Source organism: Phyllobates terribilis, unplaced genomic scaffold (genome assembly GCF_046119375.1).
Source record: "Phyllobates terribilis strain yellow unplaced genomic scaffold, ASM4611937v1 Scaffold_7__3_contigs__length_470593459, whole genome shotgun sequence".
NCBI lineage: Eukaryota > Metazoa > Chordata > Amphibia > Anura > Dendrobatidae > Phyllobates > Phyllobates terribilis.
The window spans coordinates 399,968,782-400,040,870 of NW_027362767.1; the positions used below are offsets into that span (position 1 = coordinate 399,968,782).

At 46.1% G+C, this 72,089-nt stretch overlaps 1 protein-coding gene across 5 annotated transcripts; it reads right to left on the reverse strand.

Annotated features, from left to right (window-relative positions):
• Positions 1-31,711: 31,711 nt before the first annotated feature.
• On the reverse strand, positions 31,712-35,568 carry B9D2 (B9 domain containing 2). 5 transcript variants are annotated; one of them, XM_073637971.1, is made up of 4 exons: positions 35,474-35,568; positions 33,394-33,483; positions 33,113-33,238; positions 31,712-32,818 (listed from the first exon to the last, which is right to left on the reverse strand). In XM_073637971.1, the coding sequence occupies exons 2-4, from the start codon at positions 33,479-33,481 to the stop codon at positions 32,505-32,507; spliced, it is 528 nt and encodes a 175-aa protein (XP_073494072.1). In that variant the 5' UTR covers positions 33,482-33,483; positions 35,474-35,568; the 3' UTR covers positions 31,712-32,504. The 5 variants fall into 5 exon arrangements, with proteins under 5 accessions (XP_073494072.1, XP_073494073.1, XP_073494071.1 ...); XM_073637972.1 differs by having other exon boundaries at positions 35,444-35,499; XM_073637970.1 differs by lacking the exon at positions 35,474-35,568 and adding an exon at positions 35,381-35,447.
• Positions 35,569-72,089: the final 36,521 nt, after the last annotated feature.

A 72,089-nucleotide genomic window follows, 5' to 3' on the forward strand; every position in this document is an offset into this window, starting at 1 on the left:
AGGAGAGCCCACTTAAAGGAGCACTTGATATCCGTTGAAGCACCTGCTGTTTTTGTGCCTCATCTGGAATTTGTAGCGATTGGCGTGGCCGTAAGAAAGGGATCTTATCACATTGTCCGCTAAAAGAAGTAGACATTTTAGTTTGGCTGGAAGATGGTCTTTCTTCTGCAGATGTTACTGTTGCTTTAACACCTACCCCACGGACACAACCTTTTTTCCCCTTCCCAACACGCCTATTCCCCTTTCCACCAGCAGCAGGCCTTTTTCCACTCATTTTGGTGGTTAACTAATTCACAACTCTGGAGTTGTTTGCACAAAAAAACAATGGATGGGAACCGAGCAGAGCTGAGTGGCCAAACTGTGGTATTAGGCCAAAACTATTGGCTGGGTTAGATGCAGAAAAAAATTATATTCAATTTGCAACCTGATGGAGGTCAGTATAGATGGACTAATAGAACAAGTCCCACACACAGCTAGAAGCCCAAATATTTTTTCAGAGGTAGATGCAGAAAATTTTTTTATTCAGTTTGCAACCTGATGGAGGTCTGTATAGATGGATTAATAGAACAAGTCCCACACACAGCTACAAGCCCAATATTTTTTCAGAGGTAGATGCAGAAAAAAAATATATTCAGTTTGCAACCTGATGGAGGTCAGTATAGATGGACTAATAGAGAAAGTCCCACACACTGCTAGAAGGCCAAATATTTTTTCAGAGCTAGATGCAGACAAAAAATTATTTTGAATTTGCAACCTGATGGAGGTCAGTATAGGTGGACTAATAGAACAAGTCCCACACACTGCTAGAAGGCCAAATATTTTTTCAGAGCTAGATGCAGAAAAAAATTATATTCAGTTTGCAACCTGATGGAGGTCAGTATAGATGGATTAATAGAACAAGTCCCACACACAGCTAGAAGCCCAAATATTTTTTCAGAGGTAGATGCAGATAAAAATTATTTTTAATTTGCAACCTGATGGAGGTCAGTATAGATGGACTAATAGAGAAAGTCCCACACACTGCTAGAAGGCCAAATATTTTTTCAGAGCTAGATGCAGATAAAAATTATTTTTAATTTGCAACCTGATGGAGGTCAGTATAGATGGACTAATAGAGAAAGTCCCACACACTGCTAGAAGGCCAAATATTTTTTCAGAGCTAGATGCAGATAAAAATTATATTCAATTTGCAACCTGATGGAGGTCAGTATAGATGGACTAATAGAACAAGTCCCACACACAGCTAGAAGCCCAAATATTTTTTCAGAGGTACTGTAGATGCAGATAAAAATTATTTTTAATTTGCAACCTGATGGAGGTCAGTATAGATGGACTAATACAACAAGTCCCACACACAGCTAGAAGCCCAATATTTTTTCAGAGGTAGATGCAGAAAAAAATATATTCAGTTTGCAACCTGATGGAGGTCAGTATAGATGGAGTAATAGAACAAGTCCCACACACAGCTAGAAGGCCAAATATTTTTTCAGAGCTAGATGCAGATAAAAATTATATTCAATTTGCAACCTGATGGAGGTCAGTACAGATGGACTAATAGAGAAAGTCCCACACACTGCTAGAAGGCCAAATATTTTTTCAGAGCTAGATGCAAATAAAAATTATATTCAATTTGCAACCTGATGGAGGTCAGTATAGATGGACTAATAGAACAAGTCCCACACACAGCTAGAAGCCCAAATATTTTTTCAGAGGTACTGTAGATGCAGATAAAAATTATTTTTAATTTGCAACCTGATGGAGGTCAGTATAGATGGACTAATAGAGAAAGTCCCACACACTGCTAGAAGGCCAAATATTTTTTTAGAGCTAGATGCAGATAAAAATTATATTCAATTTGCAACCTGATGGAGGTCAGTATAGATGGACTAATAGAACAAGTCCCACACACAGCTAGAAGCCCAAATATTTTTTCAGAGGTACTGTAGATGCAGATAAAAATTATTTTTAATTTGCAACCTGATGGAGGTCAGTATAGATGGACTAATAGAGAAAGTCCCACACACTGCTAGAAGGCCAAATATTTTTTCAGAGCTAGATGCAGAAAAAAATTATATTCAGTTTGCAACCTGATGGAGGTCAGTATAGATGGACTAATAGAGAAAGTCCCACACACTGCTAGAAGGCCACATATTTTTTCAGAGGTACGGTAGATGCAGAAAAAAATATATTCAGTTTGCAACCTGATGGAGGTCTGTATAGATGGATTAATAGAACAAGTCCCACACACAGCTAGAAGCCCAATATTTTTTCAGAGGTAGATGCAGAAAAAAATATATTCAGTTTGCAACCTGATGGAGGTCTGTATAGATGGATTAATAGAACAAGTCCCACACACAGCTAGAAGCCCAATATTTTTTCAGAGGTAGATGCAGAAAAAAATATATTCAGTTTGCAACCTGATGGAGGTCTGTATAGATGGATTAATAGAACAAGTCCCACACACAGCTAGAAGCCCAATATTTTGGAGATCTTCATTGTTCCTGCAGAGATCCATCCCCTGCCCCTCCCCCCACCCCGCTGTACACTCAAACTGCGTATTAACATTAATTTTCATCATTACTGAGAAAAAATCCAGTTATGATTTTGGTGCACGAACAGTTATCGAACATAACCTCGAACAGCCGAATTTTTCTCAAATTGTTCGTGTTCACCCGAACGGCTCGAACACCGCCCAAAACAGCTCGAATTTGAGATTGGCGAACAGTTCGAGTAGAACAACGCTCATCTCTATTACAGAGCCCAATCGGCATAACGCAATATTCATCATGGCCATCCCGGGTGTTAAAGGCAGTCTTCCGTTCATCCGCCTGGCGTGTTTGGATGAGGTTATATGACACCAGCAGGTAAAGTTTAGTAAAGACTCTGGAACCTTTGAGACGATCAAACAGCTCTGATATTAGATACAGATGATATTTATTTTTGACCATTATCAGACTGAGACCCCTATAGTCTATACAGGCATGAAGTGAACTATCCTTTTTTTTTAAGAAGAAGAAACCTGCTCCAGCCGGGGAGGTAGACTTCCGGATAAATCCCCTGGCAGAGTGCATTGGTTCATGAACCCTCGGCATAGGACAGGATCACCGTCACAATGTGGTGGAGCCAACAGACGAGGTCCGGAACCAGGAACGACTGGGAAGCTGGTGGGTCATGGTTGATGATGCTGGAGCAGATGTATCAGGAGCAGATATAGCCGCAGATGTTAGCGTGTCCAAATGAGTGGTCACTGTCCTTAGATAGGAGAGGATTCGTGTCCTGCTGATCCTTCTGGCGGGAGACCTCCTAGAACAAGTCGGAGATAGATTGAGATTGAGAGCCAGCCCATTCCATGGCCTGAGTAAACTGTAATGGGAGTGGTGGAACCACTATACCACGATCCGACGAGAGCCTGGAGGGGCATGACTAGTTGCTACACCAAGACTGACCTCGGATGCACGGCAGCTGGCCCCCAAGGGACAGAAGGCTTGAAAGGCCAAGTAGGAAAGTGCAACTGGTACACTTGGCATGGCAGGAACCCAGGAGAGGCAGGTGCTGGTTGACATGGCTGGTAGAAAGATAGGTACTAGTAGGTGCGGCTGGTATACAGGTGGGCACAGGCAGGTACGACTGGTATACAGATGGACACAGGCAGGTGCAGGCGGGTACGGCTGGTATACAGGTGGGCACAAGCAGGTGCAGTCGGGTACGGCTTGTAACCAGGTGGAGGCGGGTATGGCTGGTATACAGGTGGGCACAGGCAGGCACTGCTGATACACAGGTAAACACAGGCAGGTGAAGGCGGGTGCGGCTGATATACAGGTGGGCACAGGCAGGTGCAGACAGGCACATCTGGTACACAAGTGCAGGTGGGCACGGCTGGAAGGCACAAGCGAGGACAGGTGGGAACGAGGCAAGGACAAGCAGGCACAGGCAGACACCAGCGGGTACTGGCAGGTAATAACAAACTGCGGACCTGACAACTAGCAAGCATGCAGGGAGCAGACTAACAACACTGCTCAGGCACCTCCCAACAGGTGGAGGTGCCTTAAATAAGTGTCTCCCAGCCATTGGCTGGGGACACTTTAGGACGGCGGGAGCTCTCCCTTTAAGGGAGGAGTGTGCACGCCCTAAGCACAGTGCCCGGGGATCTGCGAGCCAGGCTTCGAACTCGGGCAGCAGCTGCAGAGTGACGAGGAGCTGGATGGAGGCCATGGAGGTAAGTCTGTGCCTCTGCCAGGGGAGGGAACGAGTAGAGATGCCGACGCTACAAATTGATTTCTATATCACATCTATGGCACCATTTACAATGGGTTGGTCTTCCGGTCTTCAATCTGAGTAGAACCTCCTCTTACCATAGAATATGTAAGGCAAGTGGTATTACTTATAGCAAGCTCAACATGTACACATGAAGACAACAGCCTAAAAACAGAGAATATTATAGCCCAAAGTTTATAATTACAAGATACCAAAAAAACAGATAAATAAAATATATAAAAGTAAGATGCTGCTAAAAAGTAAGGATACAACAATACAGCTACACTTCACCAACTACCTGGACAGCCAGTTTTAGTTATAGGAGAGGATTATATCCCCCATTGCTATTTGGTTATGTGTGACCACTAAGTTTATATTGTGTGTTCATTTATCTACACAGAGTGGTCAGAGTACCAGTTTTACTTTTGGGGAAGGACTCTATGACCTCTTATTCTTAGACAATGTGTGTCCGAGTTTATATAGTGTGGCCTCTGTGAGACCTGTTAGTTGTTTTTTTCATTTACTTTTGTTGTCCACATACTTTTTAGCAGCATCTTGCTTTTATGTATTTGTCATTTATCTATTTGGTATTTTATAATAGTAATCTTTGGACTAGAATATACTGTTTTGGGGCTGTTGTCTTCATGCCTAGGTGTTGAGCTTACTATATGTGTTTGTTTGAATTTTATCGTTTGATGTGCATCTGTTGTGGGAATTCCTATGTATACTTGATTAAGTGGTATTACTTCATATCATTTTTTTCATCCAGGTACTGAAAAACCTGAAGTCAGATAAAGGAACGTAAAAAACAAAGCAAAACTAGGTGGAATCGAAAATTTTTGAGAATTTTTAGGATATACTGTACATTACAGAAGCCAATACATCAATGCATCGGATGCCTTTAGCATGAATGATGAGTCCACCAGCAATTTTATGGTTTCCTTTTCCAAACTTATTACTTTTATGTCCTGGTACCAGAATTGTTAAAAACAGAAGACTGAAAGCAATATTAGGTGTAAACAATCTTTAAATTCTATCGGTTGGAGATAAAGCATTTCGGGAAGTTTTCCTGAAGACCATACTGTAGTGCCATGCTATACTGGCCTGAACTGATAGCTTTATGGTTTCAATCTCCATACCCCCAAAAGATTTTCATAAAAGTTACAGACTTTCTAGTGACCCTGAGAAATAACTAAAAACTTTGATGTTGATGAGATTTTGAGAGAAGAAAGTTCTCCCTAGTGTACAAATTAACATGACCCAATTAAGGTCTACTCACCAAACTTCCAGTAAACCTCAGACTGAAATTCCTGGATACTGTGTTAGAAGTCCTAAGAAACTGATTTACTTAGCTGGGTTAATTCATCTGAAAAATAACTGGGATAAAACCAGTCTTCCCCCTACTGAGATCAGTCACGTTGGCACGTATGGCCACCATGTGTCTTACAATAACCAGTGTCACGTGAAAGTAGTTTTCTCAGCCTTCAGGCTATCCTTATTGGAAACACCTGGTCGCCTGGTGGTGCTGGACCTGTACAGACAGAGATACTTAAGCAATAGGCAACTTTATTAGCTCAGCACAACCTGTAAATTGCAAACTAAGCTGTCGGTTATCCTGCAACACTCCATGCAACCCAGAATGTCAAGAAAGTCAAAATTTATGTCAATCTGACCTGGGGAGAAGTAGCAGCCTAGGTCCAAGGGTAAATCTCCTAGGGTCAACTTAATTTCAAGGTGGTGATGCCTTGTGCCAGTCACAAGGAACACAGTGAGTTAAGTTAGTGAGTTGGATTTCAAGTTGAAGAAATGTGTGTTTTTTTCCATTTAATTCCAGAGGAACAGGTGTTTTTTTTAGAGCAATCTTTTATGACGGGTGTGTCAAGGTTGTGGTTGTACGAGGCGTAGTCAGCATAGTTTGGCTGAGGCATCCTCAACCGGAGCGGGATGACAGTTGCCTGTTATGTTGGGAGACAACTTGGTTAGAGCAGGAGAGGTTAGAGATTAGGGAAGAAAGTGAAGAAGACAGAATTGATCGTGATGATTCATGGTTTGGAGATTCCTGTGTAGGCGAGAAAGCTTTGAAGGTACTGTAGAAAAAACATGGATGTTGAAGATACAAAGTGTAAAGATGCCAATGTGCCTTTGATAGCTTTCAGCCAAATGCTCATTCATCTGTCAGATGTTCCACCTGACATGCCTGTACACATGCATGCTTAGTTCAGCAGAATATGCATTTGTTTTCAATGTGGAAATAAGCATAAGCCCGCTGCCAAATACCACCGGTGACAGCTTTTCTCCCACAGAAACAAAAGGATTGGATATTTAAATGCGACATGCCCAATCCTACTTTCCCTCCAACATCATCTCTCGAAGGAGTTGGGAGGTCCCCCATACACAGTAGATAGAGGGCCATAAGAAATCTTGTTTCAAAGTGACAACTAAACTGAAGCAAAAAATCCCCCCTTTAGGACCTCTCTTTCTCATGGTTTTGGTTAAAGTCTTGGTAGTCTGCCAGCCCCATGATTGGTGGTATTCCGATCTCAGACATTTATGTCATATCCACAGGACCGCTTTTACCTATTCCGATCCATGAGGTTGCCTGAGTCCACTTGATTTAGGCTGGGACAGAGTAGAAGAGAAGCTACACATATGCAGTTGGTTATCCAAGAAGGCCATGGACGAAGCAGACAAGAGGGATACAGAGAGCATTATGTGCTAATTTAAAGATTTACAATTATCGGCGTCAAGAAATAAGGAGAATACAAGACTCAACTCAAAACTTTCAGCATATCATTGACTACATATGTACAGTAGTATTATTAAAAAATTCTAATAGGTTAATCATGAGAAAAAAAAAGTGTTTCCCAGCAGCAAGTGATTTGGGTCCAAATCAGCTTCGAGAAAGTGAAATAGTTAATAGGGGCCCATTAGTGTCCAAGGCAAGTCCATCCTGGATGAGCAATAGAAGAGAATTTTTCATGGCAGAGTACTAAAAACAGAGGTAGCTGACCTGTTTGTGGATCACAGAGTAGGGATATCAGTCATGCACTGTGTTCTGGGTCTACACTCAGAGCAATGCTGATATTCTGATATACAGTAAGATATATTTCCCCATTCTTGTGTATTATCAAATAGTTATAACCATGACAGCTCCAGAGATCAGGTGTATTCAGCAGTGAAAGTAATTACAGGTTAGTCGTGGTGAGTAATTAAGTGTGATGCACTTGTAAGACATTAGGGAGAGTAACAATTATAAGCGGTAAATATTTACAGTAAGTTATTACAATGTGAAGGGGCTTGTTCGGGTGGCATGTTCCAGCAAGTAGAACCAAACAAAATTCTTTACGAGAGCCACTCGAGGTATGCGAGACACATCTGTTTTACCAATAGCTATGGGAAGATTACGTTGTATACAACACTCCATGCCCTTGAACTCCACCATAAGTGAGGAGCATTAGGCCATAAGTGGACGCTGTATGACTATTTCTACAGTAATCCTACTTGACAACTCTCCCAGAAAGATAGAGACTTTCTCAAAAAGTTGGCAAGTCTCTTGGGTGCCACACAAACCTTCTACAAACCAACACTACCACAAGTTTGCAGATCTGTAAACCTGATTTTCAGGGACAGCAATTTATGAAGGTTGGTAACTGTGATGTTATTATGTGGCTACTGGACTATGATGGTTCGAGTCCTGATAAGATGAGACTAATGATGGTTAAAGTCACCAAAGTATTCTTGTAGTGCACTGTTTCACATGTCCTCTCTTTGGCCACAAAATTCTGCCCAATACTTGTTTACTACAATATCTGCGGACACATTTGATTCATGGTGGTAATGTTATGGACAACAAGAACTTGGCAACATTTTCTGATTCTGACAATCCAAGTAATCAAAAACACATTCAATGATGGGGAGTGTGGACAGTCCAATGGGCTGAGAAATTGCACATCTTCTGTATGATAAGTCCATCTTTGATCTTCACAATAGTGTGCCTGGGATCATTACCTTGCTGTAGAATGTTTTTTAGGCCAAAAGTTTTCCAATCAAGATGTCTTCACCCAAAAACAGATCTCCAATTATACTTTCCACCACCATACTTCCTTCAAAGAAACATTACTTTCATCAGTAGCATACATACTACACCCGTCCCATTGAAAGATCTCATATATGGACTTATCAGTTGATAAAACCTCCAATTCTCTGATGTCCAGTTTCCGATAGGAAAGATTTCTTATAAACTGTGACTATGGCGTCCGATTCCTCATCCTCTGGCGCTAAAATTAAAAGGGTTTGTCCACTACCTGAACTACCTTTTATAACAATGCCATGCAAACCACGGCAGACCGGGCATTAATATCGCTAGAACAGAGATGGTGCAGGAGGCCAGTATATATATATTTTTTTATTTTACAAACGGGAAAAACTTAATTTAAAAAGGGGGGTGGACAACCCCTTGAGAGACTTTTACTCAATGAGAGCATGCAAGAAAAAAGAAAAGATCATAGCGACATCAAGCCCATAAACAGTATTATTTAAAAATAGAAAAGCTTTATTAAATATATAATGATTAGAACAATGTTATCACATAGGAAATGAATGACACAAGAGGCCATGTGCAAGAGTGAACAGACATGCACAACATCCAGCACCTTGGCATATCAATAAAAGATGACCAGTTACATGCTCAAATCCATGCCACCACATAAGTATTCATATAAATAGGCTACGTATAACAAGTGCCCACGATATATGTGGTATATATAGCTACTTGAATAAGGGGAACAAGAGCAGGGCCAACAGCTGGGTGAGTACAAGTCCTCACCAACGCGCGTTTCGGCGAACCTTCGTCAGGGGGCGGTGCACTGGTGTCACAGTGATCCTTTTAAATACCCATCCACCAATCACGATTTGTAAGGACCTGGTATCCATATACCACTCAAACCACTTGAGGACCTTCATGACACATGCCGCATCATAAACTCAAGTGATTTGATTAGTATATGAATACCAGGTCCTTACACATGGTGATTGGTGGATGGGTATTTAAAAGGATCACTGTGACACTAGTGCACCGTCCCCCGACAAAGGTTTGCTGAAACGCACGTTGGGGAGAACGTGTACTCGCCCAGCTGTTGGCCCTGCTCTTGTTCCCCTTATTCAAGGTAGCTCTATATACCACATATATCGTGGGCACTTGTTTACTTGTTATACGTAGCCTATTTATATGAATACTTATGTGGTGGCATGGATTTGAGCATGTAACTGGTCATCTTTTATTGATATGCCAAGGTGCTGGATGTTGTGCATGTCTGTTCACTCTTGCACATGGCCTCTTGTGTCATTCATTTCCTATGTGATAACATTGTTCTAATCATTATATATTTAATAAAGCTTTTCTATCTTTAAATAATACTGTTTATGGGCTTTATGTCGCTATGGTCTTTTCTTTTTTCTTGCTTGCTTCAGTTGCGATGCCCTTTATTATTGGTCCGTAAGCATTCCTACTGAGGTGTGTTCTAATCAATGAGAGCATGCAGAAGATTATAAAAAAAAAAAAAAAAGAACCTTTTATTTTAAAAATCATTTATGTTCGCTGAAACTGAAATACTCCTTTAAAAGGTTATTTCCAGAATAACAACTTATCCCTTGTCTATAGGGAATAATTTACTGAGCGATGCAGATACGACCATTGGGAGCCTCGGTGATGCTGAGATCGGGACTGTGAAGCACCTGCGTTTGGAGAACACTTAAATAAAAGCAAGAATGAAAATAGAAAGACATTGGGGGCATGTGTATGCTCCTTACTAAACTTTTTTTTTTGGGAGCTGGTGTAATTAAATGTTATATATTTACAGGCTCCCAGTGTTGGACTGGGGTTGCATGATTCTGAAGGCCCAACTAAGGATCTTCTGGTTGCAGAGTCTGCCTCTTACTTCGGGTCATACTTCCCACCCAGTAGAGTTGCCCCACAGTGGGCGGTACACTATCGATTATCCACAATTTGCTTCTGCGTGTGTCATACTTTCAATGCCTCTTATTTGTTTTCCTCAGGGAAAAACTTACTTGTATACAGGCGTAACCAGTCTACAATAGACAGCTATGTCCATATTTGTAGGGACTACGGGCCAAAAAGAAATCAGAACCATCAGCGGTAGCAGGAAAGTGACACATATCATGGGAAGTGGCCACTCTGACCACATAAATGACTGCCCTCTCGTATCAGGAATCCCCCGCGCTGAGTAACTTGGCCATGGAAGGGCCGACCCAGTGTCTGACAAGTGGTCAGTATGAACATGATTAACTGCACCAGCTACATAATAACAGGTTGTAGCTCAGACAAGACGGAAATGTTTGTCCTGCTCTAGAGGAGAGATCCAGACACTTCCTTTCCCAGCAGACGGGACTCACTGGTTCCTGATCAACACTGGCCTATTACCCACATGCTGTTCTGAGGAGGGATACTGAGTATCGGCCCCCTGATTCTGATCACAGCTCTCTGTACTAATACATGGTGCCTACAGTGATTACACTGCTTTGTACTATTAATGATTACTACATTGCAATCCAAAGTGGTTAATAACTACAGCTCCCAGCATGCCCTGACAGCCAATGATTACAGTCCACTGCATGACGCATGATAAGAAAACTAGAAGTTGCTGAGTAGTCCTATGACAAGTACAAGGCCACAACTGACCTCTAATCTTCTTAATATTTAAACTCAGCTGCTGCAGAACCTCTCCTTGAAGATGCTTTATGTCCATTTATGATAGTATAACATGGATCAATTATTCACAATGAGGGTCTGCGGTCACCATAGTGTGTATTACAGTCCCAGCCAGTGAGCTGACGGAAACAGTGCCAGCCAAACTGTGCCACCCTTACACACCGACGGCCGTAGTGCCAGCCAATGTTCCTTTCTCCATACAGCAGCACCCAACATATCCTCTGTTTAGTGCCAGCAGTGTCCTTCTCCAGTGACAGGCATCGTACTCCATGCAGTATCAGCCTCTATATCCTTCTCCCATAGTGTCAGCCTCTATATCCTTCTCCCATATAGTGCCAGCCTCTATATCCGTCTCCCATAGGGTCAGCCTCTATATCCTTCTCCCATATAGTGCCAGCCTCTATATCCGTCTCCCATAGTGTCAGCCTCTATATCCATCTCCCATAGGGTCAGCCTCTATATCCGTCTCCCATAGGGTCAGCCTCTATATCCTTCTCCCATACAGTGCCAGCCTCTATATCCTTCTCCCATACAGTGCCAGCCTCTATATCCATCTCCCATACAGTGCCAGCCTCTATATCCATCTCCCATACAGTGCCAGCCTCTATATCCATCTCCCATACAGTGCCAGCCTCTATATCCATCTCCCATACAGTGCCAGCCTCTATATCCATCTCCCATACAGTGCCAGCCTCTATATCCTTCTCCCATACAGTGCCAGCCTCTATATCCGTCTCCCATAGGGTCAGCCCCTATATCCGTCTCCCATAGTGTCAGCCTCTATATCCATCTCCCATACAGTGCCAGCCTCTATATCCATCTCCCAAAGTGTCAGCCTCTATATCAGTCTCCCATAGGGTCAGCCCCTATATCCGTCTCCCATAGTGTCAGCCTCTATATCCATCTCCCATACATTGCCAGCCTCTATATCCATCTCCCATACAGTGCCAGCCTCTATATCCTTCTCCCATACAGTGCCAGCCTCTATATCCATCTCCCATACAGTGCCAGCCTCTATATCCATCTCCCATACAGTGCCAGCCTCTATATCCTTCTCCCATACAGTGCCAGCCTCTATATCCATCTCCCATAGTGCCAGCCTCTATATCCTTCTCCCATACAGTGCCAGCCTCTATATCCTTCTCCCATACAGTGCCAGCCTCTATATCCATCTCCCATAGTGCCAGCCTCTATATCCATCTCCCATAGTGTCAGCCTCTATATCCTTCTCCCATACAGTGCCAGCCTCTATATCCATCTCCCATAGTGCCAGCCTCTATATCCGTCTCCCATAGGGTCAGCCACTATATCCTTCTCCCATACAGTGCCAGCCTCTGTATCCGTCTCCCATAGGGTCAGTCTCTATATCCTTCTCCCATACAGTGCCAGCCTCTATATCCATCTCCCATAGTGTCAGCCTCTATATCCTTCTCCCATACAGTGCCAGCCTCTATATCCATCTCCCATAGGGTCAGCCACTATATCCTTCTCCCATACAGTGTCAGCCTCTATATCCATCTCCCATAGGGTCAGCCTCTATATCCGTCTCCCATAGGGTCAGCCTCTATATCCTTCTCCCATACAGTGCCAGCCTCTATATCCATCTCCCATAGTGTCAGCCTCTATATCCTTCTCCCATACAGTGCCAGCCTCTATATCCATCTCCCATAGGGTCAGCCTCTATATCCGTCTCCCATAGGGTCAGCCCCTATATCCATCTCCCATAGTGTCAGCCTCTATATCCTTCTACCATATAGTGTCAGCCTCTATATCCATCTCCCATAGGGTCAGCCACTATATCCTTCTCCCATACAGTGTCAGCCTCTATATCCATCTCCCATAGGGTCAGCCTCTATATCCGTCTCCCATAGGGTCAGCCTCTATATCTTTCTCCCATACAGTGCCAGCCTCTATATCCTTCTCCCATACAGTGCCAGCCTCTATATCCTTCTCCCATACAGTGCCAGCCTCTATATCCTTCTCCCATACAGTGCCAGCCTCTATATCCTTCTCCCATACAGTGCCAGCCTCTATATAAGTCTCCCATACAGTGTCAGCCTCTATATAAGTCTCCCATAGGGTCAGCCACTATATCCTTCTCCCATACAGTGCCAGCCTCTATATCCTTCTCCCATACAGTGCCAGCCTCTATATCCTTCTCCCATACAGTGCCTGCCTCTATATCCGTCTCCCATAGGGTCAGCCTCTATATCCGTCTCCCATAGGGTCAGCCCCTATATCCATCTCCCATAGGGTCAGCCTCTATATCCTTCTCCCATATAGTGTCAGCCTCTATATCCATCTCCCATACAGTGCCAGCCTCTATATCCTTCTCCCATACAGTGCCAGCCTCTATATCCATCTCCCATACAGTGCCAGCCTCTATATCCATCTCCCATAGGGTCAGCCACTATATCCATCTCCCATACAGTGCCAGCCTCTATATCCATCTCCCATAGGGTCAGCCTCTATATCCATCTCCCATACAGTGCCAGCTTCTGTATCCTTCTTCCATACAGTGCCAGCCTCTATATCCGTCTCCCATACAGTGCCAGCCTCTATATCCTTCTCCCATACAGTGCCAGCCTCTATATCCTTCTACCATATAGTGTCAGCCTCTATATCCATCTCCCATAGGGTCAGCCACTATATCCTTCTACCATATAGTGTCAGCCTCTATATCCATCTCCCATAGGGTCAGCCACTATATCCTTCTACCATATAGTGTCAGCCTCTATATCCATCTCCCATAGGGTCAGCCACTATATCCGTCTCCCATACAGTGCCAGCCTCTATATCCTTCTCCCATACAGTGTCAGCCTCTATATCCATCTCCCATAGGGTCAGCCACTATATCCGCCTCCCATATAGTGTCAGCCACTATATCCGCCTCCCATATAGTGTCAGCCACTATATCCGCCTCCCATATAGTGTCAGCCTCTATATCCGCCTCCCATACAGTGTCAGCCTCTATATCCGCCTCCCATACAGTGTCTGCCTCTATATCCGCCTCCCATACAGTGTCAGCCTCTATATCCGCCTCCCATACAGTGTCAGCCTCTACAGTCCTGCTCATCGTTATTTGCACCATTGAAGTGCAAAAAAATGAATCAAGTGAAAGTTTTTTTGTAGAGAGCACTTGTGTTAAATACAAAAGAGTAAAATGATAAACAAAGATTTAAAACCAAAAACAATGGGAGGGAAAAATAGAAAAACCTAAAGCTTGCTGTGTCACTGGTATTGGCACCCTTTATATTAATTTAATATGGAAACACATTTTGACTCGTCTGTGGTAAATCACAAGAGATTCTCATGTGATTAATTGTTGGTGCCCATGTGACATGAATTAGCCAATGAATGATGGTGTTTTAAAAGGCCACATGGTAGGCCCTGTTCCTTTGTCACAATGGTGAAGACAAAGGAGCTGTCTGAGTACATCAGAACTGCAATTATAAGCAAACACAAGACTTCCAAAGGGTATAAGGGCATCTCCAAAGACCTTGGTATCCCAGTTTCAATAGTGCGCAATGTTATTAAGAAGTTGGAACTGTCAAGAACCTCCCTGGACGTGGGGGAAAGAGGAAAATTAACAAGAGATTTCTTTGAAGGTTGGTGCGAATGGTAAAAAAAAAAAAAACACATCAAGCATCCAAAGACCTGAAGGCCAACCTGAAACAGTCTGGCGTCATGGTTTCAACAAGTACCACACTTCGCACACTAAACCAAGCAGAGCTTTATCGGCGCAGGCCAAGGAAGAAGTCATTGCTAAAAAGACATAAAAAGGAATGACTGATCTTTGCCAAGAGTACCTTGACAATCCACAATCCTTCTGGGAAAATGTTCTGTGGACAGATGAAACAAAAATAGAGCTTTTTGGCAATGCAAAGCAACAGTTTGTTTACAGATGGCGCAATGAAGCTTATAAGGAAAAGAACACATTACCAACAGTTAAGAATGGTGGAGGATCCATAATGCTGTGGGGTTGCTTTGCTGCGTCTGGAACTGAGGCCTTGACCAAATCACAGGAATCATGAAATCAGAGAATTATGAAGAGATTTTAGAGCGAAATGTCCTACCCAGTGTAAGAAAACTTGATTTGAGTCAAAGATCATGGGTCCTCCAGCAAGACAATGACCCAAAGCACACATCCAAAAGTATACAGGAATGGTTGAAAAAGAAAAAATGGACTGTTTTAAAATGGCCAGCAATGAGCCCTGACCTCAATACCATTGAAAATCTTTGGGGTGAGCTGAAATCTGCCATTGGGAAAAAGCACCCTACAAACATTCAAGAGCTTGAACAAACCGCAAAGGAAGCGAGGGAGAAAATTCCAGCTGAGAAGTGCAAGAAGCTTATAGATGGCTACAAGAAACATTTGGAGGCTGTCAGCAATGTAAAAGGGTGTGCAACCAAGTATTAATGAGGGGCGCCTATAATTCTGCACATGCTGTTTATTATGTTTTTTCTTTGAAACTGCAACATGGAAGTTGAAAAACAATGTTTTATTGTTATATTACTTTGAACCACTAACTAAAAAATCCTGAGGATATAACTTTGGTACATTTCCATGTATTTCTGAAGATATTGTACAGTCTATGGAAAAAATGAAGGTGGTGCCAATAATACAATAGTGAGCAGCGGAGTATATCCGTCTATCATTCAGTGTCAGCCCCTATATCCTTCTCCCAATACAGTGTCAGCCCCTATATCCTTCTCCCATTACAGTGCCAGCCCCTATGACCTTCTCCCAATACAGTGCAAGCCCCTATATCCTTCTCCCAATACAGTGCCAGCCCCTATATCCTTCTCCCAATACAGTGCAAGCCCCTATATCCTTCTCCCAATACAGTGCCAGCCCCTATATCCTTCTCCCAATACAATGGCAGCCCCTATATCCTTCTCCCAATACTGTGCCAGCCTCTATATCCTTCTCCCAATACAGTGCCAGCCTCTATATCCTCCTCTCAATGCAGTGCCAGCCTCTATATCCTTCTCCCAATACAGTGCCAGCCCCTATATCCTTCTCCCAATACAGTGCGAGCCCCTATATCCTTCTCCCAATACAGTGCCAGCCCCTATATCCTTCTCCCAATACAGTGCCAGCCCCTATATCCTTCTCCCAATACTGTTCCAGCCCCTATATCCTTCTCCCAATACAGTGCCAGCCTCTATATCCTTCTCCCAATAGTGTGCCAGCCCCTATATCCTTCTCCCAATACTGTGCCAGCCCCTATATCCTTCTCCCAATACAGTGCCAGCCTCTATATCCTCCTCCCAATACAGTGCCAGCCCCTATCTCCTTCTCCCAATATAGTGCCAGCCCCTATATCCTTCTCCCAATACAGTGCCAGCCCCTATATCCTTCTCCTAATACAGTGCAAGCCCCTATATCCTTCTCCCAATACTGTTCCAGCCTCTATATCCTCCTCCCAATACAGTTCCAGCCCCTATATCCTTCTCTCAATACAGTGCCAGCCTCTATATCCTCCTCCCAATACAGTGCGAGCCTCTATATCCTTCTCCCAATAGTGTGCCAGCCCCTATATCCTTCTCCCAATACAGTGCCAGCCTCTATATCCTTCTCCCAATACAGTGCCAGCCTCTATATCCTCCTCCCAATACAGTGCCAGCCCCTATATCCTTCTCCCAATATAGTGCCAGACCCTATATCCTTCTCCCAATACAGTGCCAGCCCCTATATCCTTCTCCTAATACAGTGCAAGCCCCTATATCCTTCTCCCAATACTGTTCCAGCCTCTATATCCTCCTCCCAATACAGTGCCAGCCCCTATATCCTTCTCCCAATAGAGTGCCAGCCCCTATATCCTCCTCCCAATAGTGCCAGCCTCTATATCCTTCTCCCAATACAGTGCCAGCCTCTATATCCATCTCCCAATACAGTGCCAGCCTCTATATCCTTCTCCCATACAGTGTCAGCCTCTGTATCCGTCTCCCATAGGGTCAGCCTCTATATCCTTCTCCCAATACAGTGCCAGCTTCTATATCCGTCTCCCAATACAGTGCCAGCCTCTATATCCGTCTCCCATACAGTGTCAGCCTCTGTATCGTTCTCCCATACAGTGTCAGCCTCTATACCCGTCTCCCATACAGTGTCAGCCTCTGTATCCGTCTCCCATAGGGTCAGCCACTATATCCTTCTACCATATAGTGCCAGCCTCTATATCCGTCTCCCAATACAGTGTCAGCCTCTGTATCCGTCTCCCATACAGTGTCAGCCTCTGTATCCTTCCCCCATACAGTGTCAGCCTCTATACCCGTCTCCCATACAGTGCCAGTTTCTATATCTGTCTCTCATACAGTTTCAGAGATATACTAATTTACTCACTTTGTATATACAGTGCCTACAAGTAGTATTCAACCCCCTGCAGATTTAGCTGGTTGACACATGCGGAATTAACTTGGCATTGTGACATTTGTACTGTAGATCAGCCTGGAAGTGGGAAATGCACTGCAGCAAATATTGTTTTTTTTTTGTTGTTTTTTTTTTTTTTTAAAACGTTAAAAGTTAATTCAGAGTGTCATTTATTATTCAACCCCTCAAACCACAAGAATTCTGTTTGGTCCCCCTAAAGTATTAAGAAGTAGTTCAGGCACCAAGAATAATGACCTTCACATGTGTGGATTAAAGATCTCTTTTGCCAGCCTTTTCTGACTATTTAAGACCCTCCCCAAACTTGTGAACAGCACTCAGATATGGTCAACATGGGAAAGACAAAGGAGCATTCCTAGGCCATCAGAGACAAGATCGTGGAGGGTCACAAGGCTGGCAAGGGGTACAAAACCCTTTCCAAGGAGTTGGACCTACCTGTCTCCACTGTTGGGAGCATCATCCGTAAGTGGAAGGCTTATGGAACTACTGTTAGCCTTCCACGGCCTGGACAGCCTTTGAAAGTGTCCTCCCGTGCCGAGGCCAGGCTTGTCCGAAGAGTCAAGGCTAACCCAAGGACAACAAGGAAGGAGCTCCGGGAAGATCTCATGGCAGTGGGGACATTGGTTTCAGTCAATACCATAAGTAACGTACTCCACCGCAATGGTCTCCGTTCCAGACGAGCCCGTAAGGTACCTTTACTTTCAAAGCGTCATGTCAAGGCTCGTCTACAGTTTGCTCATGATCACTTGGAGGACTCTGAGACAGACTGGTTCAAGGTTCTATGGTCTGATGAGACCAAGATTGAGATCTTTGGTGCCAACCACACACGTGACGTTTGGAGACTGGATGGCACTGCATACGACCCCAAGAATACCATCCCTACAGTCAAGCATGGTGGTGGCAGCATCATGCTGTGGGGCTGTTTCTCAGCCAAGGGGCCTGGCCATCTGGTCCGCATCCATGGAAAGATGGATAGCACGGCCTACCTGGAGATTTTGGCCAAGAACCTCCGCTCCTCCATCAAGGATCTTAAGATGGGTCGTAATTTCATCTTCCAACAAGACAACGACCCAAAGCACACAGCCAAGAAAACCAAGGCCTGGTTCAAGAGGGAAAAAGTCAAGGTGTTGGAGTGGCCTAGTCAGTCTCCTGACCTTAACCCAATTGAAAACTTGTGGAAGGAGCTCAAGAATAAAGTCCACATGAGACACCCAAAGAACCTAGATAACTTGGAGAAGATCTGCATGGAGGAGTGGGCCAAGATAACTCCACAGACCTGTGCCGGCCTGATCAGGTCTTATAAAAGACGATTATTAGCTGTAATTGCAAACAAGGGTTATTCCACAAAATATTAAACATAGGGGTTGAATAATAATTGACCCACACTTTTATGTTGAAAAATTTAATAAAATTCAACTGAGCAACATAACTTTTTGGTTTGTAAGATTTATGCTTCTGTTCATAAAACCTACTCTCGTTTGCAGTTTGAAGGCTCTAACTTATTTGCATCTTATCAAACCAGCTAAATCTGCAGGGGGTTGAATACTACTTGTAGGCACTGTATTAGGGAAGGCACAGGTGCTAATGCCACGGCACATGGCGCCACTGATCCCACACTTGGCAACCAAACCTACAATACGGCAGCTGTTCTAGACAAAGCTCTCAATTATGCCCTTAGCTGACATGGTTATTATGGCACTTAAGGGTACTCCATAAGGTAAAAGGGCATGAACAGGAGTACCACCCGATCAAAGGAACATGAATGTAACATTGAGATTGATGTCTATTATAAACAGCACTCCCATTATTAATTAGGAGGCATGACTGCTCTAGGATGAAATCCCCGGCCACGGAGAGTGGGCTGGCCGATCAGCTGATGCTGACGTGCTGACCTGAGGCCATACTCAATGACTACTGACATTAATTAGTGGTGGCAGGTTTGCGTGAGGAATCTGGGACTCTACAGGGAGTTTCCGTTAATTGCATCAGCAACATTAATTAGAACCCAGAATTTACACCCCATCAGGCCGGTAATGGCCTCCCCATTGTTTGCTGGTGCACACATTTATCCAGTTGACTGGAGATTCCCCCAAAAAAAAAAAAATTCCGCCGGTGGAGTAACCAGTCAAGCAAGTACATACCAGTCATTAATGGAGTCATACAGTGAGACTGACAATATTTCCTGCTGGGTTTTTTGTCTATATATAGATGCAAATATGCCATGTGGCTGGCATAACACCAGAGGCATAAAAGGGACAGGAGATGTGTTTAGGGGTTGAAAAACTTTGCCTTTGTCACCCATTTGGCTGATGGCATCTACAAAGCTCTGCTATAATACCTTATCTTCCATATCAGTTTATTCGCTGAGATTTTCTTACTATACTCATGATGTACAGGACACTCATTGGATGATGGCTTCTTGACATAGCGATTGAAGAGTTAATTTAATATTTTCTGGTATCATCTAGCAGTGAAGGTGCCATTGGTAAATTTTAATTACTCCTGAAAATCCTTTCAACTGGAACCCCCCCCTTGGTGTAAATAATGAAAGTCTGTAATTAATGTAAGAAATTAATCAACATAGAATTTTAGAGTTATGCATATACATCATGGTGTTAAAAGACAGACTCAAGCCCCCCCCCCCCCCCAAAAAAAAATAATTCTTCCACTATGGAGCCAGGTTCAAAGTGACCAAAAATAAACCAAAAAAAAAAAGTTTCCTACTGAATGAAAACCCACAAGGAATCAATACAGAAAGTACAGTGAAAGATTGTATCACTTTTCACTTAGCAATGAGTAACCTTTATTTGTTGAAACTGGAATATCCCCATCTTTTAAGCATCATATAGTTTACTGCTTTTTCCCCCAAAACAGTTGTGTTTTTATAGACAGAACACGTACTCATAGTCTATGGGGCTGTTCACATGTCAGTGGTTTTTTGTGGAATGGGTGGTCAGCAAAAAAGAAAAAGAGTGACATCTATCTTTGATCCGATTCATGGATCACACTCGCCAGTACAAGTATATGATTCTGTTAAAATCACAGAGGGCACAAGGATGCAATCGTTGTGCAATCAGTGTACTGTCAGTTTGTAACACTGTAATGTGTAGGAGAAGCTTTGCAATTTTTTTTTAAGCATTTGAGAAAACCACTGATAAAATCTGAGCCACTGACAAAACACTTTTTTTGTGTGTGAGAAAAATCACTGACATCTGAATGAGGACTTAGATTAAGTATCAAACAACAAAAAAATCTTACCTGCTAGGGTCCCGCAATGGGGTCTTACGCCAGCCTAAACAACATACCCAAAAATGTTTGTTATTTTTATTATTATATTTTAATTGCATAAAAATATTGTTGTCATCTAATCAGTTTCAACCGCTCACCAGATAAGATTTTCCCTGCTCGGGGTTCCAGACCTGTCTGCACTGATTCATCTTCTTTCACTAATGGTTCCCGAAATCATTTAAAAAAAGGGGATAAAATTTTGAGTTCACATTGCGAAATTTGCACACTATGTGTCCTGGTTATGATTAATAGTGCTTTATGCTGCATTCAACTAACCCAAATGATACATCAGAACACGTCTGATCAACTCCAGGATAGTCACGATTCTTCAAAAATGAGGGTGTGGTTTACTAGATATGAGTGGAGCCTATTTCATGCTCCAAAGAATACAAAAGCATATCTGCCTCATACTTCCATATAGTAAATCTGAATCACATTCCTTATCAAGGGCCAAGTGCTTAATACCAGCTGTGAGTGTGCCAATATGCCCAAAGATATGATTCATAATTTACTTTAATCTTTAATTGTAAAAGTCTGACTAATCCAAAAGGTTTATACCTGTATGTAATGCTAAGCAAGTGTTTTCACAACTTGGGCTCAGCATCTCACCATACATCTTATATCCGTTGGGTCCTGCAATGGGATCTTACGCAGCCTCAGCAAAAATGCCCAAACATGTTTTATTGTACTGCACATTTATTTTTAGCTCCTGCTAAAAATGTTTGACTAATCCAAAAACTATCAAACTGCAATCATTCTATTACCATATAAAATCCAACCTGCCAGAGGTCCCGCAATGGGGTCTCAAACCTGCCTAGGTAACTGTACAAACTTATGACATTGTCATCTTTTCAAATGATAGTCGGAAGATCAATTTTAACAAGAATTAAAATTTTAAATAAGGACAGAACAATCCGTACTTGCAGAGTCCATGCATTTTATTGTCAAGTACACTACCGTTCAAAAGTTTGGGGTCATTTAGAAATGTCATTATTTTTTAAAGAAAGGCACATTTTTTTTCAATGATGCTAACATTAAATGAATCAGAAATACAGTCTATACATTGTTAATGTGGTAAATGACTATTCTAGCTGCAAACGTCTTGTTTTTATTGCAATATCTACATAGGTGTATAGAGGCCTATTTCCAACAGCCACCACTCCAGTGTTTTAATGGTATATTGTGTTTGCTGACTGTGTAAGAAGACTAAGGCTGTGTGCCCACTATGCGTTTTTTAAGCGTTTCCGCAGCGGCAATTCCGCTGCAGAAACGCTTAAAAAACGCTTGGTAGAAGGTCTGCCATGTTCCCCAATGATAATCCGCATGTGCTGTGCACATGCTGCGGAAATTTCCGCTGCAGATTATCATTGCAGAAAAATCCGCAGCACTACCAATTATTTTGCGTAATCGTGGCGTTTTCGCCGCCATTGACTTGCATTGAATCGCTTAATATCTGCATGACTACATGCAGATATTAAACGATTCAATGTGCGGACGGTACCCGGGTCTGGAGAAGAGGAGACTCTCATCCAGACCCAGGTACCATAGAACCTGTAAAAAAAAAAAAAATGAAAATAAAAAATATACATTATACTCACCTTCTGATGGCTCCCGGTCTCCACAGCGATGCGCCCTGGCTCCCCGGCAGCTCGCGATGGTCTAAAAGGACCCGCCCTGACGTAATTTAGTCATGTGACGGGTCACGCGACTAAATGACGTTATGGAAGGTCCTTTTACACCACAGCGAGATACCGGGGAGACCGGACGCACCAGATAAGGAGACCGGGAGCCATCAGAAGATGAGTATATGTTTTTTTTGTTCTTTTTTTACCATTTTTATTGTTTTTTTTAACTAACTTGGTCACACTATATAAAATCCATGCCGGTTGCATGGATTTATATAGTGTGACCAAGTTGTCAAGCACTTTCCAAGTGATGCTAAAATTGCTTAGAAAGTGCTTGACAACCTGCATGCGAAATCGCATGATCAAAAAGCTTCACTTCCGCTTGTCCCTGGCAGGAAAAACGCATGTAAAATCCGCATGTGTTTTTTCTGCCAGGGAGATGCAGAAACGCTCAGGAAAAATCCGGAGCATTTCTGCATCGTGGGCACTTAGCCTAATGGATGTTTAGAAAACCCTTGCACAAGTATGTTAGCCCAGCTGAAAATGGTTTGGCTGATTTGAGAAGCTATAAAATTGACCTTCCTTTGAGCTAGTTGAGAATCTGGAGCATTACATTTGTTTGTTCTATGAAACTCTCAAAATGGCCAGAAAAAGAGAACTTTCATGTGAAACTCGACAGTCTATTCTTGCTCTTAGAAATGAAGGCTATTCCATGCGAGAAATTGCCAAGAAACTGAAGATTTCCTACAACGTTGTGTACTACTTCCTTCAGAGGAGAGCACAAACAGGCTCTAACCAGAGTAGAAAGAGAAGTGGGAGGCCCCGCTGCACAACTGAGCAACAAGACAAGGACATTAGAGTCTCTAGTTTGAGAAATCGACGCCACACAGCTCCTCGACTGGCAGCTTCATTAAATAGTACATGCAAAAAGCCAGTGTCAACGTCTACAGTGAAGAGGCGACTCCGGGATGCTGGCCTTCAGGGCAAAGTGGCAAAGAAAAGGCCATATCTGAGCCTGGCTAATAAAAGGAAAAGATTAATATGGGCAAAAGAACACAGACATTGGACAGAGGAAGATTGGAAAAAAGTTTTATGGACAGACGAATCAAAGTTTGAGGTGTTTGGATCACACAAAAGAACATTTGTGAGACGCAAAACAACTGAAAAGATGCTGGAAGAGTGCCTGACGCCATCTGTCAAGCATGGTGGAGGTAATGTGATGGTCTGGGGTTGCTTTAGTGCTGGTAAAGTGGTAGATTTGTACAAGGTAAATGGGATTTTGAATAAGGAAGGCTATAACTCCATTTTGCAATGTCATGCCATACCCTGTGGACAGCGCTTGATTGGAGCCAATTTCATCCTACAACAGGACAATGACCCAAAGCACACCTCCAAATTATGCATGAACTATTTAGGGAAGAAGCAGGCGGCTGGTATTCTATCTGTAATGGAGTGGCCAGCGCAGTCACCAGATCTCAACCCCATTGAGCAGTTGTGGGAGCAGCTTGCCGGATGGTACACAAAAAGTGCCCATCAAGCTAATCCAACTTGTGGAGGGGCTTCAGGAAGCATGGGGGGAAATTTCTCAAGATTACCTCAACAAATTAACAGCTAGAATGCCAAAAAGAGGTTGCTCAAAGCATCCGTCACCACTCCTGACAAGTATGTTATTTTAAATACTCGCATTCCCTGTAAAATAACAATTCTGGGACATCTTTTCTTAGAATTCTGCACGGTGGCGTTCTTAGGCCACGGCCCCACTATCAGTATTTGGTCAGTATTCGGTCAGTATTTTTTCTCAGGAGTGGGAGCCAAAACCAAGTGAGGAACAATCAGAGAAAAGGAATAATAGAAACAAGTCACCATTTCTGTATTTATCACCCACTCCTGGTTTCGGCTCCCACTCCAGAGAAAAAATACTGACCAAATACTGATATTGGGGCCGTGGCCTTATTCTTAGAATTTGGTGGTGAGCAAAGAAATATTATCCCTCCGTTGATTACTCATACATTTCCAGGAGGAATAACACAGGCACATCACATTGCAAAGTTTTAAGTAAACAATTTATATTTTTCAGGAGGAATGCATTTACTCCAATAAAACCAAGAAACATTTATCAAAACTCTTTCAGAATTTATTATAGCGCCTAAAACGTCCACTAGGGGCGCATTATTTTGTCACACATAGTATACATTAGGATAAGGTATATTTACTATTAGTAATATTAGTATTTATTTCTTGCAATAACAATAGCTAATGTCTTGCACTCTTACAATGATACCTGTGGTTTCACATTCCACCCCATGGATAGCGCCTCCTCCTTACATCCTACACACAGAACATACCTTTTCCTATTATAGTTATACATCTCGTTCTCTGGGTACAGCACACTGCACATTCTTTCATTAAAGGGGAAATAATGTTTCTAATCAACCTCCTAAATATTCGTACATCCTAGATGGCCAAGCCGTAGGTACTCAGCATACAAATTACACAAAGATAATAGGAAATACCTTAATAGGGTTAATAATTCAATTATGTATATCTGCTGCCACCTGCTGGTCACGACATAAGGAGCAACTTACTAATTGGGCTAGTTCGCACGCCTCCTGCTCAACAAAGCACAATATGAAGGGTATTTACTAGGGTAAAGATAATAGAATTAGTCCTTACCGGTAATTCGGTTTCTAGAAGCCTTCCACGACAGCATTGGAGGATGTTGTCCACGCCCTATTGGGGGACAGGAACACAGAGAGATTAAAAGCCCCTCCCCACCGTCAATCCCCAGTGTTTACCAAGATCACCTGGAAAAAAGGTTACCTGACAGTTATATGGAATCCATAGGGAGGGAAATGCGTGCTGTCGTGGAAGGCTTCTAGAAACCGAATTACCGGTAAGGACTAATTCTATTTTCTCAATACGCCTTCCACGACAGCATTGGAGGAATACCAACAATATTTCATTAGGGAGGGACAATAGCTTGTAGGACTTTCCTACCAAAGGCTAAATCCCTAGTGGATGATAAGTCTAATCTATAATATTTAGAGAACGTATGAAGGGAAGACCATGTAGCCGCCCTGCAAATCTGCTCAGTAGAAGCGCCTGCTCTTTCGGCCCATGAAGTTGATGTGGATCTGGTAGAATGAGCTTTTAAGGCAATTGGTGGATTCATCTGTTGATTGCTATAAGCTTCCCCAATTGCCTTTTTGATCCAATTTGCTATAGTGGACTTAGCCGCCTTCCTTCCTTCGTTCTGCCCTGAGTGTTGTATAAATAGGTTTCCATCCAATCTCCAAGACTCAGTTTGTTGAAGATAATAAAGGACAGTTCTGCGGACATCTAGGAGGTGGAACTTTGCTTCCTTTGGATTGGAAGGTTTCTGGCAGAAGGAGGGAAGGATGATTTCCTGGGAACGATGGAAATCCGTAACTACCTTTGGGAGACAGGAAGGGTCCAGGCGAAACGTAATCCTATCTTCGGTCACGTTCATGTAAGGTTCCCTGATAGAAAGGGCCTGAAGCTCTCCTACTCTCCGTGCAGAAGTGATGGCTACTAAGAAGTCAGTCTTATGAGAGAGAGTCTGTATTGAGCTAGAGGATAGAGGCTCAAAGGGAGAGAGGGTTAAACCCTTGAGTACCACATTTAGATCTCAGGATGGGACCTGAGACTGAATTTTTGGGTGAAGTCGGAGTGCTGAAGTTATGAACCTCTTGATCCACCTATGAGAGGCTAAATCTTGGTCGAATATGGAACTTAGGGCTGAAATCTGCACCTTAAGAGTGCTAGGTTTGAGAACCAATTCCAATCCACTCTGTAGAAAATCAAGGATCCGAGCAATGTTGGGGTGTGAGGTGTCATGAATATCCGGAGCGTACCAAGATAGGAATTTTTTCCATATTTTGCCATATATCGTGTTGGTTACTGGTTTCCTACTCTGTTGAAGAGTTTTTATAACTTCTTCCGAGAGACCTTTGCATCTTAAGATCTCGGCTTCAGTAACCAGGCTGCCAGGTTTAGCCACTGAGGATTGGGATGGAACAGGGGCCCTTGAGAGAGAAGATTGTTGACTTGTGGTAGTATTACCGGACCCTCTAGGCAAAGTTCTGTGATAGCCCCGAACCAAGGCCTTTTGGGCCAGAGAGGGGCCACCAGAATTGTTGCCACTCTCTCCATCCTGACTTTCTGGATGGTTCTTGCTATCAGCGGTATCGGAGGGAACGCATAGACCAGCCTGAAATGCCAGGGATGGGCTAATGCATCCAAATTCATGGCCTTGTCTTGTCTGTCCAAGGAAAAGAAGAGGGGAAGTTTTGTGTTTGACCGACTGGCAAAGAGATCTACCGGGGAGACCCCATTTGGCTACCAGCGACTGGAAGATCTGAGGATTCAGGCTCCATTCTCCTGGCTGGATATCTTCCCTGCTTAGAAAGTCTGCTTGGACGTTGTTTGAACCTTTCAGGTGGATTGCTGAAAGTGATAGGAGATGACGTTCTGCCCAAAAAATATTCGGCCTGCAATCTGTTTTAGGCTGTGTACCTTCGTACCTCCTTGATGACGAAGGAAGGCAACTGTGGTCACGTTGTCCGAGAGAATCTTGATGTGAGAACCCTGGCCTAAGTCGACTGCCGCTCTGAGCGTTCTTTCGACTGCCATTAGCTCCCTGAAATTGGAAGATTTTGCACTGATCTTGGGACTCCATCTGCCTTGAAAGGGAATCTGGGCCACCATAGCTCCCCAGCCTCGTAGACTGGCGTCGGTAGTTACTGTAATCAGAGGGTCCTGGGTCCAAGAAACCCCCCTCTGAAGATTTCGGGAGCTTAGCCATCAAAAAAGAGAAGTTTTTATCCGACCGGGGGTCCTGCACCGTTTGTTTAGTGAGTCCCTCTGTCTGTTCCAGGATCTCAGGATATGATCCTGGAGAGGCCTTGAGTGGGCCTGGGCCCACAACACCGACTGGATACAGGCTGTCATAGACCCCAACACAGACATTGTCGCTCTCAACGTTGGATTCTCTTGGCGTCTGAAATTTGAGATTTTGGATCTGAGAGCTGTCTGATGCTCCAGTGGTAGAAAGGACATCTGTTTGTTGGAGTCCAGAGATACACCTAGGAATTTTCTCCTTGATGAAGGGAGGAGTTCCGATTTTTTTAGGTTTGGAATCCAACCTAGAGACCATAGGGTTCTTAAGGTTATAGAGACGTGAAGATTGAGAGCTGCTATTGAGGGAGTGACAATCAACATGTCGTCCAAGTATGGAATTATGCACACGCCCTGTTTCTGGATGAGTGCGATGACTTCTGCCATGATCTTCGTAAACACCCGGGGTGCTGAAGAGATGCCGAAGGGCAGTACGTTGTATTGGTAGTGGACTGTTACATTGTCCCTGAGGACTGCAAACCGCCGGAACTTCCTGTGGGACTGATGAATCGGCACATGGTAGTACGCATCCTTTAAATCTATAGTTGCCATGACGAAGTCTTTCCCTATTAGGGAAATAGTTGACTTTATAGACTCCATCTTGAAACGTCGATATTTGATGTGATGGTTTAGGGACTTCAGATTGATTATGATGCGTGGCGTCCCTGATGGCTTCCGCATTAGGAATATTCTTGAGTAGTGACCCGTCCCCTCCTGACCAGGGGGAACTAGAGACACCACTCCCGAATCTAGAAGGTTTTTTAGGGCGACTGATAGGAGATCCTGAGCCCCCCGAGAGGGAAGGGACGTGACCCTCAGGATCTGAGGGGGGCGACTCTCGAATTCCAATAAAAGACCCTCCTCGATGGTATTGAGGATCCACTGGCAGGAAGATATTGCCTGCCACTGGGGAAAGAAATTCGAAAGCCGCCCCCCCACACGGACCAAGTCATTGTTGGTTCTGTTGCTGGTGTTGTTGCTGGGGTACAAGGATGTTGCGACCCTTGCCGCCTTTGGGATAGCTCCAGCGCCCAGATTTTCCCTTTCCTCTGTACTGTGAGGGGTGACTTTGGGAAGGCCGAAAGGAACGTTTCTTAGCCTGTTTCTGTTCAGGAAGAGTTTTCTTCCTGTCCGAGGCCTTTTCCAGGATTTCATCCAGGGCTGGGTCAAATACATATTTTCCTTGGAATGGAATGGAACAGAGCTTGACCTTAGAGGTGACGTCCCCACTCCATGTCTTGAGCCATAGTGCACGGCGAGCGGTATTGGACAGGACAGCTGCCCTAGCCGCGATACAGACTGACTCAGCCGAGGCGTCCGCTAAGAAACCTGTGGCTTTTTGAAGGAGAGGGATGGAGTCAAGTAGATCTGCCCTGGACGTGCCCTGAGACAGGTGTTCCTCCAGTTGGGTCAGCCATTTGAAGAGGGATCTGGCCACACACGTCGAGGAAATGTTGACTTTAAGAGAGGCAGAGGAGGTTTCCGATGATTTTTTAAGGACGCTTTCCATTTTGCGGTCCAAAGGATCCTTTAATTGGGACGAGTCCTCAAAGGGAAGTGAGGATTTTCTCACTACCTTAGCCACCAGGATGTCTACTTTGGGGACTTCCCATTCAAACCCATCACCCTCTAATGGAAACCTATGTTTTAGTTCCGAAGGGGTGGAGAGGCGATTTTCCGGGAACTCCCATTCCTGTTGGATGAGATCCCTAATTACCTCATGGACTGGGAACCCAGTCTGTTTTTTGGTTTTAAGGCCCCTAAACATCTCGTCCTGAACAGAACAGGGAACCTCCACTTCTTCCAGCCCCATAGTGCCTCTAACAGCGTCCAGTAATTCCTCTAAGTTGTCCGAGGAAAAATAATATCTACCGGTTTCGATTGGTTTGGCAGGCCCTACGGACACCAATTCCTCAAAATCATCAGAGGCTGAGCTACTAGCATCCATAGAGACCACATCAGAGTCTAACTCTTGGATCTTCCTCTTCTTAGGGGGAGAGGGCCTGGAGGAGGAATAAACAGGCAGGGTGGCAAAGGAGGCCTGGACCTCCTGTCTAACCACCTGGACCTCCTGTTTAACGAGGGATCTGAGCTCCTCGATCAGTGAGGGGTTTTCTTCTCTAATTATTTTATCCGTACAGGGCTGACACAACTTCTTTTTGCAGGATGAGGACAGCTTTTTTGTACAGATGCCACATCTACGGGGCTGGTCTTTATCCTTCTTAGAAGCGGGGGCCTTGTCCTCCTAAGAAAGGGGAGAGAAGGGGACCCATGTGAAATAGAAGGAGGGGAGACCTAGTGTCATCTCAAGGGAGGCCGAGATAACCCCATAGTGACCACCCAGGTACTACTCACTGTAGCCGAGGGCATGCTGGGCTCTGCAGATGCAGGGGTACAGGACCTATCACCTTCCATAGTGGGAATATGGTGGGAATATGGTGGGAATAGCCTTACCTTTGGTGCCTTCAGGCGGGTTTTAAATAAAACCGTGCCCCCAGCAAGGGACCTCAGTCCCCTCCCCTTTCCGGTCACTTTAAAGGGCCAATCCAGGTTTGGTATGGGCCTTTGGTCCTTCATTCAGCGTCCCTCGTGGAATACCGACCGGAGCGATGGCCGCCATGACGTCACCCGCACGCGCGCGCCCAACCGCCCGCCGGTTCAGGAGCCTGGGATAGCGTTGGAATGCTCCGGCCGGAGCGGCAGGGCCACGGCGACACCACTTCCGGTGTGTGTGCACGCGGCGACGTCACATCCGGCGCGCGCGCGCGGGGACGCCAGTGCGCGTGGCAACCGCGCTCCAGGAAAGGGGAGATGCCGGAGGGCGGAAGCGGCCTCCAGCATGAATGATCCCCCGGCTAGCTTTACTCTCAGTGGAGCGCAGGAAGCCAGGGTGGTGCCCCCCAAGGGGGAACAGCAAGGAGGGAGGAGGGAGCACCCCGACCGACCCCCGCCCGGCACAGAGGTATCGAAAAACACAGCGCTGCCCTGCTGGCCCGACAGCACTGCAGGATCTCTCCATGCCCCAAGGGGGACAGGAAAACACTGGGGAGGGGCTTTTAATCTGTGTCCCCAATAGGGCGTGGACAACATCCTCCAATGCTGTCGTGGAAGGCGTATTGAGAAAATGATAATAAAGGGGTTGTCCAGCCGGTTGCAAATTTTACAAATTATGGTTTAGGTTAGGATTTTTATGTTTACGACACAAACACAGGGAAAAAAAAAAAGCAATTTTTGGTTTTGTTGATATTTTTTTTACTGTTCATATTTCACACCAAATAATCAATTGCGTTAATCCTCCAGGTCATTATAATGGATATTTAATATATGTAGGTTTTTTTGTTACATGTATGTAATAAAATGTGCGGTAGGGGCTTTTTCATTGTTTGCATATGTTTTATACACGTATATATGTATTTATTTTACATAATGTGTCCCCCAAGAGATCATTAAAGGTCTCTTGGAAACATTTTTTTTCTTTATTGTTCATTTTTCCACTGTAACTAGGGAATCCATAGGAACCCCAGTTACAGGGGAGAACAGCCCACTACGCTGAAAGAAGTCGCTGGTAGAGATCAGCTAAGTTGCCTAGGATCCAGCAGCTCTGCTACGATGGGCAGAGACCTGGTGTCATGGGATCACCAGGTCCTAAAAATGTATTGGCAGTGCCGATACTTCTGTACACTACTTAGAACTCGTTGATCGCCACGTCTGATCGGAGCGGGTGCGACACCAAGCACCCACGCCGATCAGCTGTTCTTAGTACTGGCGGTGGCCGGAAGTGCTCAGTTATGGAGCTGTTCTGTCTACTGATAATGGCCGTGGCCGGGTACTGCCTACTCACCCTCTATTGATTTGAATAAGGGGCAGATGTGCAGTTCCCACCTGCGACCACTATCACTAGACGGAGCAGTTCCGTAACTGAGCACTTCCGGTCGCCGCCAGCACCTAGAACAGCTGACCAGCGAGGGTGCCAAGTTTCGCACCTCCACCGATCAGACATTGATGACCTTACAATCCAGTTGCTCGTCTTTCAGCCCTTCCAGCTCCTGACCCCTACATGTTATTTATTTTTACGATATGGGAACCAAAACGGAATCTCGCATTCACGTTGTGCTCCTTTAAGGGATTTATGAAGGGGGGGGGGGGGGTAATAACGTATGGATCACATAGGTACATTCTAAAATCCTATTTGCTTTTGCAGCTGCTGCTGGACATTGAGTGCTGCTGCTTAGTTTACCTATATTCCATGCAATGTATATGTAGTAATAAGATTACCGTGGCCTTAGGTACGTGACTTTACACTTCTCAACATTCAACATTACAGATCATCTTCCACTATTATAAATGGTTGTCCATCGAATGCATTTCTAGCTGATAGAGGTGTATTCCCCTTCACAATATTAATATGACCACATAACCATTGAATGTTGCTGTGAAACAATCCCTTTAAAGGAGTAAAGCAAAGTGAATATTATAAGGAAATGACAGGAAAATACAATACAAGGCTGATTTCTTTCAAATACAATTTATTGCATAAATATATAAAAATTAAAAAAAAATCACAAATGTAAAAAAAAAATCAGTATAAAATCTTTACATATAAAATATAGTAAGCATCAATTGTAGATAAAGCTTTCCATCATCTAATCCAAGTGTAGGGTATATAGGATACACAGAAAATACTCAGGCTGTATAAATAAGTCGTAAAATAAAAGTGCTGCACTGCGAGCACAGCAGGTTGTTTGGCAACCAGCGTCCCACAAGCAACTGTCCTCAGCTTCCAACCCCCGGGTCACAGACAAGGCTATGTCTGGAGGCTGGATAGGAGGGTGCGCTGGCCGGAACGGGAATGGGTAAGTACTATTTTCTGGGATCCTCGTAGATCAGCGGAATGACTCTCCAGGGGGACATAGATGCGGCTATCTACATATAGTACATTATGGGAGCAGTAAAGCATTCCTGTATTTCAGCAATGCACATAAACTACAATGGCGAGAGCCTCATGTGCAGAGGAGACAGGTGGAGGAATTGGCACCTATCATACACTTATGGCACATACTTTTGATATGTAGTAAATGTGTTGGAAAAAAATACCCCTTTACGTTTAATTACCCTCTTGGGATTAATTCAATCAGAAAGGATGACCCTCGGGCCAAAAATATATAAGGAGGTGAGAAGGTGATCACACGCTGGAGGACATATTTAGAGGTGAAACGTCTGGAGAGTCTGCTATAAGATCTGCCCGATGTGGCTCTGCTATATTCGGTATGTTACATATATACATACATTAGATAACTTAGCACTAGCTTTCCACCCCAAATCGATCAAAGTTTCTGAGAATGACAGTGAGTTCCAGGTGTACCTGCCCCATGGCTGTGGTTTGTAGACGGTACCGGTCCGCTCCTCCGTATATAAGGTTTGTGGATTTCAGCTGTGGTCCTCCCCCTACGAACATCTGTGAAATCTGCTCCTGCCAGGTCCCCAAGGGTCTCCACGAGGGGCTCAGTAATGTGTGCGTTCCCGGAGTAGAAGGGACGTGCAGAAAGCTGTATCCGTACAACTCATTCCGACCAAAAGAGTCCTGATGCCAAACCTGAAGATGTAGCTTAGGCCAACCTGGGAAGGGGAGGTGTAGTTTAATATGGAAGCCCCAGGATGTAACCAACACAGGTGGGCTTCACACGACTCCCTCCCAAAAGACACTGCAGCTGACCACTCTCTACAGTGATCTGAGCTGCCGTACCCAAGAATATATGTACTTCTGGTGGCCGTGGCACGAAGTGTCAGCCACCGGTTATGGGGATTGGACCCCCACCGATCTGATATTGATGACCTATCCTAAGGCTACGTCATCTATATCACGATCCCTTTACCATTATGTGTCTCACATCCATTTAGAGACTGACTTACCTTGCAGCCCTTTGGTAGCAAAATGTATGTCAATAGGGTGAGACCAGAAAGCCATGTCTTCATTCTGGGGGTTGTCCACCTGCGTCTGACCCTCCACGGTCCCCGAAAGCAACTTCCAGGCTCCCCCTATATGAGGAGCACAGAAATCAAAACGACTGTTAGTGTACTGTTCTGACGCTACAACAGCAACCATGGATGGGAGGAGGCAGCGCAATTATCCTTACCGGCTCATAATAAAAATGCATTTAATTACATCAAATTACATCACTATTGGCTCGTACCTGTGTGCACCCCCCATTTACAAAACAAGCTATGCTGTGGGAAGCCACTGGCACCGAGGATCTGCCCAATGATGTGGACCTCCGCCATCTCTGAGGAGAAAGACATCTGTGTGAGAATTCACATAATCTATAATAATGTAGATTATGTCCCTGTGTTGTCAGCGCCGACAGAGCCGCAGTCCACAAAAGTGTCATCAACTAACTCTGATCCTACAAAAGTCTTAGCGCGCCTCTGAGGCAGCCCCAGAGTCTCAACACACCGCCTAGAGGGCTCCAGAATCTCAACACACCGCCGAGGCAGCCCCAGAGTCTCAACACGCCGCCGAGGCAGCCCCAGAGTCTCAACACGCCGCCGAGGCAGCCCCAGAGTCTCAACACGCCGCCGAGGCAGCCCCAGAGTCTCAACACGCCGCCGAGGCAGCCCCAGAGTCTCAACACGCCGCCGAGGCAGCCCCAGAGTCTCAACACGCCGCCGAGGCAGCCCCAGAGTCTCAACACGCCGCCGAGGCAGCCCCAGAGTCTCAACACGCCGCCGAGGCAGCCCCAGAGTCTCAACACGCCGCCGAGGCAGCCCCAGAGTCTTAACACGCCGCCGAGGCAGCCCCAGAGTCTCAACACGCCGCCGAGGCAGCCCCAGAGTCTCAACACGCCGCCGAGGCAGCCCCAGAGTCTCAACACGCCGCCGAGGCAGCCCCAGAGTCTCAACACGACGCCGAGGCAGCCCCAGAGTCTCAACACGACGCCGAGGCAGCCCCAGAGTCTCAACACGCCACCGAGGCGTCCCCAGAGTCTCAACACGCCACCGAGGCGGCCCCAGAGTCGCAACACGCCACCGAGGCGGCCCCAGAGTCTCAACACGCCACCGAGGCGTCCCCAGAGTCTCAACACGCTACCGAGGCGGCCCCAGAGTCTCAACACGCTACCGAGGCGGCCCCAGAGTCTCAACACGCTACCGAGGCGGCCCCAGAGTCTCAACACACTACCGAGGCAGCCCCAGAGTCTCAACACACTGCCGAGGCTGCCCCAGAGTCTCAACACACTGCCGAGGCAGCCCCAGAGTCTCAACACACTGCCGAGGCCGCCCCAGAGTCTCAACACACTGCCGAGGCATCCCCAGAGTCTCAACACACTGCCGAGGCTGCCCCAGAGTCTCAACACACTGCCGAGGCCGCCCCAGAGTCTCAACACACTGCCGAGGCCGCCCCAGAGTCTCAACACACTGCCGAGGCCGCCCCAGAGTCTCAACACACTGCCGAGGCCGACCCAGAGTCTCAACACACTGCCGAGGCCGCCCCAGAGTCTCAACACACTGCCGAGGCCGCCCCAGAGTCTCAACACACTGCCGAGGCCGCCCCAGAGTCTCAACACACTGCCGAGGCCGCCCCAGAGTCTCAACACACTACCGAGGCGTCCCCAGGGTTTCGCCCGGCCGCCGACAGGGCCCCAGGGTCTCGCCCGGCCGCCGACAGGGCCCCAGGGTCTCGCCCGGCCGCCGACAGGGCCCCAGGGTCTCGCCGGGCCGCCGACAGGGCCCCAGGGTCTCGTCCGGCCGCCGACAGGGCCCCAGGGTCTCGCCCGGCCGCCGACAGGGCCCCAGGGTCTCTCCCGGCCACCGAGAAGGCCCCAGAGTCTCAGCGCAATGCCGACACGTGACCAAAATGTCACTGAAAGTGACCCAAAATTGTACAAAATGCTTCAGATCCTACAACAGTCTAATGAAATGACTCCTATCACACAGAGGTCTCACCGCCTGAGCTGCAGGGACACAAATCTCTCATAGAGAATCAAAACATTGCGCAAATTGTCATAGAACAACCGAATCACAAAAAAGACTGTCACTGACTCACATTCTTCACCACGAGACCAAACAGCACAAAAATAGCTGCAAAAAATCCCAACTGTGCCCCCTGACCCCACTGCCATCAAATAACATCCAGCCCCTACCCCTGTCAGCTCGGGTGAGACGCACTATAGTCTAGCCCCTCACCGCTCATGTAATGTCCCCCTTCCCCCTCTATACGGCTCATTGCACATTTCCCTCCTCACGTACAGCCCCCACATATCACACACTCCCGCTCACAGAAATCAGCCCCTCCGATGAGAAGAGTTCGTCAGTTGCTAGGCAACAAGAGAAGTCGCCTGTTTCACGAGAAAGCGGAAGCGGAAGTGACGTCTGTGAGGCAGGCTGCCCGTACAGCATGTTGTCGATGAGACGCGCGCCGCCATGATGACTAAGGGCAAGTTTCAATTATCTTTATTGACACGAACAGAAGTGTTAGACCTGACAAGTAGGTGGTAGGACAGCAGCTTGTAGTGACAGCTCCAGATCATTTCTTACCATTCACTAGTGAGTATTAGAGAAGTATAATATTAGAGCCACCTAGTCTTATTAACCCCATCAGGACTGAGACCATTTTGGTGCCATGGACAGCAGAGAACCATATACTTTTTTATATAATTATTTTCATATGTGTAACATTAGACAGGCTTGTTTTTTTTTCTATGGGATGAGTTATGATTTTTTTTATGACCTTTTATTAACTTTTTTTTTTGCGGCTTGGAAACTTCCCGCCATTGTTCTGTACGTTTTTACCTCTGCACTGCGTAGATAGTGTGTTATCCTGTGGGTCAGTGTGATTAAGGCATTTAAATAGTTTAAAATGGTGGATCCTGTCATCCACTGCCCCCCGAGGCGCAATCGCAGGGTGCTTATGTGTTACCACGGCAGCTGGGGGGGGGGGGAGCTACCGAAAGTGCCCTTGGTTCTCCTATGAAGACAGATGATTACCGGTCTAAGTCCCCTTGAGTACTAAGAAAAATATGTAAAAAATAGTTTACATTTTTTTTATAAAATATTGAGAAAAGAAAAAAAGGAAAAAACATAAAAGTTCATATCGGCCTTCTTCTCCTAATCTGAAAAGAAAGACATGAAATAAAAAAAAATAATAAACATATTTGTTATCAGCATTTCCATAATATCTGATCTATCGAAATATAAAATTAATTAACCCATGCCGTAAACACGTCAAGAAAAAAAAATTGAATTGCCTGTTTTTTTGGGTTACCAAACTTCACCCCCCCCCCAAAAAAAAAAAATTAACAGGCAAAAATACAAAAATGGATACAAAAATGATACCAGCTCAGTGAGCAAAAAGCAAGTCCTTACACAGGTCTAGCAATGGTAAAATGGAAAAGTTATTTTGCACAAGTTAAAATGAGAAAAAAAAAAGTTCTGAACTTTATATAAATAAATAATAAATATTCAGTATCGCCTAAATCGTACTGACCTGTAGAATCCTGTTGTCAGGTCATTCTTTACTAAAGAAAAGTGAGCACTGTAAATGCAAAAAAAACAATGGAGCAATTGCTTTTTTTTTCAATATTTCACCACTTCACTGCACTTGTATTTTTTTTTCCTTTTGCACTTGTTTTTTTTTTTTCCTGTTTTCCAGTATATTACGTGGTAAAATGAGTGGAGTCATTCAAAACTACAACTCGTTTCGCAACAAAACAAGCCCTATGTGATTGGAAAAATAAAATAGTTATAGGTTTTGGATGTAGGGGAGGAAAAACGCAACAAGCAAAACTGAAAAATGGCCCAATTTGGAAAAGTTTTTTTTTTCCTGTCACAATCTTTATTAAAAAACAAACTTAGTAATCTTTCAATTTGCACACTGACCAATGAGGATTTTTTTTTGACTCATACCTCCTGTTCTTTTAGGAAGAGTTTTCAGCAGGCTCCTTATCATCAGAGGCAGGATTACAATGTCAGGTAACACCTCTGTACACAGCTGATAACACAGGATCCACCAATCACAATAGGCGATGTCACAGCTAACCTGCTCCTCCTCCCTTCACAATGACCTTTGCACACGCTCATTAGATGCCTAAATACAAAAGATAGGGTCGAGGTCTGCTTGTTGCAGCTAATGTACATGTTGATTTCTTAAAACAACAGGAAGTATGAGTCTAAAATAGCCCCATTAACCAGTGTGAAATTTGCAAGATATCTATTTTTTATTTTTAATACAGATTGTGATATGGGAAAAAAATTGCGAGAAAAAATACTTTTAACACAAAAATTTGATATAAGTAATATGTCATTTTCTGATGATGGTGTCCCCACATGCAAAAATACTGTGCTTTGTCTACTGCATTTTCCCTACATATGTCCACACCAAAACAGGCCATACCAATCAGCTTTGAATGAATATATATATATATAATTTGCTTTGTTTTTTCCTGTTTTCCATGCATTTTTTGTGCAGATTTAACACAAAGGTTTTTAATATGTCTTTTTTTTTACTGCTGAAATGTTGTGATTCTGCACTCAATAATGCACTAAACAGAACATATTTTGGTGTAGACACCAGCGGAAAAAACACAGTGGAAAACGCATAGTATTTACACTACGTGCGAACATCGCCTTAGGCCATGCTTCCACTTGGAGAAATGCTGTTTTTTTTAATTTAGTTTTTCTCTGTACCAAAATACACAATCTGCTCTGTTTAGTGCATTTTTTGTTGCTTTAGTTAATGTTTTCCTTTTTTTAATGCATTTTTGTGTTGATGGAATTCAGCGTTTTTTTAATGCTTTTTAAGTGCAGAAACATTGAATTTCCTACATGAGAATATGTCCTATGGTTGCCTTCACACAGGACATTTCTTTGTTGAAATCTGCAGTGGCAAAAATGTCATTGCACAGAGTGAAATCCGTGACAAATCCTGATATCAGCAACAGCAAAACTGCAGCGGTGACCAAATTATGCTGCAGATTTTCTCACCCTCAAGAAGATTTGCAGTAAAATATCTGCAGCAAAAGTAGTGGACAACCCCTTTAAGTCTCTATTTTTGTCTCCTTTACTACTTCCAGTTATAATAGAAACTACAGTGCTGTAACCGATCCGTCTCACAACACACCTCAGTGATGCTTAACAGGCCCACTAGGCCTTATTTATCAAGTGTATTTGTTGCCCTTAGCAACCAATCACAGCACAGCTTTCATTGTACCAAAGCTGTTTGAAAAATGAAAGCTGTTCTGTGATTGGTTGTCATGGGCGACAAAGGCAGTATGGATTTTAGGCACTTTTGCTTATCTTATGGGTTCAATAGGGGAAATAGCAGCACACTATTTCTCCTATCAAAAATGTCTCCTTAACCTGTATTTTTTTGTTCCTTCCATGTTGTAGGCCGGCGAGGTGAAGACCCCACCTTACAGCACACCATACCTCAGCTTCCTGGACATGGGGGACAGTGGGGATAACTAATCACACCTAAAAAAGATAATACAATTTTCGGCTCCACAACCCCATCTTGTCCTGCAGGGGTCACCATCGTGTTGCCTAAAAAATGAAGCAAAGCTTCAGACCGAGGGATATTATGATCCAGTGTTTAGAGACTATGCGGCAAAACCAGGGACACAAACTAATAAACTAGCTTCATTTATAGCCACGCGATCCGGAGAGTCCCGGATACTGTGCTGTCATCGCAGTCACTGGCAGTCTAGTCCCAAAAGTGGCCTCTATAAAAATCCTCAAATATCCATGCTGTATACCTCTACATTGTGTCTCGCATGTAACAGCAGTAAATGTAGGGGATTCTCACCAGTAACAGGATATGGGGCCACTTTTTGGGAAAAGGCTGGCGGCGGATTACGGCTTGTTTAAACGAGCCACATGCATAGTACTGCTGGTCTCAAGTTTCTCGCTGGTATTCATTTGGATTCTACGTTTTACTCTGGTGAGCTCTAATAGTGCCGCAAAAGTGCCCCCATAATAGTGAGATCACCAGCGCCTGCAGAATAGTATCAGTCCCAGAAGTAATGTAGGCTTCAGAGACCCCATAACTGCACAGGGAGCCAAAACTCCAGGTAAGGGCCCCCATAACTGCTCAGCTACAGTGCACCATAACTGTGCCAGTCACAGATCCTCCAGGACAGGGCCAGCCACAGAGTCATCATATCTATTCAGCTACGGTGCCCCCATACTTATGCCAGTCACAGATCCCCAAGGACAGCCTTGGCCACAGAGACCCCCATAACTGTTTAGCCACAGTGCCTCATAACAGTGCTAGTCACAGATCCTTCAGGACAGTGCCAGCTACAGTGCCTTCATAACTATAGCCACAGCTCCCCATAACTGTTATTCACATATCCTCTAGGACTGGACACAGTGCCCCCATAACTGTTCAGCCACAGTGCCCCTATAATTGCTAGTCACAGACTCCTAAAATTATAGATTCTCCAAGTAAGGGCCAGCTACAGTGCCCCCATAACTGTTCAACCACAGTGCCCCATAACTGTGCAAGCCACAGATCCTCCACGACAGGGCCAGCCATAGTGCTATCATAACTATTCAGCTACAGTGCCCCCATACCTATGCCAGTCACAGATCCTTAATGACAGCTTTGGCCACAGAGACCCCATAACTCTTCAGCCACAGTGCCCTATAACTATGCCAGTCACAAATCCTCCAGGACAGGACACAGTGCCCCCATAACTGTTCAGTCAGAGTTCCCTATAACTGTGCCAGTAACAGATTTTCAAGGACAGAACTAACCACAGTACCGCCATTACTGTTCAGCCACAGTGCCCCTATAATTGTTAACCAAAGATCCCTGAAAGCAGGGCCGACCACAAAGCCCCCATAACGTTTCCATTCCATTTGGTTTCACAAAGTTGTCATAGCCATAGTGCTGTCATATAATGCTGAACTTGCATACAGTGCCCCCTTCCTGGCAACCTTGATCTCTGATATTTTATATCTTCAATGTAGACATTATGCATGGAGCATTATATGATGGGGCAACTTTTATGTACGTATAGAGTCTGTAAGGTCACAATTATTAGAGAATCATAGGAAAAAACCTTAACCTTAAAAGATAACTTTTATTTATATCAATCTTAAAAAGGTCATAAATAGTGTTGAGCGATACCTTCCGATATCAGGAAATATCGTATCGGATTGGATCGGGCCGATACCCAAAAAGTATCGGATATCGCCGATTCCGATACCGGAACCCAATGCAAGTCAATGGGACACAAATATCGGAATGAAAATAAACCCTTTCTTTCCTTGTAGGTTAATTCTACATGAAGTAAAACAACTAAGAATAATGTAGAATGTATTACATGAAAAGCCGGCAATTCATCAGCGGCATTCACCGGTACCCGACAATTTACAACAGAAAGAATAGAGCTTCACACATAGATTAGATAGATAGAAACATGTCAGTCACATATATATGAAGTACAGTGACAGTGTTGCTTACAGAACTTGTCATTTAGTGTAAAGGATTTATTTAAAAAAATAATAGTGTTTTCATGCACCGTCTCTTTAAAAAAGCCGGCCGGCAATTCAGCATCTGTACCCGACAATTTAGAATAGAAAGAATAGAGCATCACACATAGATTAGATAGATAGAAACATGTCAGTCACATATATATGAAGTACAGTGACAGTGTTGATTACTGTACTTGTCATTTAGTGTTAAAATAAAGGATTTATTTAAAAAAAAATTGGCGTGGGGTTCCCCTTAATTTTAGGCTCTAGCGGAGGTTAAGCAGACAGCTGGGGCAAATGTTTGAAGCCTGGGAAGGGGGTAATACCCACGGAGCTTCCCAGGCTACTAATATCAGCCCCCAGCTGAATACCTAGCCTTTACTAGCTATTAAAATGGGGGAACCCCCCAAAAAAATAACGTGGGTTCCCCCCTAATTTAATAGCTAGCAAAGGCTAGGCAGACAGCTGGGGGCTGATTTTAATAGCCCAGGAAGGGTGCCATGAATATTGGCCCCCTCCCAGGCCAGAAACACCAGCCGTCAGCCGCCCCAGAAATGGCGCATCCATAGGATGCGCCAATTCTGGCACTTAGCCTCGCTCTTCCCACTGCCCTGTAGCGGTGGCAGTGGGGTAATAGGGCTGGGGTTGATGTCAGCTTATAATGCCAGCTGACATCAAGCCCAGGTTAGTAATGGAGAGGCGTCTATAAGACACCCCCATTACTAACCCCATAGTCAAAGTTAAAGAAAAACACAAACACCCAGAATAAAGTCCTTTAATTGAAATAAACACACAATTCTTTATTGTTCTAAATTAAACCATACTTACAGTCACGCCCATTCCAGCTGAAGCCAACGATCTCCTGCAATAAAAGAAAAATAATAAAGCAACCTCATCCTTACCTTTCCATGGTTCCCATGACGGCTCCAGCTAGGCTACATCGAGATGACAGGCTGGACCGCAGCAGAACGCTGCCATCCAGCCTGTCATCCCGCAGACACTGAGAAGCGCAGGCATGCTTGCGCTCCTCAGTGTCTGGCTGTGACGGCATAAAGATGAGCCGAGGTCATGTCCAATGAACTCAGCTCACCTCATGCACGTCACTGACAGCGTGGGAAAATTCTCACGCTGAAGCGCTGAGTGCAGGAGAATTTTCCCACGCTGTCAGTGACGTGCATGAGATGAGGTCATGTCCAATGAACTCAGCTCACCTCATGCACGTCACTGACAGCGTGGGAAAATTCTCCTGCACTCAGCGCTTCAGCGTGAGAATTCTCCCACACTGTCAGTGACATACATGAGGTGAGGTCATGTCCAATGAACTCAGCTCACCTCATGCACGTCACTGACAGCGTGGGAAAATTCTCCTGCACTCAGCGCTTCAGCGTGAGAATTTTCCCACGCTGTCAGTGACGTGCATGAGGTGAGCTGAGTTCATTGGACATGACCTCGGCTCATCTGGATGCCGTCACAGAGAGACACTGAGGAGCGCAAGCAAGCCTGCGCTTCTCAGTGTCTGCGGGATGACAGGCTGGATGGCAGCGTTCTGCTGCGGTCCAGCCTGTCATCTCGATGTAGCAGAGGTGAAGCTGTCCTGGGAACCATGGAAAGGTAAGGATGAGGTTGCTTTATTATTTTACTTTTATTGCAGGAGATCGTTGGCTTCAGCTGGAATGGGCGTGACGGTAAGTATGGTTTAATTTAGAACAATAAAGAATTGTGTCTTTATTTCAATTAAAGGACTTTTTTCTGGGTGTTTGTGTTTTTTTTAAATACTTTACTAGAAATTCATGGCGGTCATGTCTAATATTGGCGTGACCCCATGAATTTCGGGCTTAGGGCCAGCTGATAATGCCAAGCTGGCCTTAACCCCTTTATTACCCAGTGAGCCACCGCACCAGGGCCCTGGATGAGTTGGGTACAGCGCCAGAAGATGGCGCTTCTATGAACGCGCCATTTTCCGGGGCGGCTGCGGACTGCAATTTGCAGCGGGTGGGGCCCAGAAAGCTTGGGCCTCCCTGCGCTGCAGATTCCAGCCCCCAGCTGCCTAGTTGTACCTGGCTGGACACAAAAATAGGGCGAAGCCCCACGCATTTTTTTTTTTAATTATTTCATGAAATTCATGGAATAATTAAGAAAAAAAGAGCTTCCCTATATTGTTGTGTCCAACCAGGTACAAATAGTCAGCTGGTGGTTGGGCGCAGCCCGTTCCTGCCTGCTGTACCTGATTGGACACAAATATAGGGCAAAGCCCCACATCAATTTTTTTTTAATTATTTCATGAATTTCCTGAAATAATTTAAAAAAAATTGACGTGGGGCTTTGCACTATATTTGTGTCCAGCCAGGTACAGCAGGCAGGAACGGGCTGCCCCCAACCACCAGCTGCCTATTTGTACCTGGTTGGACACAACAATATAGGGAAGCCCTTTTTTTCTTAATCATTCCATGAATTTCATGAAATAATTGAAAAAAAAAAAAAGTGGAGCTTCTCCCTATTTTTGTGTCCAGCCAGGTACAACTAGGCAGCTGGGGGCTGGCATCTGCAGCGCAGGGAGGCCCAAGCTTTCTGCCCCCCCCCCCCCTGCTGAAAATTGCAGTCCGCAGCCACCCCGGAAAATGGCGCGTTCATAGAAGCTGGATGCTGTACCTGGCTGGCATACAAAAATATGGCGAAGCCCACGTCAAAAGTTTTGGGAAAAATTAATTAAAAATTAAATAATAATTTAGGGACTGCATCTTTATTAACTCCTCAAATGTCATTTAGTGTTAAAATAAAGGATTTATTTAAAAAAAAAAATGGCGTGGGATCCCCCATAATTTTAGTCTCTAGCGGAGGTTAAGCAGACGGCTGGGGCAGATGTTTGAAGCCTGGGAAGGGGGTAAAACCCACGGAGCTTCCCAGGCTACTAATATCAGCCCCCAGCTGAATACCTAGCCTTTAATAGCTATTAAAATGGGGGACCCCCCCAAAAAAAAATGACATGGGGTCCCCCCTATTTTAATAGCTAGCAAAGGCTAGGAAGACAGCTGGGGGCTGATATTAATAGCCCAGGAAGGGTGCCATGAATAATGGCCCCCTCCCAGGCTAGAAACACCAGCCATCAGCCGCCCCAGAAATGGCGCATCCATATGATGCGCCAATTCTGGCACTTAGCCTCGCTCTTCCACGCTGCCCTGGTGCGGTGGCAGGGGGTAATAGTGGTGGGGTTCATGTCAGCGCCAGCTGCCATGAAGCCCAGGTTAGTAATGATGGGCGTCTATAAGACACCCCCATTACTAACCTACAAAGTGTTGAAAAGAAAAAACACACTACACGCAGAAAAAAATAATTTATTTGAAATAAAACAGACCATTTTATTTAATTCTTAGTTTACTAAAAATAATAGTTACCTGTCCACGTTCCTGCGCTGATCTCCCATGCACAGCTGTCACATCTGGAGATGGTGACAGCTGTGCATGGCTGCTGTAAGCTCACACTGCCGGGAACACGTCCGCTCCCGGCAGCGGGAGCCACTGACTGAGGTCACCGGAGTGCATTCAGGCAGCGCAGCTCCGGAGACCTCCTTTACGGCACTGCTGTACCGTGGGAATTTCTCACGATACAGCAGGGCCGTAAAGGAGCTAACCGGAGCAGCGCTGCCTGAACTCCGGCGAACCCTTACGGCCCCGTCATTCTAGCGGCGGCAGCGGTTCAGAGCGGTCACATTCTATGTGGCTGCTCTGAACTGGAGATCTTCGTGGGACACTCGTGGACTACTACGGAGGGGTAAGGATAAGGTTGTGGTTTATTATTTTATATTTTATTACAGCAGATCGATGGCTTCGGGGAATTAGGTGTCTAGGTGAGTATAGGTGTAGTTTTTTATTTTTTACTTTATTTTAGGTGGCGATCGGCGGGGACAGGTAATGTATGAACTAATTTATTGTAGGTAACCACTGGCCACCAATGACATGTATTTAAAATTTATTGGGGCACAGTAGGGCAATTTAAATAGCAGGATCAGGCTGATGGGAACTACTGCTCCCATCGAGCTGATCCTGCTGGCACGAGTGGACGGGGGACAGACATAGGCCGATGGGAGTAGTAGTGTCACATCGGCCTATGTCTGCCTGCACGCACACATCGCAGACACTGCGCACACCCTCGCAGACATCGCACAGACACCGCACACATCGCACAGACACCGCGCACACCCGCACACACCCACAAACATCGCACAGACCCGCAGACACCGTACAGACACCCCACACACCCGCACACACACGCAGACATCGCACACACACCCCGCACACACACGCGCACACACACTAATCATGACCGGTCTGATGGTCTGGGAGGTGAGGCTGACCTGTGCGGCCGTGGGAAAGTTCATGTGAGTTCATGCAATGCAGTCAAGCATGAACTCACATGAACCCTCTGAGGGCACCGCAGCTACTTCAAATGAACAGCTGATCAGCATCACCTGATACCTCAGCTGTTCATTTGAAATAACCGGCGGGAAAGCGCAGCACAGAACGGGAAAGCCGGCGGTGAAGTCTTTTCACTGCCGGCTTCCCCGCCCGGGTCCTTTGCTCCCCGCTCCTTGGTGCTGTGCTCCCCGCCCGGTCCTAACTTACGATCGGGATGGGAGGTGGCGAGGGGAGCGGAGGATCGGGGTGGGAGGCTGCGGGGAAGCAGTATGGGGCTGTGTGATTGTTTAAAAGCCGGCGGCTTTTTACCGCGCGCCGGCTTTTAAACAATCAGGAGAATTCTCCCCCGCTGGGATGGCATTCTGATGACAGGCTGGATCGCAGCTGAGCGCTGCCACCCAGCTTGTCATCCTTCAGAGACACTGCAGAGCGCAGGCATTATGGGAACTTCCGATTCCGGTATTCGATATTGTAAAAGTATCGGAATTAAGTATCGGAATTCCGATACCGCGAATATCGGCCGATACCCGATATTTCAGTATCGGAATGCTCAACACTAGTCATAAAGCAACCCCAATCCATTCAGGTTCTATATGTTTTTATGGATTGGAGTCGCTTTATGACCTTTTTAGAATTGATATAAATAAAGGTTATCTTTAAAGCATTATATGGGGCCCATTCTATATGGAACATTATATGGAGTCCATAATTTTGTATGGAGCATTATATGGGACTCATTCTGTTTGAGGCATTATATTGGGCCCATAATGTATGGAGCATTATATGGGGCCCATTATACTGTATGGAGCACTATATGGGGCCATTTGTCACGCAAGGTGTGGGAAAGACTTAGTGCAACACAAAGGGAAGAGGGAATGGGAGCCCAGACACTAGGGAAAGGGGGGAGTGGAGACCTCCTAGTCTGGTCTAGTGTCACCCTGTCTCAACTACCGTCCCTATATTGGCTCTTCACCAATCGCCGCATGCGTGCCTCGCCTTGACTTTCCCTGGCGTATGGCTAAGGCTAGGGAAGGAAGAAGATGAGCACTAGTCGATCTCCACTAAACTCTATAGACAACAAGGGTAGACAAACACGGGGGGATTTGCTTAGCTTTAGACGACTCCAAACAAATGCACACACGGCCTCAAGCTCCATAGAGGACGAAGTACTGCTCTTGCTAAAGCTTCACGAGTAGTAAATGATTATCGCAGGCACCTCCCTCTGAGACATGCCAGGTATTTATATAACCAGGCCAGGGAACTAATTAGCCAGAGGGAGGTAGCCGCTGGGTCCCAGAGACAGCCAGCCTCTAAGAAGATGTCTGTAATGCCAAACGTAGAGATCTCCTGCAACCAACTGCAGGGCAACCGTCTGTCACCTCTGTCACACCCGTGACACCATTATTCTGTATGGAGCATTTTATGAGGTCCATTATTCTGTATGGAGCATTATATGAGGCCCATTCTGTATGTAACATTATATGGGGCCCCTTTTTCTGTATGTAGCATTGTATGGGATCCCTTATTCTGTATGGAGCATTATATGGGGTCCATTATTCTGTATGGAACATTATATGAGGTCCATTATTCTGTATTGAGCATTATATGGGGCCCATTCTGTATAGAGCATTATATGGGGTCCATTATTCTGTATGGAACATTACAAGGGGCCCATTATTCTGTATTGAGCATTATATGGGGTCCATTATTCTGAATGGAGCGCTATATGGGGCCCATTACTCTGTATGGAGCAATATATAGGGCTCATTTTACTGTATGGAGCAATATATGGGGGCTCATTATGCTGTATGGAGCACTATATGGGGCCCATTATACTGAATGGAGGATTATGTGGTGCCCATAATACCTTATGGAGGACTACGTGGTGCCCAGAATACCGTATGGAGGACTATGTGGGGCCCATAATACTGTATGGATAACTATGTGGTTCCCATAATAGTGTATGGAGGACTATGTGGTTCCCATAATACTGTATGGAGGACTATGTGGTGCCCATAATACTGTATGGAGGACTATGTGGTGCGCATAATACTATATGGGGGACTATATGGTGCCCATAATACTGTATGGAGGACTAGGTGGTGCCCATGATACTGTATGGATGACTAGGTGGGGCCCATTATACTGTATGGAGAACTATGTAGTGCATATAAAACTGTATGGAGGACTGTGTGGTTCTCATAATACTGTATGGAGGACTATGTGGTTCTCATAATACTGTATGGAGGACTATGTGGTGCCCATAATACTGTATGGAGGACTATGTGGTGCCCATAATACTGTACGGAGGACTAAGTGGTTCTCATAATACTGTATGGGGGACTATGTTGTGCCCATAATACTGTATGGAGGACTATGTGGTGCCCATAATACTGTATGGAGCACTATATGGTGCCCATAATACTGTATGGAGCACTATGTGGTGCCCATAATACTGTATGGAGGACTATGTGGATCTCATAATACTGTATGGAGGACTATGTGGTGCCCATAATACTATATGGAGGACTATGTGGTGGCCATAATACTGTATGGAGCACTATGTGGTGCCCTTAATACTGTATGGAGGACTATGTGGTGCCCATAATACTGTATGGATGACTATGTGGTGCGCATAATACTGTATGGAGGACTATGTTATGCCCATAATACTGTATGGAGGACTATGTGGTGCCCATAATACTGTATGGAGGACTATGTGGTGCGCATAATACTATATGGAGGACTATGTGGTGCACATAATGCTGTATGGAGGACTATGTGGTGCGCATAATACTAAATGGAGGACTATGTGGGGCCCATTATACTGTATGGAGGACTAAGTGGTGCCCATGATACTGTATGGACGACTAGGTGGGGCCCATTATACTGTATGGAGGACTATGTAGTGCATGTAAAACTGTATGGAGGACTATGTGGTTCTCATAATACTGTATGGAGGACTATGTGGGGCCATTATACTGTATGGAGGACTATGTGGGCCCATAATACTGTATGGAGGATTATGTGGTGCCCATAATACTGTATGGACGACTAGGTGGGGCCCATTATACTGTATGGAGGACTATGTCGGGCCCATAATACTGTATGGAGGACTATGTGATTCTCATAATACTATATGGAGGACTATGTGGGGCCCATTATACTGTATGGAGGACTATGTGGGGCCCATAATACTGTATGGATAACTATGTGGTTCCCATAATAGTGTATGGAGGACTATATGGTTCCCATAATACTGTATGGAGGACTATGTGGTGCCCATAATACTGTATGGAGGACTATGTGGTGCGCATAATACTATATGGGGGACTATATGGTGCCCATAATACTGTATGGAGGACTAGGTGGTGCCCATGATACTGTATGGATGACTAGGTGGGGCCCATTATACTGTATGGAGAACTATGTAGTGCATATAAAACTGTATGGAGGACTGTGTGGTTCTCATAATACTGTATGGAGGACTATGTGGTTCTCATAATACTGTATGGAGGACTATGTGGTGCCCATAATACTGTATGGAGGACTATGTGGTGCCCATAATACTGTACGGAGGACTAAGTGGTTCTCATAATACTGTATGGGGGACTATGTTGTGCCCATAATACTGTATGGAGGACTATGTGGTGCCCATAATACTGTATGGAGCACTATATGGTGCCCATAATACTGTATGGAGCACTATGTGGTGCCCATAATACTGTATGGAGGACTATGTGGTGCCCATAATACTATATGGAGGACTATGTGGTGGCCATAATACTGTATGGAGCACTATGTGGTGCCCTTAATACTGTATGGAGGACTATGTGGTGCCCATAATACTGTATGGATGACTATGTGGTGCGCATAATACTGTATGGAGGACTATGTTATGCCCATAATACTGTATGGAGGACTATGTGGTGCCCATAATACTGTATGGAGGACTATGTGGTGCGCATAATACTATATGGAGGACTATGTGGTGCACATAATACTGTATGGAGGACTATGTGGTGCGCATAATACTAAATGGAGGACTATGTGGGGCCCATTATACTGTATGGAGGACTAAGTGGTGCCCATGATACTGTATGGACGACTAGGTGGGGCCCATTATACTGTATGGAGGACTATGTAGTGCATGTAAAACTGTATGGAGGACTATGTGGTTCTCATAATAGTGTATGGAGGACTATGTGGGGCCATTATACTGTATGGAGGACTATGTGGGCCCATAATACTGTATGGAGGATTATGTGGTGCCCATAATACTGTATGGACGACTAGGTGGGGCCCATTATACTGTATGGAGGACTATGTGGGGCCCATAATACTGTATGGAGGACTATGTGATTCTCATAATACTATATGGAGGACTATGTGGGGCCCATTATACTGTATGGAGGACTATGTGGTGCCCATAATACTGTATGGTGGACTATGTTGGCCCATTATACTGTATGGAGGACTACGTGGGGCCCATTATACTGTATGAAGGACTACGTGGTGCGCATTATACTGTTTGGAGGACTATGTGGTGGCCATAATACTGTATGGAGGACTATGTGGTACTCATAATACTGTATGGAGGACTATGTGGGCCCATTATATGGTATGGAGGACTATGTGGTGCCCATAATACTGTATGGAGAACTATGTGGTTCTCATAATAGTGTATGGAGGACTATGTGGTTCTCATAATACTGTATGGAGGACTATGTGGTGCCTATAATACTGTATGGAGGACTATGTGGTGCCTATAATACTGTATGGAGGACTATGTGGTGCCCATAATACTGTATGGAGGACTATGTGGTGCCCATAATACTGTATGGAGGACTATGTGGTTCTCATAATACTGTATGGAGGACTATGTGGTGCCCATAATACTGTATGGTGGACTATGTTGCCCATTATACTGTATGGAGGACTACGTGGGGCCCATTATACTGTATGAAGGACTACGTGGTGCATATTATACTGTTTGGAGGACTATGTGGTGGCCATAATACTGTATGGAGGACTATGTGGTACTCATAATACTGTATGGAGGACTATGTGGGCCCATTATATGGTATGGAGGACTATGTGGTGCCCATAATACTGCATGGAGGACTATGTGGTTCTCATAATAGTGTATGGAGGACTATGTGGTTCTCATAATACTGTATGGAGGACTATGTGGTGCCTATAATACTGTATGGAGGGCTATGTGGTGCCTATAATACTGTATGGAGGACTATGTGGTGCCCATAATACTGTATGGAGGACTATGTGGTGCCCATAATACCGTATGGAGGACTATGTGGTTCTCATAATACTGTATGGAGGACTATGTGGTGCCTATAATGCTGTATGGAGGACTATGTGGTGTCTATAATACTGTATGGAGGACTATGTGGTGCGCATAATACTATATGGAGGACTATGTGGTGCCTATAATACTGTATGGAGGACTATGTGGTGCCTATAATACTGTATGGAGGACTATGTGGTGCCCATAATACTGTATGGAGGACTATACTGTCTGGTCTGTACTGTGCGCTGCGAGGATTCGCCGGTTTCTGAGCTATTTTAGAATTTACGATAGATTTCACTTCTTATATTACATGAGTGATATCTTCGGCCTTGTACTATATCTATATTTCTCCGCCGTGTCTGTGCATCATGAATTGTGGTACGTGTTAAAGAGGCCCACTGAGACTCTTTCGCCCGGGGCCCACGAAAACCTGGAGCCGGCCCTGCCTGGGTGTAAGACCTAACAACACCATTACTGGAGTAATAGTTAATAATGGAGCTAACAGGATCCGCTTCGCTGCCATCTTGCAGACAGGCGGTCCAGCGCCAGCGTCATTACCAGCCATGGCACCTTCATGCATTGTGGTTGCAGGCATCATCTGAGGTCACAGTGACTTTACAAGTCTGTGGCGCACCAGGCAGTATACCCGTGCTATCTCTACATACTGCTCGTCCTTACACCTCCCCCGCACATACACCCACACTATTTCTAGGTTAATGTGACATGTGCAATATTAATGTGTAAGAATTTTGTCTTTGGAGAGTCTTCTTGCTGATTATTATTCCCAACAATGTCTTCATCTGCATGGATGAGCACAAGTGAAAGTTACTCCTATTACAATTCACTTACCGTACCATGTATTGAGTTTCTGCCGTGTAGTTTTAGCAACCCTGCCAACCTCCCGTGCCACCTCACCTAGCGCTTTAGACATTTAATGGAAGATTTAGTATCTCGCTGTACCGAGCATTATAACCATTGTTGCACAGTATGCTCGAACAGATGCAAGCTGTCATGTCATACGGGGAGTTGTAGTATCCCAGCAGGTTGGAGGCTAATGTCCAAGAGGAATTGCACGGCCATCTTCAGGACGCCTTGTTTGTAAACATAGTAAAACTATCAGGATAACACATGTCCTTCCAGCAGCCCCATCATCTCACTGTCTGCCTCCCTTCATACTACTTTCTGCTCCCTACCTAGCACCACTGCCCCATGATTCTTAGCACTAATACTCCATACCACTACTTGCCATTCACTCCTTCATATCAGTTCTCCCTCCTTGGCATTACTTCTCTCTCCTTTCCACTACTACTTTTTAAGGCCAAGTAGAAGGTACATAGGTTCATCATAAAACATCCTTTCCACTACTTCTCCCTCTCCAGCACCAGAAGCCCTACTGCTACACCTCACTACTGCTATATGCCTCACTCACTGCTTCTCCCTTCTTCCCCACCCTAGCACTACTCCAGTAGCTCTGTCCTTCATTCCCTCATACTACTACTTCCATTCTCCCACTATTTCGACCTCTCTAGCAAGAATCTCTTCCTCCATTACCCTAATCCTTTCTCTTGCAGCTACTTCTTCCATCACACTACTTCTTCCCCCCTTATACTACATCTTATCTCGCACTACTACACTCATTCTTAAACAACTTTTTCCCTCCCATTATTTAAACCCCCAATGCATAAAGTCTGTCTATTGCACTTTTTCCTTCCTCTCACTATATCCTTTACGCTATTTCTCGCACTAATTCTCCCTCCCCTACACTGCTTTTCTCACTACTATTCCTCCCTTCCTTACACTACTTCTCCCTCCCTTTACTGGTATTACCTCCCTCACTATCACTATTTCTCTCTCACTTACACTACTTCTTTTCCACCACTTTTCTCTTCGGAAGGCCACGGCCCCAATATCAGTATTTGGTCAGTATTCGGTCAGTATTTTTTCTCCGGAGTGGGAGCCAAAACCAGGAGTGGGTGACAAATACAGAATTGGTTACTTGTTTCTATTATACCTTTTCTCTAATTGTTCCTCACTTGGTTTTGGCTCCCACTCCTGAAAAAAAATGCTGACCGAATACTGACCAAATACTGATAGTGGAGCTGTGGCCTTACACTAATTCTCCTCTCTTACACTACTCCTTCCACCCTTACCCTACTACTTTTGCACCACTCCTCTTTTCCTTACACTACTTCTTTGGCACTACTTATTCCCTCTCACTACTTCTTCCTCCCTTACATTGCTTCTTTTGCACCACTTTTCTCTCCTTAACACTATTCCTTTTGCACTACCTCTCCCTTACACTACTTCTTTTATACCACTTCTCTCTTCCTTACACTACTTCTCTCTTACACTACTTCTTCCTCCCTTACACTACTTTTACAGCACTTCTCTCTTCCTTACACTACTTTCCTCTTACACTACTTCTTCCTCCCTTACACTAATTCTTTTACACCACTTCTCTCTTTCTTACACTACTTCTCTCTCTTACACTACTTCCTCCCTTACACTACTTTTACAGCACTTCTCTCTTCCTTACACTACTTTCCTCTTACACTACTTCTTCCTCCCTTACACTACTACTACCTCATGGCTGCTTCGGCAGCGAGGTATCCATACTCAGTCCCCCGGCGGCCGCGTGTCCACGCTCGGTCCCCAGCCGCCCCGCGGCCGGGTGTCCACACACGGTCCCCAGCCGCCTGGGGACGGCCGGGTGTCCATAAACGGTCCCCAGCCGCCCCTACACTTTTCTTAGCCTGGCCTGCTTTAGGGCAGCATTGGACGAGCCCACCAGAGAACCAGACTCCTCCGGTGGGCCCTGGCTTCTCCATCAGGGGAGTTGAGAGTGCCAAGGTGAGGAGCATGATGATGATGATAGAAGTTAGCATCTGCTTTGTTTTCTTGGAATGCAAGCGTAAGTGTGCAGCCTGCCATCCAGGCTGTAATACCATACTGCTAGCTTGCTTGCACTTGAAATGAGGCCTTTTAGGCTTGTGGAGGCAGATGCCGGCCACCATGTCATGGCTGCGTCGGCGGCCTGGTATCCTACTCAGTCCCCAGCCCCCTGGCGGCCGGGTGTCCACACTCGGTCCCCAGCCGCCCCTATTTGTCCCGGTGCGCCTTATACATAAGATTTAGCGCGCATACCAAAACATTACCTGTGCCCTCCCCAGTGCATTTAGTGGGAAGGACTGCTTATTCTGCTGTAGTGTGTGCATGCCAACCCCCTGTTCATGGCACATGCGAAGATGCCTCCCACCCTGCACCTGTCGTTGCAGATTTGCAACTATCCCCGTGCAAGTCCTTGTCCCAGGGCAGTGTTCAATTGTACCTCCCCCATTCCTTGCAATGCAAGCGCAAATATACAGCCAACCACCCACCCACCCGCAGGCTGCAATACCATATTGCTAGCTTGCACTTGAAATGGGGCCTTTTAGTTTGGAGGAGGCCGAAGCTGGCCACTATCTCATGGCTGCTTCAGCAGCAAGGTATCCATACTCAGTCCCCTGCCGCCCGGCGGCCGGGTGTCCATGCTCGGTCCCCAGCCGCCAGGGGGCGGCCCGGTGTCCATACTCGGTCCCCAGTCGCCCCGCGGCCGGGTGTCCACACACGGTCCCCAGCCGCCTGGGGGCGGCCAGGTGTCCATAAACGGTCCCCAGCCGCCCCTATTTCTCCTGGGAACTTCCCCCACGCTTTTCTTAGCCTGGCCTGCTTTAGGGCAGCATTGGACGAGCCCACCAGAGAACCAGACTCCTCCAGTGGGCCCTGGCTTCTCCATCAGGGGAGTTGAGAGTGCCAAGGTGAGGAGCATGATGATAGAAGTTAGCATCTGCTTTGTTTTCTTGGAATTCAAGCGCATGTATGTAGTAGCGGCTAGGCCTGAGGTGGTCAGCGTTTTGGCGCATATCCTACCTCCTCCGAGGATTGCTGGATGTTTTCCTGCTACTATCCCAGTTCTATGACTCCCGTTAAAACAAAGCTTCAGGTGATAAATGATGGATGAGGTGGTGGCAAAGGAGAAAGAGCAGGAGGAACAGGGACCATTCACATCAATATCAGGCCAGTCAACCACACATGTCTTGTAGGATATGTTTCTGCTACACAGTTATAGGGCATACAGTGAGTGCAATGCCTACCAAAAATTTCGAGGCACTCCAATGCCCCTTGGAAGTGACGTGGAGGTCAGAGGGCCTTAACTAAACCGTTTTTTCCATTTATAGCAACTGGGTCTCCTGTACACTGTTGGCCTAAGCAGTGAATGGAAGGCTTTCCAAAAATTATGAGGAACTGCAATGCCCCTTGAAACAGACGTGGATTACAGCGTACTAAAAACCTTCTACCCATTATTGGGGAGTGGGTCTCCCTTAGTTTTCGCCTTTGCATTGAAAAGCAAAAGCTGACTAAAATTAGGAGGAAATGCAATGCCCGTTGGAAGAGTCGTGGAGGTTAGAGGTAATTAAAAACAACATTTCAATGCCCCTTGGAAGAGCTGTGGAGTTCAGAGTGGTTTAAAAAGACGGTTTTAATGCCCCTTTGAAGAGACGTGGAGGTCACAGTAGCTTAACAAAACGGTTTTAATGCCCCTTGGAAAAGTGGTGGAGGTCGCAGTAGCTTAACAAGACGGTTTTAATGCCCCTCGGAAGAGACGTGGAGGTCGCAGTAGCTTAACAAGATGGTTTTAATGCCCCTCGGAAGAGACTTGGAGGTCACAGTAGCTTAACTAGACGGTTTTAATGCCCCTTGGAAAAGTGGTGGAGGTCGCAGTAGCTTAACAAGACGGTTTTAATGCCCCTTGGAAAAGTGGTGGACGTCACAGTAGCTTAACAAGACAGTTTTTATGCCCCTTGGAAAAGACGTGGAGGTCACAGTAGCTTAACAAGACGGTTCTAATGCCCTTCGGAAGAGACGTGGAGGTCACAGTAGCTTAACAAGACGGTTTTAATGCCCCTCGGAAGAGACGTGGAGGTCGCAGTAGCTTAAGAAGACGGTTTTAATGCCCCTTGGAAGAGACGTGGAGGTCGCAGTAGCTTAACAAGACGGTTTTAATGCCCCTCGGAAGAGACGTGGAGGTCGCATTAGCTTAACAAGATGGTTTTAATGCCCCTCGGAAGAGACGTGGAGGTCGCAGTAGCTTAACAAGGCGGTTTTAATGCCCATTGGAAGAGACGTGGAGGTCGCAGTAGCTTAACAAGACGGTTTTAATGCCCCTCGGAAGAGACGTGGAGGTCGCAGTAGCTTAACAAGACGGTTTTAATGCCCCTCGGAAGAGACGTGGAGGTCACAGTAGCTTAACAAGACGGTTTTAATGCCCCTCGGAAGAGACGTGGAGGTCGCAGTAGCTTAACAAGATGGTTTTAATGCCCCTTGGAAGAGACGTAGAGGTCGCAGTAGCTTAACAAGACGGTTTTAATGCCCCTTGGAAAAGTGGTGGAGGTCACAGTAGCTTAACAAGACGATTTTAATGCCCCTCGGAAGAGACGTGGAGGTTGCAGTAGCTTAACAAGACGGTTTTAATGCCCCTTGGAAAAGTGGTGGAGGTCACAGTAGCTTAACAAGAGGGTTTTAATGACCCTTACAAGAGCCATACAGTACAGCATCTTAAAAACATTCCCATTATTGGGGAGTGGGTCTCCCCAAATCTTTGCTTATGCCTTCCAAGCAAAAGCTGCCAAAAATAAGGACGGAGGAACTTGCAATAATGGCAACACGGACCACGGTCACCCTGGTGGTATAGTGGTGGTGGAGGCTGAGGATAAGGAGAAGAACATAAAACAGCCGAAATGAGGAAGTGTATACCCATGTGTGGGCGTGAAGCGGTGCATGTGAATACACTTCCCGAAATAACACAGTGGATTTGACTTTATGTTACTCTGCTGTCATTTGGTGGTGATGAGAAGTCTGGCCCAATCCAGCCCTTGTTCATTTTGATAAGGGTCAGCTTGTCAGCATTGTCAGTTGACAGGCGAGTGCGCTTATCAGTTATAATTCCCCCAGCAGCACTAAAAACTCGCTCCGATAACACGCTAGCGGCAGGGCAGGCCAGGACCTCCAAGGTGTACTGAGCGAGTTCATTCCAAGTGTCCAGCTTGGATACCCAAAAATTAAAAGGTACAGAGGAATCACGGAGGACACTGGTACGGTCGGCAAGGTACTCCCTCACCATCTTTTGAAACTTTCCACTCCTTGTGAGAGTACCCTGCACCTCAGGGCCTGTAAGCTGGGCGGGTCTCAGAAAACTGTCCTAGAACGTTGACAGTGTTCCCCTGCCTCTGCTGGATTGGAGTTGCGTCTCTCTCACATGTACGCCTTGGTTGGGCAACGAACTGTGACCTCTGCCGCTAGCGTGTTCAGATGGGAATTTTTTAACAGTTCTGCAGCAAGGGCCTTCTGGTACTGCCCCATTTTTGAAGACCTCTCTACCTCAGGAATAAGAGAGTGAAAGTTTTCCTTGTAGCGGGGGTCTAAAAGTGTCACCAACCAGTAATGACTGTCACCCAACATTTTGACAATGCGAGGGTCACAGTTAAGGCAGCGTAACATAAAGTCAGCCATGCGTGCCAGACTGGTAACGGGCAAAACTTCCGTGTCCTCACCAAGATCATGACTGACCATGCTCTCCTCCTCCTCCCCCCTGTCCTCAGGCCACCCACGCTGAACCGACGGTATGACAGTTGTACAGGTACTACCGTCTACAGCGCTTGATACCAGCTCCTGTTCTTCCTCCTCCTCCTCCTCTCCCTCATTGTCCCCCAATGCATGTTGGGATGAGATGAGGCTGGGCTGTGTGAAATCGACCGCTACGGCTTCTTGATCCATCTCATCGTACTCTGGCTGCAATGCCTCCTCTTTAATTCTCTGCAGAGAGCGTTGCAAAAGACAGACAAGTGGAATGCTGACGCTAATGATGGCGTCATCGCCACTCACCATCTTGGTGGACTCCTCAAAGTTTGTCAAGATGGTACATATGTCAGACATCCAGGTCCACTCCTGAGGTCTTATGTGTGGAGTCTGACCTGAATATTGACGGCCTTGTTGCAGCTGGTACTCCACAACTGCTCTCTTCTGCTCACAAATCCTTTGCAACATGTGGATGGTAGAGTTCCAACGTGTGGGGATATCACACACCAGTCGGTGTGCTGGAAGCTGCAAACGCTGCTGCAACACAGCAAGGGCGGCGGAAGCTGTAGCAGACTTGCGAAAATGAGCTGACAGGCGGCGTACTTTGACGAGCAGATCTGGCAACTCGGGGTACGATTTAAGAAACCTCTGAACCACGAGGTTAAGCACATGAGCCAGGCATGGTACGTGTGTGATCTCGCCTCGCCTCAGAGCCACCAGCAGGTTACGACCATTGTCACACACGACCATGCCTGAATGTAGGTTCAGCGGTCTCAGCGACAGATCTGCCTGCTCTTTCACAGCTGTCCACAACTCACAAGCAGTGTGAGGTTTATCACCTAAGCTTATGAGTTTCAGCACAGCCTTTTGCCGCTTAGCGGAGGCAGTACTGCATGGCTTCCAGCTTGTAACTGATGTGGTGATATCTGAGATGGAGGCTGAACATGAGGAGGAGGAGGAGGATGATGCGCAGGAGCTGTACACTGTGGGGGCAACTCTGACTGACATAGGGCCCGCAATCCTCGGTGTGGGGAGGATGTGTTCCGTCCCAAGGTCCGACTGGGTCCCGGCTTCCACTATGTTTACCCAGTGTGCCGTCAGGGAGATGTACCGTCCCTGGCCACAAGCACTTGTCCACGTGTCCGTTGTCAGGTGGACTCTCCCAGTAACTGCGTTGTTGAGGGCACGGCAGATGTTTTAGGACACGTGCTTGTGTAGTGCGGGGATGGCACACCGGGCAAAATAGTGTCGGCTGGGGACCGAGTACCGAGGGACGGCCACCGCCATAAAGTTGCGGAAGGATTCCGTCTCCACCAGCCTAAAAGGCTGCATTTCCAACGCAAGCAGTTGTGAGATGTTCGAATTTAGGACTGTGGCCTGTGGGGCGTTGGCTGCGAATTTGCGCTTTCATTCAAAGCTCTGGGATATCGACAATTGAACGCTGCGTTGGGACGTGGACGTTGATGCTGTTTCTTGAGAAACTGCCATAACAAGTGAAGACTGAGAGGAGGGGGCATATTTGCATGCAGTATGGACAGGGGATTGCCTTGCACACACAACAGGGGGTTCTATTGCACGTACAACAGCGGAAGAAGCAGTGGTGACACCCGCTGACACTGGTCGTGGACCCTGGGGTCCACCCCCAAAGTCGGGTGCTTTGCTGCCATGTGCATGATCATGCTGGTGGTGGTCAGGCTGGTAGTTTTGTCACCCCTGCTGATGCTGGCATGGCAGGTGGTACAAATGGCCTTTTTGGGGATATCAGGAGAGTCTTTAAAAATATTCCAGACTCTGGAAGACCTACAGGTTGTACTGTCAACGTCCCTCGTGTTGGTGTTACGGGGAACTGTTGCCTGCCTTCTGTGTGCGGCCACCACACTGCTTCTTCCTGCCTGTTGGGGTACTCTGCCTCCCTCACCCTGTGTGCTGCTGGCCTCGCTCTGCATGTCCTCCTGCCACGTTGGGTCAGTTACTAGATCATCCACCACCTCCTCCTCTTCCACTTGCGCACCACGATCCTCCTCCTCACTTCCTGGCAATTGTGTCTCGTCATCGTCCACCTCTTGGGACAAATTGCCAGCGTCGACTTCCTGTGGCCGTGGCTGTTCAAATATTTGGGCATCGCTACATGGGATCTCCTCTTACACCACTTCAAGCAGAGCAGGCGAGGGGCACAAATCTGGAAATGGACCAGTGAACAGCTCTTCAGAGTGTCCAAGTGTGGGATCAGTTGCTGTCTGATGACACTCGGCATGGTGGGAGGAAGGAGCATCAGGGTGAGGAGGAGTATGCGGTCGAGACTCACGGCTACTAAGAGTTGACCGTGTGGGAGACAGATCGGAGGTGGTGGTGCCCAGGTAACTGGAAGTATTATCTGCTATCCAATTAATAACCTGTTCACACTGATCAGTTCGCAATACTGGTGTTGTTCTGTGCTTCCCTAGTAATTCGGTCAAGAACTGGGAGTGAGAAGATGTGGCTGTTGGTTGTGACACATTTTCACCTTGGCCATGGCCCCGTCCTCTGCACGCACCATCACCAGAACGTCCACTTCCACGTCCCTTGCCACGCGCCTTGCCCATTGTAAATGAAGTAAAATAGCTTACACTCGCATTATCAATGGCAAAAGGGTAATAAAAAGGAGAATAGAACCGTGGAAGAGGAAAACCACAGTTCTATTTCTCTGGCCTACACCCGACTCTTTTAAACAATCTGAACAATCAGGGAGAAACGATTACTGTTTTTCTTTACGGAAAAAATACCAAAAGCTGAATAATAGAGATTTTTTACCGTGGGATGGCAAAACCACAGTTATAATTTACTGGTGTATACCAGACTTTTTTAAATAGATATATTTGCGGCTGAACAGTGAGCTACACACTCAAACTGGGTTTTTTTAGGTAAAAATGGGCCAAAAGTGGATAATACAGAGGTTTGAACCGTGGAACTGCAAAACCACACTTCTATTTCTCTGGCCTACACCAGATTCTTTTAAACAGATATATTTGTGTCTGAACTGTCACAGACACACTTTTTTTTTTTGGGGGGGGGGGGGACACCAAAATGTTAATAAGACGGGTATTTGTACAGTGTGAAGGAGGAAAAAAAAAAAAAAAGGATTTAGATGAAAAAAAAAAGGATTTTTCCTGGCCCCCGAGACCTGGAGCTAATTCTAGCAATTTGAGCAGCACCACACAGGACTGTAATGCAGCGTTTGCTGGTATAACCACTGCGTCTCCTATACAGCCTGCCTGCCTGATATCTGGGATGGATATTAGTCCTGAGAAGGACTGTTTGTTTGATTTGGCAGGCTTTAGAGACCCTACACTACCTATTTCGCACTATAAATCTCTCCCTAGCTCAGCAGCACTGTCCCTATACTGTCTGATCCCGGCCGTCTGTGTCCAAGATGGTGGCGCCCGGTTTTAAATACTCGAGGTGACGCTGTGCGGCCTGCCAATCAATGTAATGCCCGCAACCAACATGGCTGCGGCATTACAGTGACTGGCTGGCAATTCCTGCATGTTCATTGGCTCTGTAAAGAGCGCCAAACATGCAGGGCAGAGACCCGAGCTTCCGCCCGAGTAACCCGGAAATGCTCGGTGCTCGCCGAACATCCCGAGTAGCGTGATGCTCGGGCGAGTACCTAGCAGTGTCGAGCATGCTCGCTCAACACTAGTAATATCCTATAGAGATGTTGTGCACGCAGGTCTGTAGGGCTTCACACCAGCTGTCATCACGTTCTCATGTCACGTACACACATCCCAGGGAAATATAATTATTATCTGTGAAGGAAAACGATTTTAAATGAATCATTTCTTCCAAAACCTTAATTAAATGTGCCTCAATAAATTGCTATTTTGGACAGAATACAAAAAAACGAGACACTTATTATATGAGAAGAACCAGACTGTTCTTCTGGAGATAAACTGTATCTCCGCTGTGCATGCTGAGACATAAAACCTTTTAACGTTTAACCCTATCTCACGAAAGCCAATCCTGTATCCTTCACCGAGGCAGAGAATCAGGCTGCTGCCCTCTCCTTATATCTGTGTAATTTGGCCAGGGCGGAGTAGCACCTTACTCCCAGCATCTGGGTGCATACCCCCTGACTATGCATCTGTACCACCTACATCCACAAATATCGTTTTCAACTCTTTAACTCTCTACAGCTATTCTCATAGTTCCCCTTTCATCTCTTTTATCAGCATCTTTGTAATAGGGGATATCTTCCCTATTACTGGGGGGTCCAACCGATGGGACCCCCACGATCCTGAGAACCAGGAAGCCCCATGTGAATGAAGCAGTGGTCGATCATGTGCACCTCTACTTCATTAATTCTTAATGCGAGTGCAGAAGACCAGCAGATTTATTCAGAAAGAAACCAAAGACAAGAAAAATACCCAAATAACTGAAAGTAAATGTATAAATCGCACAGTGCAAAAATAATAATAAATAATAATGGGTATTTAGTTAACATAATTTTGATCAAAATAATGTGAAAGCCATCCCGCCACTTCACGTCAACCCTTATGGGACAGTCCTAACTCTAATATTAAAAACCTTACCATTTGTCAAGTGACATACATATGGACAAGGGCAGAGAGACTGGATCCCTAGTGTAAGCATAAAACCAAGGCAGAATGAGCGTCTCAGCCCAGACAAAGGGCGGCCACACCCTTTTATATGTGTAATGCACACGCCCGGACTGACTGGCGTGTGCGTGATTAATGATTCCACTGTGCCATGAACCGGAGAGTGCCTGAAGGGGCGTAACTAAGTATCTGCTCGATCCGACCAATGTCGCACGACGGCATACGACGCCAGTGCACCAGGGAGGAGCCGAGCAGAGGGACCAGGTGCCACTCCAGGTCAGACCCCGGACACGGCTGTTGACCCACACCGGGGAATACAGGAACAGGCAGGCTAGAGTGCAGGCTGGGTAGGGTCCAGTACAGACTGAGAGACGGGTTTAGAGCCGCAGATGCGGTAATCAAGCAGAGCAAAGCGAAACCGCAGACGCGGTGGAAAAGGCCGAGCAGAGCGAAACCGCAGATGCGGTAGACAAGGCTGAGCAGAGCGAAACCGCAGACGCGGTAGACAAGGCTGAGCAGAGCGAAACCGCAGACGCGGTAGACGAGGCTGGGCAGAGCGAAACCGCAGACGCGGTAGACGAGGCTGGGCAGAGCGAAACCGCAGACGCGGTAGACGAGGCTCAGCAGAGCGAAACCGCAGACGCGGTAGACGAGGCTGAGCAGAGCGAAACCGCAGACGCGGTAGACGAGACTGAGCAAAGCGAAACCGCAGACGCGGTAGACAAGGCTGAGCAGAGCGAAACCGCAGACGTGGTGGACCAGGCTGAGCAGAGCGAAACCGCAGACGTGGTAGACAAGGCTGAGCAGAGCGAAACTGCAGACGCGGTAGACAAGGCTGAGCAGATCGAAACCGCAGACGCGGTGGACAAGGCTGAGCAGAGCAAAACTGCAGACGCGGTGGACAAGGCCGAGCAGAGCAAAACCGCAGACGCGGTGGACAGGGCTGAGCAGAGCAAAACCGCAGACGCGGTGGACAGGGCTGAGCAGAGCAAAACCGCAAGTGCGGTGGACAAGGCTGAGCAGGCAGGAACCGCCGAAGCGGTAAGTAAGACAGGACAGCGATAAATCGCCGAAGCGGTAAACAAAGACAAAGCAAAGGGGACAGGGCTCTGTTCACACGGAACAGACTGGAAAAGAAAGCCAGAACCAGATACACACAAGGTACTTGCAAAGAAGTAGCGAAAGGACTCCAACTCACAAACGGAAGTACAATGACAACGAGTAGAAGTTAGGTGCAGGTTCAGACTCTAGAGAAAAAGGGAGCAAACGGACATAAAGACAAAACAGGTAAGAAGCTAGCAGACAGTTCAGACAAGAACAGTTACTGCAACAAAATGCAAGAACGAGCCTAGGTAAAGCCAAGTGCTGGTTCAGACACTGCAGAAAAAGGGAACAAACGGACATAAGCATAAAACAGGTAGGAAGCTAGGAGACAGTTCAGACAGGAACTGTACTACAACAAATACAGGAGCGAGTCTGGGTATGCGGCCCCCAGAGGGCGAGACGAAAAGGCGAGGAGCGTGTTCAGACAGGCCTGGAAATACAGCCTCCAGGAAGGCAGAGAGACAGCTGGCTAGAGTGCACAGACAGGACACAGTTCAGACACGGGAACTGATACCGTAAGGCAGGAAACATAGGACCTGGCATGTCAGCGACCAGAAGCCAACTGACAGAACAAGATGCTCAGGCAAGGATTCCAAGGAGGAGCTGGGTTAAATACCAGTTGACAGACAGCAATAGGCTGAGGACGCATCAGGGGAGTGTCAGCAGCAGCTACAAGAAACAGGAAGTTCAGCGGGCGTCGCCCTAAGCAGCAAGAGCAAAGCAAAGCAGACAACATGGTAAGAAGCCAGAGTGGCAGTCTGGACTGGAGATCAAGTGCGCGCTCTTGCACAGTGGGAGATGGACCACTATGCAAGGACGCCGCCAGGTATGTTACAGTACCCCCCCCCTCCTTACGCCCCCTCTTCTTCAGGCCTGCCAGAATCTTCCGCAGGGAATTCGAGGGCCAATCCTTCACTTCAAGGAGATTACTTCTACTGTCCACAGGAAGAGACAAAACTGGTCTCATCTGGGTAGCTAGGATGCTACCTCCTATCCAGCCATCCTCAGCACCAGACGAAATGGGTGGAGTACCGGGAACAGCACACAAGGAAGTCTCTCTCCACAAATTATCAAGTAGCACCCCAGAGGGTACAGGAGACAACTGGAAGTCCTCTGCCGGGGTGGAGGGGTGCAGAGACTCGGGGGTAACCTCTGCTTCGGGGTACATCTTGTCAAGCTCACAGGAAGAAATAGGCGAGGTATCAGGTACAAGGTGAAGAAAAGTCACTGTCCTTTTGTTATCTGGTGGTACCCCGGAGGACTCAGGAAACAACTGGAGGTCCTCCGCCGGGTCGGAAGAGTGCAGAGACTCGGGAGTAACCTCTGCTTCGGAGTACACTAGGTCGGACTCACTGGACGAAGCGAGCGAGGTATCAGGTACTGAGTATAGGAAAGTCTCTGTCCATTCGCTACCAGGTAGCACCCCGAAGGGTTCAGGAGACAACTGGAGGTCCTCCGCCTGGTCAGAGGGGTGTAGAGACTCGGGGGTAACCTCTGCTTCGTAGTACACTAGGTCGGACTCACTGGACGAAGCGGGCGAGGTATCAGGTGCAGCGTATAGGAAAGTCTCTCTCCATTCGCTACCAGGTAGCACCCCGAAGGGTTCAGGAGACAACTGGAGGTCCTCCGCCTGGTCGGAGGGGTGTAGAGACTCGGGGGTAACCTCTGCTTCGGAGTACACTAGGTCGGACTCACTGGACGAAGCGGGTGAGGTATCTGGTACCGGGTGTAGGGAAGTCTCTCTCCATTTGTCATCAAGTGGTATCCCGGAGGATTCAGGAGGCAACAGGGGGTCCTCCGCCAGGTTGTAGACCTGCACGGACTCGGAGGCAATCACTGCTTCGGAGTACCCTTGGACAGGCTCACCGGTTAAAGTGGGTGAAGTATCAGATACCGGGTGCAGGAAGTCCTCCTGTGTGGATTCTGGGTGGGCAGCAGTCTCTTCGGGCAGGAGAACTGGTGCGCTACCCACGCACATTACCCATCGGGGCTGCTCCGGGATATTGGGAAGTGAAGCTTCAGCAGGAGCTTCCGGGTTAGGGTCATCGAAGACCATTAGAAAGGCCACCAGGAAGGCCATTATGTCCAGGACGATAGGATCCTGTGCATCCCATAGGGGGGTGATCCACTTCAAGGCATCACCCGCTAGGTAAGACATCATGAATCCCACCTTAACCCGATCGGTGGGAAAACAAAGAGGGTAGAACTTGAAGTGTAGCATGCATTGCTCCACAAATGCACGACTCAGTCTTGGATCCCCATAGTACCGTGGCGGATCCGTAGGAACGAGTGCAGAAAGCTCCATCTGGACTGGTGCGTAATTCTCCTGGAACTCAGCTTGTAGCAAAAAAAAAAAGACATTTCTTCCAGATGCAAGTATTCGCTGAAAAAGGTCTCAGAGGGCGAAGGCCGTAGGGCTCAACGGGAACCATGGCCTGAGCATGCTGTAATGCACACGCCCGGACTGACTGGCGTGTGCCTGATTAGTGATTCCACTGTGCCATGAACCGGAGAGTGCCTGGAGGGGCGTAACTAAGTATCTGCACGATCCGACCAAGGTCGCACGACGGCATACGACGCCAGTGCACCAGGGAGGAACCGAGCAGAGGGACCAGGTGCCACTCCAGGTCAGACCGTGGACACGGCTGTTGACCCACACCGGGGAATACAGGAACAGGCAGGCTAGAGTGCAGGCTGGGTAGGGTCCAGTACAGACTGGGAGACGGGTTCAGAGCCGCAGATGCGGTAATCAAGCAGAGCAGAGCGAAACCGCAGACGCGGTAGACAAGGCTGAGCAGAGCGAAACCGCAGACGCGGTAGACGAGGCTGAGCAGAGCGAAACCGCAGATGCGGTAGACGAGGCTGAGCAGAGCGAAACCGCAGACGCGGTAGACGAGGCTGAGCAGAGCGAAACCGCAGACGCGGTAGACGAGGCTGAGCAGAGCGAAACCGCAGATGCGGTAGATGAGGCTGAGCAGAGCGAAACCGCAGACGCGGTAGGCGAGGCTGAGCAGAGCGAAACCGCAGATGCGGTAGACGAGGCTGAGCAGAGCGAAACCGCAGACGCGGTAGACGAGGCTGAGCAGAGCGAAACCGCAGACATAAAGACAAAACAGGTAAGAAGCTAGGAGACAGTTCAGACAAGAACAGTTACTGCAACAAAATGCAGGAACGAGCCTAGGTAAAGCCAAGTGCTGGTTCAGACACTGCAGAAAAAGGGAACAAACGGACATAAAGATAAAACAGGTAGGAAGCTAGGAGACAGTTCAGACAGGAACTGTACTACAACAAATACAGGAGCGAGTCTGGGTATGCGGCCCCCAGAGGGCGAGACGAACAGGCTAGGAGCGTGTTCAGACAGGCCTGGAAATACAGCCTCCAGGAAGGCAGAGAGACAGCTGGCTAGAGTGCACAGACAGGACACAATTCAGACACGGGAACTGATACCGTAAGGCAGGAAACATAGACAGGACCTGGCATGTCAGCGACCAGAAGCCAACTGACAGAACAAGATGCTCAGGCAAGGATTCCAAGGAGGAGCTGGGTTAAATACCAGGTGACAGACAGCAATAGGCTGAGGACGCATCAGGGGAGTGTCAGCAGCAGCTACAAGAAACAGGAAGTTCAGCGGGCGTCGCCCTAAGCAGCAAGAGCAAAGCAAAGCAGACAACATGGTAAGAAGCCAGAGTGGCAGTCTGGACTGGAGATCAAGTGCGCGCTCTTGCACAGTGGGAGATGGACCACTATGCAAGGACGCCGCCAGGTATGTTACAATATGCACTAAAGCATACTAACTGCAAAGAAAAAACCTGAAGGTCTGAACTGAAACGTAAGTTGATGTGCATGCAAAATGTAAATGCATGTTCACACAAGGCCATTAAACAGAGAGAAACCAAAGACAAGAAAAGTATCCAAATAACTGAAAGTAAATGTATAAATCGCACAGTGCAAAAATAATAATAAATAATAAAGGGTATTTAGTTAACATAATTTTGATCAAAATAATGTGAAAGCCATCCCGCCACTTCACGTCAACCCTTATGGGACAGTCCTAACTCTAATATTAAAAACCTTACCATTTGTCAAGTGACATACATATGGACAAGGGCAGAGAGACTGATCCCTAGTGTAAGCATAAAACCGAGGCAAAATGAGCGTCTTAGCCCAAACAAAGGCGGCCATACCCTTTTATATGCACTAAAGCATACTAACTGCAAAGAAAGAACCTGAAGGTCTGAACTGAAACGTAAGTTGATGTGCATGCAAAATGTAAATGCATGTTCACACAAGGCCATTAAACAGAAACCAAAGACAAGAAAAATACCCAAATAACTGAAAGTAAATGTATAAATCGCACAGTGCAAAAATAATAATAAATAATAAAGGGTATTTAGTTAACATAATTTTGATCAAAATAATGTGTCAGAAAGTAGTAATTAGTTAAAACACCCCCTAATTAGTACAAAAAAGTCTACCTAATTCTTGAGGATTAGCGAGCGTGCTTGTCAACACTTCATTCACTTATAAAGGTCTATGAAAGCGGTGGTGCACATATGTGACCACCCTTCTCATAGTCCAGTGTTCCCCAACTCCAGTCCTCAAGAGCCACCAGGATTTCATGTTTTCAGGATTTCTTTAGTATTGCCCAGGTGATGGACTTCTTGCCTTTCCAGTTGATGCAATTATCACCTGGGCAATACTAAGGAAATCCTGAAAACATGACTAGTTGGTGACTTTACAGGACCGGAGTTGGGGAACCCTGCCATATACAGTAAATGAAGCAGTATTGGCACTACCACCCTATTCACACAGGAAACCTTTGACATCTAATTCATGTGATCAATCGAGGTCATAGTAATGATCCTATAAACAGTTAGAAATTTGTTTAACTTGACAAACCATGAAGAGGATTGTAGAAGCATCATCCTTCTCTTTGATGCCAATTTCCCACGTGTTGCACCCTGGGATAGATTTAACAATACCACAAATGCAAGATATAACCTGATGGTGAAATTGGCATATGTGGAATGTTACATTTGACGCAACTCATCAGATGTAACAGACAATTTTTTCTCTTTAATGCCCCAAAAAAACTAGTGTAGACCTTCCCTACGTTTGACTCATTTTTCAACTTTCCAACTGTTAGCTTTTCCCCCTTTTCTAGACATTTAAGGATTTCTAGGAAGGTAAAAAAAGGTGTCTAAATCCATAATATAGAAAATAAAAACAAACATAGAGGTGCCCTTGTGTGTACCTGGTGGTCTGCTGGGGATTTTTGGGGGAGGCGGTTCGTGAGATCACTCACGTTTCATGGTTGTGCACCTTTGCACAACCACAGTGGGAGCCTCCGGTGTATAGTCACACACCACATGATTATACGGCATTCAGGCTTGACCGGTCACGTGGGGGTGACATCACTGCAGGTCTTTCACTCTCTGTGCTCCGGCACTGTAAGCTGCAGCTCCTACTGCTCCCAGAAGGATAAGATTGATGAGCGTGGTAAATTTGCATTTTTTTGGTGTAGCGCATGAATCCAGCATCCAGGTGCCTGGATGCTGGATTCATGCGCTACACCAAAAAAGCTCAAATTTACCACGTTCATCTAAATACATAATAACTGTATTGCACACATTGGACTCTTACAATTTACGGGTAATACATTTAAGATCAGTAGGTCCTCAACGATCATTAAAATGGGGGTCCTGGGTGCTATCCTTTTCTTCACTTTATGACCACAGTGAAGAAGAATTTGGAGGTGAACGTGCATGCGCAGTGCCACTAAATGCAAAGTCTGTTTGGTTAATAAGAATGTACAGAAGACATTCCTTTAAATTTACTTGTCATGGCTCAGTTTGGGGATTCGATCCAGTGACCTCTTGCTCTGTGGTCAGTTCTCCTGTCTGCTGAGCTATTTACCTTTTTTACCTTGTCCTTATGCTGATGGTACCTATTGCCTTTATTTTTCCTTTCTGGGTTTGCTCCTCTTCAGGTGTTTCCCATTGTCCCAATTTGGTTGCCCTATCATAGTCTGGGTTGGGCTATATATATTCTCCCTTCACTACACTTCCTTGCTGGCTATACTAAGTGGATTAGTGCTAAGGAGTTCCAGCTCTTCAGCGAAGCGTTTTCCCCTGCTAGTCAAACACTGTTTGTATTTCTGCTGAGTGTTTGTCTGCCTTCCCTGCGCCTTTCTTTCTCCTCAGTTAGGTTGGTGGGAGATTATATTTGTTTCATTTATTATTATCTTTTTTTCCCCTTCGTGCACATGCTTTAAGTTTCCTTACCCTGGGTCCTCGTATCCCTCTGCACACTTTCCCTCTCCTGGTTAGCTGTGTATAGCGGCCTCCCCTCTGGTTCCTCAGACGGTACAAGAAACCCCTCAACGGGCTTTTAGAGAGCCAGGTCTGAGGTGGTGTTTTTAGTTGTGCGACTAGGAATTGTCTAACCAGTAGGGTGTGGGTGCGGCTTTTCTGTGTTGTAGGCTTTATTATTCCCATTACCCATGTATATAAATATGTAATTTTTTAGGTGTAAAGGCCTCTATATTATGAGGACATGTCACAGAATAGGGTATCGGTGCAGTGTAATTAGTACAAGCATAGCAGAAAGAGGCCATCAAGATAGGACAGTGTTGGTATGGCACAAACGAAAAACAAATTTAGCCCTTAAGCTTGGGGGTTTATGTGCTGCCCCCTCTTCCCTATGTATTAATCAAGTTTTTATTAGCCAAGTTGGTGTGGTCCTCAACTGTTCTCTGTGGTCATCTTCTTGAAGACCATGCCCAGTTGGCTTAAAAAGACCTGATTTATATACAGGGAATGGAAAGGTACAGGAACAAAAAAACATCAACGCCGGATTCATGCGAACAGCAGTATTTACACCATATAAAAACATTACACATTTATGGCTGTCATGCCGACGTCTCACACAACTTCTCAGCGCCACCCTTTACACTCCATTCATCGTTTTGCGTCACCAGCGTCAGACCATCTTCCTGTGCTACCCTGTGCCCATTGCCAGCTCTGCTCCTAGAGAATCTCCACATGACTATAGGGAGGCGCGGCCAGATCCTGCAGGGTTTGCCTTCCCCAGCCTATCCCTAGGCCGCAGTTTTTTAGGCTGCTCCTCCCACCACTCCTTGTCCTATTGTTAGTTCCCGGTTGCCTGTCTCTGGATCCTGTAGGTGCATGTTTATTCTTTCTCTCCTGCTATTGTCCTGGCTCGTTTACCGTTTATCCTGACCTCTCTGCTCCTGACCACGGCTACTTATACCGAACTTGAGCTTCCTGTCCAGACCCTGGATTGTCTGACCACGTCTTTGCCTCTGTCCTCCTGTACCTCGTACCCGTGTCTCTGACCCTCTGGCCAGCTGGTGCAGACCCGGGGACTGCCCTGGAGTCTACCGACTGCTCAGCCTACCCTCACGATCCGAGGTCTTAGTGAAGACCCAGTAGACACTTAGTCACGCCCCTCCAGGGTAAGCCCAGCTCATGGCTCAGTGAGTTCACATCCACCAGCGTTACAATGGCAGTTGACAGATCCTCTTTAAAGGAGTGGTCCACTACAATATATTATTTTACAGATGGGCATATGGTATTTCTAAAATAAAAAAAAATACAAATACCCATCGGAACCCTGCAGTTCCTCCACACTACCCATGTTCCTCGTCGGTCTTCCCATTGTTTCTTTAGGCACTGGATATCACGTGAGTACTGCACTGGGTCATCGGCCTCTGGATGGCTAGATCAGTGACGTTCCATCTGAGCCAAAAGAGAGTGCTACGAGACTGTCTTTTCTGGCTCGGTGGAACGGCATGGGTTTGGTAGGTATTTTTATTTTAGGACTACTGTGGAACCATTTGTAAAATAAAATACAGTAGTGGACAAATGCTTGCTCTTCAAGTAATACATGGCCGCAATGTATTGGGGCCCCTTGGGACAGTGGACAGTGAACTTGATATATTGCGCTGGAGGAATGTCTGTAGACCGCGCTCCGTCCTCATCTCATGCTCGAGCTCCATTACATCCTTTTCTCTCCTTGAATTACAATTGACTGACAGCCTCACAATCCGCAGAACAAGGACAGTCCGACCATTTGTAATAATGACAAATATGGATCGATCTCTACCTGGAAATCACTATTACAAATTCAGACTGCCACAAGCCGGAGAGCTTATAAAAGCTGAAATCACTCGTAGTCCCAGTGAGATTTATAAAACAGTTTATCTGATATCAGAGCGAAAAAACTCATGTGTCTGGGTTAGTTACACACCTTACAAGGGAAATTAGTTTTCTGAAAAGCACGGAAGCCAACTTCCAATTCCTTCCAGTAATTTGATATTGCTTGACGACTGATTTGTAGAATTATCTGGTACTGATTGTTGTGCCTGAATAAATGCAGATTTACCTGTAGAAACCTATTGGGGCATATTTATCAAGCTAAATGCGACAGAACTCTGGCATAATCTGTGCCAAAAACTGCTTCAAATGGAACCTATTACATCCAGAAATATTATTTACCTGCAGGTACAGGGTTAGGGCTCATTCAGACATCAGTATTTTCCACATACGATTATTTTGATCAGAGCGTGATGTCATCCAAGTGCCGTCTGATTTTTTCACGGACCCATGAACTTGCACTGCCAATTTTAATAAAAATCAGACATGTCTTCGATATCTTCTGCGGACAACCTGGTCCGCGAAAAATCACGGACATGTAAATGGCCTCATAGAATATCACAGTTACGAGTGCCATCCGTGAAAAACACAGCACTCGAACGAGAAGATCAGACATGTGATTGAGCTTTTAATCTGCAGGTAATTAAATCCCTGTGTAGCCGGGTTACTGGAGGAGCAGCTACAGGGAGAAAATACATTTTTATTCTCCCTGTAACCGTTCACTGTCAGTCATCCTAACGGTGCAGGGAGCAGTTTGGGTATCTGCACATGGTCAGATGAGTTCCCGCCTGAAAAAGTGCTTAAAAAGCATTAAAAATAGTGAAGATGTGCACTGCAATGTCAAAACGACTAGCTGTGCACATCTTCCATCTTTTCTCACTTCTGTAAACTTCTTTAGGCTTCGAAAGCCATGAAGCAGCTAAGAGAAGTGACTTTTCCATTCAACATGTGGCTGCCGCTTGGAAGACACTGGGGGAAAAGTTACAAGAAAAACGAGAAAGGTGCTGCAGGAAAACACCTTATCAGAGTGTCTTCTGCTCCAAAACTAGTTTTGCACATACCCTTACAGTCACCACTCACCACACAGTGAGCTCAGCTGTAATCACTCCCCGGCACTTTGATTGACAGTGTGTGTGCAGCGTGTGTTTGTAGAGCAGGCTGTGAATCATTGTGCAGTGGAGAGAATACAGCCGCGATCACTGTATA

What these genes read in the sequence shown, in the direction of transcription:
- B9D2 (XM_073637970.1), bottom strand. Translation starts at nt 35,420, where the DNA reads ATGAGCCGTATAGAGGGGGAAGGGGGACATTACATGAGCG. An exon ending in AGGGGGACATTACATGAGCG is followed by an intron (nt 33,484 to 35,380) that starts GTGAGGGGCTAG and finishes CTTTCTCCTCAG; the next exon opens with AGATGGCGGAGGTCCACATC. An exon ending in TAAATGGGGGGTGCACACAG is followed by an intron (nt 33,239 to 33,393) that starts GTACGAGCCAAT and finishes CTCCTCATATAG; the next exon opens with GGGGAGCCTGGAAGTTGCTT.